Consider the following 68,122-nt stretch of genomic DNA (forward strand, 5'->3'; position numbering starts at 1 on the left):
GCTGATACATAATACATACCACATCTTTATTTATATATACATATCACATAGTTACTAGTACAATTTTTTCAATAATATTTTATAAAATGTGCTTATTAAATCCAATTGTGTATTGTTTATTATTTTTTTATCATTATAATAAACATATTAACCATTTTTTCTATAAATATGTCAATAATATCTTTTTTGCTGATTATCATCCTTTCATCTTATATTTTGAAATTAAATTCTCTTTCATCTTCTATTCCTTTGTTGAAAATAATCATTCCGCCAATATGAATGAAATTAGATACATACTCTGATCTCATAATAATTTGAGTTAAATCACTTTCTTCATCAAAATCTTCTTCGTGCTCAAATATAAATGTAATACTTTGATTTGAAGATTTTCCTGTCTTCAATCAGACGCCAAGACATCCAAAGCACATCTAAATCATTCATTGAAGATTTCAGCATTATCAATTGCAAAAAACAACTTGTTTCTTCTAACCTATTGGAAAGCATATTACCACCAGATAAAGATAATGAAAAAGAAAGTAAAGTTAAAAAAGAAATTGATGCCTTTCAATTTTCAAAAAATTTACATGTAATTGAAATCCCCTTAGGTTTTGAAAAAATAATTGAAAGAAAATAGGTAAAAAAAATTGGAGAAAAAATTAATGAATTTGAAAAGGAAATTGCAGAAAAAACAGAAAAGTGTATAAATTTACAAAACATGAAGAGCATACAATACAAAAAATATAGTGTTCATTGAGAAAATAAGGGAAATATATAAAAAATGGAAAAAGATAAGAAAGACAAATTTTTTTAAGAAAATGAAAAAGATAAGAAATATGAATTTTTTCAAAAAAATGAAAAAGATAAGAAATGTGAATTTTTCTTGTTATTTACTAAATTGTTGTATATAAATATCATTTAATATCATTTTAGAGGAAGATAAACGTATTGGTATTAAATAAAGAAAGATGGTAAATTATTATATGAATGATGCGCATGATCCTTACAAAGATAAAGGTGGATTATTTGGAAAGGTGTATTTTGGTAATGGTGGATTAAACAATTGTACTTTATATGGGCTTTCTCCTCTAATAAATGTAAATCATCTTTATGCACAAAAGGCATCTATTGTAAAATTGAATCTTCTGTAGAATCAAACATTTTTAATGAATTTTACAAAATAATCCATTAATAAAAGGAAAATTAGAAAAAATGGAAAACAAAAGTGCAGAGAAAATTGAATAATTTATAAAACTAATTAGGATGGAATTTGAGTTTGATATAAAAGAAATGTACGAAAAAAATGGAAAAGGCATAAAAAATAAAAAAGACATAAAATAATTTTTTTACATTAATTTATTAGAATGTAAATTATAAATAATAGCTACCGTTTTTTAGATGTAGTTGAAATATAATGAATTTTAATGATGAAAGTTTGTTTAAAACACATTTTAAAAGTTAGTAAAACATAATATAGGTGTATATGTTATAACATATTTTAAAATTGAACTTTTGACTCTTTGTCAATGAAATATTGTGTATTGTAAAGTAAATATACTTTTTTTCTAAACATAGTTTTTTTATATATATCTTTTTTTTTATTACATTTGATTTTAATATATATATATGTATATCATCATAGGCTCACCCTCTTTTTTATGTTTACAACCGCTGACTGCCTCAATGACGGTCGCCCAGTTTTTGTTATTATAAAGTGTAATATGAATATTTTTAGACTTAATAAAATTTCTAACAAGGAAATATGAGCCTGCGATGATATATAAATATATATATACAGTGACACGCAAAAGTATTCAATACACTGGATAATTGTTAATATCTCACGTTCTAATCATTATTTTTTGACGCAAATTTTATGAAATATTCATGTTATTGTAAGAAACAAAATCCCTGAAGGATATTGAAAAGCAATCAGTATTTTATTGTTTGCTCAAAAAAAACATCAAAATAAGTAACGCAAAAGTATTCAACACATTATATTATCATAATATTGTTAACATATTACTATAGTTTTTTATTAAGGGGCGAGTGGCTGAATGGTAAATGGCGTGAGCTGTAAGCTCAGGCGCAAAGGGTGCGAGTGATTGTAGTCTGGTCAGCTGCTTTCACTATAATTTTAGTAACCAGGATGTTCCACTTCGTGGAACCCTCATACGTCGAAATCGACGGAGTCCATTATTATTAATATAGTTTTTTATTGCGAACATCTCATCATGGTTCATTTCCATACTAATATGACAATATTTGACCAATTACCAGGGTCCCCGTCGTTATTTTGAAGTCAGTATGGCCGGTGATACCTCTGTAACCATTCGTGAACTCAGTTTCCCTTAGTGTTTACTATTTAGCCATGGTTAAAGCAAAGGAAATGTGTAACGACATGCGTGAACGTATCGTAGAACTGTACCAAGAAGGGAATGGGTACAGGAAGATATCACAGGCTTTAAATGTGAATGTAAACACAGTGGGATGCATCATCAGAAAGTGGAGGAAGTGTGACTCTAATTTCAATGGTCCCAGAACAGGCCGTCCAAGAAAGATTACTGGTTCAAGTGAAAGTTTAGTCATTTAAAAAGTGAAACAGAACCCATTTGTAACCCGTTCAGAGATACAAGAGCAGTTAAAAGGTGCTGAAGTAAATGTTAGTAAAGATACCATCAGTCGCAATATTTATTGAGACGGTATTCAGTCCAGGTCCCCCAGAAAAATGCCTCTTCTGAAGAAGGAACATGTTGTTGACCGATTGAAGTTTGCCGGCGAATATCTAGTGAAGCCAGATACGTATTGGGACAATGTTATATGGTAAGATGAGACAAAAATAGAACTTTTTGGTCATAATGGTGCTAACAAGGTTTGGAGAAAAAGCGGAGAGTCTCATGCTCCAAAAAACACTATCCCAACAGTTAAATTCGGTGGGGGTAGTGTAATGATTTGGGCTTGTTTTTGTTCGAATAGAGTCGGAGAGTTGAAGATCATAGAAGGAAGGATGAATGCCCTTATGTATCAAGACATTTTGACGGAAAAACTTAAGAAATCGGTTAATTCCTTCAAGTTTGAAAGTGGTTTTGTGTTTCAACAAGACAATGACCCAAAGCACACCTCGAAGCTAATGAAAAAATGGTTTATGGATAACAAAATTGATGTGATGAAATGGCCCAGCCAATCACCAGACCTAAACCCAATCGAAAATTTGTGGAGGATTCTCAAAATCAATGTCCACAAGCGGAATCCTAAAAATATGGAAGATTTGAAAACTTTCTGCTTCGAAGAACTGAATCGAATAACGCCTGAGACATGCAAGAAGTTCACTGAGAACTATGCTAAGAGACTTCTTGCTTTAAAACAGAATAAAGGATTTGCAACTAAATACTAAATTGATGTGTTGAATACTTTTGCGTTACTTATTTTGATGTTTTTTCGAATAAACAATAAAATACTGATTGCTTTTCAATATCCTTCTGAGATTTTGTTTCTTACACTAACATGAATATTTCATGCAATTTTCATAAAAAAATAATGATTATAACGTGAGATATCAACAATTATCCAGTGTATTGAATACTTTTGCGTGTCACTGTATATTAGCTAACTACCACCACGCCCTCGAGTGGAATGTAGAACTCAAGACGGCTAACTGCCTCAGGAACTTCTTACACTATACTTTCCTGTACATGGGATCTGATCATGGCATCATATTCTTCCGTGTTGCCATCAAGTTGCATTCTCCTATCTAGGAAGCACATCAATTGTTCCTTGAATTCAAAATGAACAACCTGTTGATCATCTTTAGCACCTTCTTGAAGGTCTAAAACATTTAGTCCACACAGCTCTTCGTAATCATCTTGTCTAGCCTGTGTGAGGAGCATGGTCTGTCGATACACTTCGTTGCCCGGGGACATAATGAGCCAACCTAATCTCGTTTGCTCTGCGACAGGCTCTCCGGCATTGCCATTAGGGGGAGGGGTATTGTTTGTCTAAATTTTGCGTAATGAACTATGCAAGAATTACGTGTATATATAATGTAGGTTTTTTATCCTTGTCAGAGATGTTGACTTGTCTTAGGTACGGATTGTTTATTTTTAGGCTTCAATAGTGAGGATTATTAATCTTCAGCAGTTCATTTTATTCACCATGGTAAGTTTATTATTTATCGTGAAAGTCTTGTACATTGATTGAACCAAAACATCATATGTTTCCATCCTCAACTGATACAAGCCCATCAGCATTTCAACCCGTTTTGTTCCTATTTCGCATTGTTTCTTGGCTAGCATATTTCCAACTTTAGCTGACGCAAACGAAATTCCACCCCCCGTGTATATGAGAGCTCACGTTATAATACCATCCACTTTCAAGAGTATTGCAGGGAAAACTCCTTCTCAAACCCCGTTCGGCGTTAACGCAACCTTCTTCACTCCCTCTGATGTTTGTTTGTCACATATTGAAGAATGTTGACGTTTCTCACAGGGCTGGCAGGAGGTTTTGCTTTGACATTGAGCTGCTTGATCTCAGTTATCACTTCCCGGTTATCATGTTAAATGTTGAACCTTCTCTAACCTGTGGTTTCTTTTTGTAGCTCCACACCTTTTTCCACAGTAGTAGTTCAGGATAAAAAAGTTTCCATTCACTCAACGAGCCTGCATCGTCTTTATTTTGGGCTGTTGTTTTATTGCATTGTTTTGTTCTTTTGAGACTTGTAACACCTCTCAACTAAAATTATATATATACGTTACTCATAAATTGAGGAGAGGTAAGCAGATTTTTACTGCAAACTTCTTGAACTATTGTGTCATCGTACAAAATAGCAGTACTTACTGTTTTGAACACATATGCGATGAAATTTCCTTTAAAAAAACGGTCCTTTGTGAACAGTAGCAGCACGCTGTGTAGCATTCAGGTCAATTTCATCAAAATTTTCAGCCGTCATTCCCGCATATTGATTATAGCATCATAGAAGATTGGTGTATATATTCGCTGCAACTTATTAGTGAACTCAAGACGATCTATAGAAAATGTCAACACTTTATGTATGTCTTCTATCAATTCGAACTGATGTACTGTAGCTTTCAATCACAGGTTTTACAAACTTCATCATCTTCTGTTGTTAAACGCCCATTCAAATGAGATAGTAACAATAACTAGTTTTGCTAGTTTTTGGAATATGAATAGGATAGTTCCACCTAACTATTCTTCTTCCATTTATTTTGTCACAAACAGGAATGCGGCATTTATTCAAACATAATATTTTCCAATACACATTTAATATAAACGACAACTTTTTTGAAAATAGACATGTTTCGACATCTCATGATGCCATCTTCAGTATGAGTGAAATAATAGGAGATACAAGGTTTATATAAAAGTAATATGATACATAAATTACAACAATAAAAAGGAAATAAGATAAATTAATGAGGAGCGTCCGAGCGTATTATAAACTAAATGTTGTATTGAATTTAAAAACTTGAACATTGAAGTCAGGGTTAGTTTTGTTAATGTGGAGTGCTTCTTTGATTTTAAGGGTGAATGAGGTGTCGGCAGTGTCGATGATTTTGAAACAAGAGGGTGAATAGTTGGTTTTGCATGAGTGAGATTTAAGAAGGTGTCAGTAGATATGAGAGTTTTTGTCTGTTGTGGTATGTTCCCTGATTCTGGTGGATAAATGGCGCGAAGTTTCGCCAATGTATCGGGAATTACATCCCGCGCAATTGAATTCATATACCACCATAGATTTAATTGAATCAGGGATTGGGTCTTTAAATGAGAAAAGGTTTTTGATTTTGAATGATGTGAAAATTAGTCGAATGTCAATATCTGTACAGAAAGGTTTCATAATGTTTGTAAGTCTGCGATGTGTGTGTCGTGAGTAATGTCCGATGTATGGTAGTTTGAAGTATAGAGTTGTTATTTTGGAATTTTCATTTGTGTTGGTTGTGATCGTCGTGTCAGGAAATTCGGTGTCTAGGTTGAGGTTGTTGCTATGTTTGTTGTCGAGATATCGTTTTACGGTTCTGTTAATAAAGTGAAGTGGGAAAGAATTTCGTAAAAGAGTGGATGTGATGTTTTTTATGTCTCGTTGAAAGTCATTGTTCGTATTGTTAAGTTTGTATGCTCTGTCGATTAGTGTGCGTATAAGTCCGGTTTTGTATGAAAGTGGTGTGAAACTAAAATAGTTCATCAGAAGTCCTGTGTACGTTGGTTTGTGGTATGTAGATGTTGTATAGCTGTCGTGAGATTTTGTTAGTAAAATGTCAAGAAATGGCAGTTGATCTTGTTGTTCAGTTTCAAAAGAAAATCTAATGTTTGCGTGCTGTGCGTTTGGAATAGCTTTACAACAAATTTTCAAAGTTAATGAAATCGCAGTTTTTCATTTTTTCTTACAAAATATTGAGGACAAACACGCTAAGACCGTTTCGCACAATGTCAGGGCTCTTCAGCATGCCTAGGAAACACAAAGTGCAAAGTAATAATGTAATTTTGGACATGGAAAATCTTTGTTTTAGCAGCAACGGCCCATTAGAGCAGCCAGTTGTGCTGTAAAACATTTTGGCACCAACGGGCATTAAGCAGCCAATTGTGCTGTAAGGCATTTCTGCAGCAACGGCGCATTAAGCAGCCAGTTGCACTGTCTTACATTTCTGGAGCAACAACGCATTACAGCAGCCAGTTGAAAGTCAGTAATATTTCTACAGTAACGTAGCCATAACACATTAAGCAAACGTGTATTACCTTTAGCAAACTTATTGATCACTCTGGGTAAATTCGCGGTGCTTTTCCTCATGTTGGCTACATCATTCTTCAAAGTGGTTATCAAATGAAAACCACCCATAACATCAATAGTTTTTCCCTGCAACAATTGCGTGACTGCAAGAGTAGCATCAAGAATATTTCTTGAAATAACTAGCGCAACCAAAAAAATGAAATTGACTAACTAATGAAAGCAACTGGGAAGCATCATCAGCAAGGGAAGGCTTCACCTCGCCGCTTAGATTGCTTATCATGTCCTGAAGAGTGTCGATTAAAGGGACAAACAACTGTTGAAACGTGTCAAGACTGTCAACCCACTCAACTCACCTGGTTTTACAAAGACTTACCAGTTTTGTCTTCTTGGTCTAAACATTTGACTTTTTAACGTGCTCAGCTAAGGTTATGTTACGTGTCAGCGATATATTGATAAAATTGGCAGCTTGAGAAGCAACCCACCTCTGGGTAAAATTGACTATCATCACGTTGACCTCGTAATCCAATGCCAAGCCTTCCACAAAAAAGAACTGCATATACAATATTTTTAAGAATTTTCCTATTTTGCTCAATTTCAAGTTTTATGTTGGTATCTAAGATATTTTCAATGGGTTGAGCTACATCTGACATTTGAGATCGTATATTATCCAAAAGTGGAGAAGTAGATGCATGTAGTCCCATTTTTTCCGCCTTACAACTTTCAGCATGTCGCCTAAATGTACCTACAGCATCATTCCAATGACGAAAAGGTGAACGAAATAGCTTGCTTATTCTAGAGCATTTACTGGGGAATAGATGTCAAAAAAACGTGATAAGCAATAAGTACCATCTTCTTTTGGTGAATAACACAGCCAGGTAAAATCTTTGAGCCATTCATATTTAAAAGACCTTTTATTGTTCTCACTCAAAGGAGGAAAAGTGTAATTTTCATCTGGTTTAAAAACATTTTTAATAAGCAAACAAATATCAGACATTTTTAAACCTTTACCTCTTTCGTAGTAGGTAGCTACATCAAAATTGTGACTAACGTTAGGCTTTAACTGTAAATCTACAATGGTTTGTTCAGAAACCCTAGTACAAGAAACATCACTTGTAATGATTTCTGGTTTTTCCATTTTTGAAAAGAACTTACTGACATTCCCAGACTTTTTTCTGCTTTTGCTTTTTTTGATGGCACAGGGCATGTTGGACCAGAAATTGTCCTTCTAGTTTTGCTAGGAAAAAACAAGAGGAACAAAATGGTTAGGTTAGAAACATTGATCTGGTTTAACTACCCCTTTACAACAAAAAAAAGATGAATTGCATTGGCTGATTCTTTAACTATTCTTCTTGGACAAACGAGAGAGTTGAATATTGATTTAGGCCTGCTCTCTCCACAATCTGGGTAGTAAGTAAAATTTTTTGTCTCCAACACAGAAGAAAGAGCTAAAATGCATAGAAACGATGACCACTTTTCATCGTGACAATTCAAAAAGGCCTCCTTTGTGACAAAATCAATACCTACAAAACCAGAATCTAGATAGTCTTGAGTCTCTAGGAGAGATAAATATTCCAGCACGGGGCTGTCTACCTTATGGAACTGGGAACCCCGTGCCATTTGTTTTAGTTTGAGCTAAAGCATTTCCACTAAAGTCTAACTTGTTACGGCCATATCCTGGCAAGCAACTTAATTGCAATGCTAAACAGATTTTCAATTATCGTTTGTCTCGTGCACGCAGGGTTATTGAAAACTCATTTGGTAGGTATCACAAATCACAATTATTTTTATACAAATGAATGAATTTACTTTAAAAATAAAAATATGGTGTACTCTATAGATAAATTTTAGGTAACCTTGCTCAGCGATGGCGGTTATTGGTCAGAACAATAATTGCTGAACCAGAAAAAGCAGCATTGTTAGTTAAAGCAATATGCGTTTTGCACATGTTACCAACTGTTGGTGATCCATCTTATACACCTCCAGGATTTGCAGATTCCATAGCTCCGGATGGTCATCCGTGCAATGGATTCTGGCAAAGCAATCCAATGCAGAGCTTGAAAGTTCCAAAACGTGAAGAGAAGTTGATTGCGATGAAAAAGAATTAGGGTAGCTTGGTTCTCTAGTTGTAAAATACTCAGCTTTGAACACTGCAGCTTCAATTTCTCTCTTGACAAGGTTTATTTGATAGTGGGATAGCTTCCTTAATCGGTTTGCAATCCCCATACAGAAAAAATGGGCATCATCTTCATCATGATTCAATTGCGGTCGATGGACTTAAGCATCTCATCATAATCCATGTAGCTTTTTCTTTTGCATGCTTTCTTGGTTTTTCGTTCAAGTGTTGGAGCTGTTAAAGTTGGTGTTGTTATCGATGGTGATGGTGAAGGTATGCGTGAGGGTGAACTGGGTGAGTTTACAAGAGATGATGATCTAGATGGTTCGTTTGATGACTGAGCTGATGTAATCGCAGAATAGGTTGTTGGAGTATTTAATACATCCAAATTATTGACTGGAGAAGGCGCATTTGTTCGTATATGTAGACTAGATGACGTGCTATAGTTAACAAATTAAATAAACTTTCATGTAAAATTAAAAAATTGAAATGATATTAAGCAAATAGCAAACCTTCTTTTTTTGTTAAAATCCAAATACCAATCAAATTGTCGCCACCATTTCCAATTCGGATCGTCAGTGGCAGCAGCACCACTAGCTCTTCCAAGATCGTACTGCCTTTTGTACTGCATGAATGAATCACGCAGATTAGCCCACTTTTTCATGATAGTGTCAACTGTAAATTGTTTAAAGGAGTAGTAAGACCTTAACACAGCATTCACTCATATGAAAGTGTATATTGTTCTTACCTCTCTTGCGAAATCCAAGGTTTCCAATTCAAATTTAACTCGAGAAATAATGCCTTAAATGTGTGTATTTTTGCCTCTTGTTCGATCGCCATTGTGTACATGCAAGCGAAGCCGCACTACAGCAGCGGTTTTTCTTCGTTACGTCACTGCTTGGTTTGGCGGGTATACTTACATACAAATCACAATACAATCACAGATTTAAAGACCCAATTGTCTCACTTAATTTTATTACAATTGTAAAAATGCCCTACTGTATAGTACCAGGATGTAACAATTGTTCGAAGAAAACCAAAGGGCGAGAAATATCGTTTCACCGATTGTCAAACGACAAAAATCTTCGTCGAATGTGGCTAAATCGTGTCAGACGTGAAAACCTACCGAAAGCAAATTCATGTTACGTTTGCAGCGCGCATTTTACGCCTGATTGTTTTCAAAATTCCTTAAATTAGCTATTTAACATGAAAGCAAAGAAGACGCTAAAACTTAAAATGGGTTTCCATATTAAATCATGTTGTCAATAGGCACAACTGGAAGGAGGGAAAATACTTTACAAAGTGTGCACCATGGTCGTCTTTCTGAAAGAAAACAAAGAAAAACAAAGTGGTTAGAAAATGGCTCTGCTACTTATGTTGCTTTAGAAGAAATAGTACTCAACAAGAAACTATTATAAGACTTAAAAAAGCTAACAGAATTTCACCACACTGGAGAACTTGAGGTTTACCACTCACTTCTCCTAAATACTTACCCAAACGTCTTCACTTTTCGTACAAAGGTATGCTTGCAAGAACCAAGTTGGCAATGATAGACCACAATGTAAACACTGGCAAAAAACAAGCACAAGTTCATTGTGGAAAGCAGCAAGGGGAAAAGCGATATAATATCGTGTTCCAAAAGGGGAAAATTTGGTAGCCAAGCCAATTATGGCGAGTAAGTCATATTCTTTTGTGCAGAGTATGATGGAAGATGTCTGCTGTTTTAATGTAAAAAATGTACATAACAAGATTTCTTTACCAGCAAACATTCCAAGAAATATTGCATCTATAGAAAAGCCAAACAAAGAAAGTGTTATACAAGCACACAAATCAAGAATGGGTAAATAGTCCCCCCAAAATATTTATGTATATATCAACATTTATAATTAATAATAAGAGAATCTCTAACAGTAAAGTAGCCCAATTTTTTGTTTTGCTATGCAAATTCATTAGCCAAGGCACTTTTCAATTATGTACACCAAAATCCTTGCATAGCACAAATAAAGAATTGGTTTGGCTTGGTCATTATAATTTGTATTTATTGTTCATTTACTAAATCTACTTTATATTTTTAATTATTAGTAATTCATCATTAACGATACTTATAAATATTGCTATAATAATTTACATTACCATTATTATTCATCAGCAAATTTAAACCCTCAAAGACAAAGTCTTCTTCTAGACCTTGTGGTGATAAATGTGCTCAAATGCAGCTAACAGCGCAAGATGGTAGTGGTACTCTAATTTCCTTGCCCAATACATTCCAACACCATCAAACCAGTTAACTGTAAGCCACATGTCTTTGTCTTTTGTGTTCAGGTCCTTCCTCAGCTCTTGAACCATAGTGTTGTTTGTACTCACTCCATGTCAGTCGTAATAGCCAATAATTTAAACAAAGATTTCGAAAAACAGGGTTATCTGTATTACAGTCTGGAGTATCCATTCTCTCAAATTGTGCTGAGTCTTCATTCATTGTTACAACAGCTGAAACTTCTTTGCAACAAACACATTCTTCCACTCTATCCACGATTTCACAATGGCTACATGTGCACCTATTCAGGTAAAATAACAACTAAATAATCATTTTATATCAAAATATTTAAAGGTTGAAAACTCAAGCGTAATGTGATATTTGACATACGCGTAACATAATTCGGCAGCGTAATTCGTGCGATGAAACATATAAAAACAAAAACGACATAAATTGCAGAAACGAGTAAAATAATAGTATTCACCAGAATTTATCCTGAAGTCTGTTGGGTTCCGATACGGATTCAGTCGATGATGCAGCGGCAACTTCGTCGGAGTCGTCCATAGGCTCGTCGCTAGAGTCTGTTTCATGTTTTGATCGTTAATAATTTCTTCGTAGTTTGAAACACTGCTTCCAGAATAATTACTAGAGGAATCGTTTGAGTAATCCGTATCCATTGCGCAAAATAATTTAAAAACTTAGAAAATAAAATGCAACTATGAATATGCTTATGCGTAATTTCTACTTTTGCTAATATATTTTGTCCAATGTTGACAACGATATAACCGCGCAGTGACGTAACGAGGAAAAACCGCTGCTGGACTGCGGCTTCGCTTGCATGTACACAATGGCGATCAAACAAGAGTCAAAAATACACACATTTATGGCATTATTTCTCGAGTTAAATTTGAATTGGAAACCTAGGATTTCGCGAGAGAGGTAGGAACAATATACACTTTCATATGAGTGAAAGTTGTGTTAAGGTCTGACTGCTCCTTTAAAAAATAATGGAAATGCATGATTTGATATAAAAAGTGTGTCGGCGGACTATCAATAATACTCACTATCCCACGCCAAGCCGTAATTTTATTAAATTCATTCAAAACATCTTGCCAGTGATTTCTTTTTTTGCTCCTCGAGACTTTATAATCCGGGCGACTTTTATCATACAAAATGAGTTTTTCTCGCATAGATTTATCAAAACCTTTTGCCACTCCGCCATGTTTGAGTACAAAGTCTGATATTATTAGCCAATAGTATGCGCTTTCGTTAACGAAAAAGGTCAAAAGTTCATCTCTTCTAGCATGCACGAAAACGAAACTTTCATCGAGTTTTCGTTCAATATTTTCGTTGCGGCAGTTTTCGTTCTAATTTTCGTCGATATGGACGATAGTGTGGCCTTAGCTGAAGAGTGAGAAATCGCGAAACAGGCTTGTCGGGATGAAATTGTAGTTTTGTGTATTTTCTTATTATTTTTATTATTATGCTCTGCTCTTACGCATCGAGCACTGTACTTACGGTAAATCAAATAAACAAGACTTCCTACATATATATATATATATGCTCCAATTCCGGTATCTTCCTGGCCAGTCAATAGCTGGCAGCGGTATATAAAACTATATGGTAAGATGCGAAGTGAAGACTGGAAAACGTCGATTTTTTTCAATTGAGGCTGTTGAATCTGATGCGTAATTTATAAAATAGCAAAAGCAAGGTATGTTTTAACTTTTCTGAAAGTTTTAAGGAATCTCAGTCGTACTTTATGCCGACTCATCGTCATCGCATGCTCGATTTGGTCAAACGATCACACTATGAATCTTTATAACACCATACGACAGAACTTTGATGATTGAACTACACAACATTTATTTGGTGTTTCAGGATATTTTTCTGTGTTATTTAAGAAGAAAACAACCAGGAATATCTGCCAATTTAAAGCTGCACTGTCTATACGATATCATTAAGACCAATATATTACTATAAATTCTATATAGTTATAGTTTTATTGAATTAACATTTTATCAGTTGTTAGGTAGATAAATATACGATATATTGATCTTGTAAATGATCATATACATTTATAATGTATCTGAGAAATAGTGAATTGCATAAGAGCATACACACTGGCTGAACTGAAGTTTTGTACTGTTGTTTAAATTTTGGTCAATTACAAAGACAGACATGAACTAATTAAATGATAAGATAATTTATTACTTACCTTTGGTATACAAATAAATCTTAGTTGGACTAAAAAACAACTTTGACCATGACGAATGGCATCTATGCTGTGTGTTGTAGCAATAGTTGGTAGTTGAGTAATGTATTCTTGCAGTAAATCTCATAGACCAAATTTCCACTATTTATTTTATTTTAATAGAATCCTTCTGCTGTAGTTTTTTACTAGAAATAAATATAAACTGTATGGCGGAACTGTCCTGAGAATTAAAAGCAATGATTTTTAATTTTGTGAATTGCCTTGAAAACCTATGCTCATATTTTATTTTCCTTGTAAACTCAAACAATACTCATCATTGCTCAATAGATGATTGTATATGCTTTATCTGTAATAGTAGTTTGTTCCTACAGATTCAATAAAACGATTCATAAAAAATGATTAAATATGATAATTCAAAAGTGGAAGTGGTATATGGAAAACATAATTTACAAGTACTTCTTGCAAACTTTTCGGGAAAAGCATTTCGGGAAATGGAAATGGAGGATGTCCTACAAAAGAAATTGAAGAGCTGATGAAGGATGCAATTGACAAAGTTGAAGGAATTGGGTTGAATGTTGTTGTAGTAATGTCTGATTTGGGAGATATTTTCAAAGTTTGGCTAAGCACCTGAACATCAGTCCAGAGAGTCCTTGGTTTATGCACAATTAAAGAAAGATTTATTTGATGTTTGATCCACCACATCTGATCAAATGTGTTAGAAATAATTTGATGAAATACACTTTCAAGTTCAACCAGTTCACAGCCAAGTGGCAGGATATTGTGGATTTCTACAATAAAGATAAAAAGTTTTCAATAAGAGCAACACCTAAGCTGACTGATAAGCACATTGCACCAAACAACTTTGCAAAGATGAAGGTGAAATATGCTACCCAAGTCTTAAGCCACACAGTAGCAGCATCCATATGCACATATGTAAGTGTTGGATGTCTGCCGTCATCAGCTATGGGCACTGCAGAGTGCCTTTTGAAGTTTGATTCTCTGTTTTATTCTGTGAACGTTTCAACAGTACATTCACAAAAGTCTTTAAAATGTGCATTGACCAATACCTCTCCACACCTCAACTTTTATGAGCAAGCTATTCACTTCCTATCTAATCTCAAGATTTTTCATGCCAGCCAAGATTTAACAGGCAGAGTAAAGTGCATCAATGGATGGCTAATTACCATAAATGTGATTTGTCAGATTTGGGATAACCTTCACCAAAATTATGGGCTTATGTTTCTTCTAACAAGAAGATTAAATACTGATCCGATAGAGAACTTTTTTGGAGCAATTCGTCAGCAGGGTGGCAACAGCGACAATCCGACCTCCATCCAGTTCACCCGTACTTTCAGGAAGCTGTTTTTTAGTTCATTATTAAATTCATCACAAGGCAACTGTGATCATGACTTTGATGACTTACTGGCAAAATTCTGCAAAGCTGACTCAAGCATTCCTGTTTTGATTTCTCCATCTAAAAACACAAAAACTGACGATGTTGAGACAAGGGATTACAAGGAAAAGGAGGTTGGTGACAATTTAATGAAAGAGAATCCAATTGCTTATGTAGCTGGATACTTACTCCAGAAATATTTTGAAAAGCACAAGTGTTCCATATGTGAGTCAGTTATGGTCACAGACCAACTTGATGATAGCAGAAATCTGCTTTGCTACTTCAAGGCATATGAGTCAGACAAGAGCTTGGCGGTCTCCTTGCACCAAAAGTATCATTTTATGAATATATCACCAAAATTGAAGACATATTTGTCACAGAATTCTCCACTTATACAAAAGTGTAGGTATTTTGAAAAAGATTCTTCAGCAGCTACAAAAAGCTCCAATCCCATTTGAACAGTGCTCGCATTTTTCAATTGATTATCTCCTCAAACTCTTTCTAGGAATGAGGATTTACTATGCCATCAAGTGTGCAAATCGTAATATATCAGCCGCTAAGTTCAAAAAAAATAAGAAGTACGTAAAAATGACTCACCTTTAGAAGGAAAATAAATGAACCCGCATACACCTCGGATGAATCAAATGAAAGTGACCGTCAAGATTCAATGCTCTTTCAATACATTATGATGCAGGTCATCTGAACTTCTAAACTGCATCAAAGTGCCAAACCACTGTAAGTGAATAATTCCAAGAGATTTCAAACTTAATGTCATTAACGAGGCAAAATAAGAAAAATTCTATTGACTGTAGTTTACAAAGCTGAGGAGCGGTCACAGTCACAGAACGAAATGTGAGATTTAGATCTTTACAAAACGTTTAATTACGTTGTAAAATAAGAAAGGCATAGAATATACCTCAAATTTTGTCAAACTCTCGCTAGGAACAAATCTACGACCTTATTGAAGAGATACAGGCAAATATTTGTACTTCTCTTTACAATCCTTATATTGTTTGTCAGAAATTGACTGGCTAGGAAGATGGCGGCCGAGATGCGCGAAGCAGCATGCGCGGCCCCCAAAACATCAAAGGTTCCGACTAGAGTGGCCCTTGTGTATAGTATATATTCTGTGACAAAGTGTATATACAATGTGTATATATATATACAATGTGTATTTGAAGTGATTTTTATTGAGCTTTCGACTCGTTGCTTCGAGCCTTCATCAGAATGAGGATATTTATTTACACGTGCTTTTAGCTTGGAGACGTTTAGAGCGTCTAATTGGATTAGTGGGTGGATTAATGTGATTGGATGGTGTGAAATGCGTTGCCATGGGTTTTGGTGTATTGTGAATCGTTGTTGTTTGCATTTGTGTAGGAAGTGAAGCTGCTCCAATGTTGATGACTCTTTACGTTCGAATAATTCCCATTTTCTTGTTCTTCTGAGAATATCTATCCCATATGTCGATTTTATAAGTTTGAAAATTTGTAATGCCAATTTGTAATCCGTGTAAATAAATATCCTCATTCTGATGAAGGCTCGAAGCAACGAGTCGAAAGCTTTATCTTTTATGTATTAAATGCCTGTATATATATATCAATATGAACATAATAGCCCAACATAAGACTTTTAAAAAAGCCATCACAATAATAAAATAGAGAAAGATTTATTAATAACGTTTTGTCTTTAACTTAAGACATCTTCAGATTATTTGAGATAAATTATATACATGAGGTTTTAAATACAAGCATATATTACAGGGTGTTAAATTACATGTGAGGGGAGTAGGAAGTTAGATGAAGGAATTAAGTGAGAATAGCGGTATAGTAAAGAAGGTGAAGGGGGATTGAGTTGCCTTAGGTGTTAAGAGAGGGTTTAAGTTTGTATATAAGAAGGCATTCATGAATCATAAGGTCGTAATTGTCGGAGGAAGAAGAGAGAATTGAGAAGTCATTAAAATCGGCAGACTGAGATGTATTTCTTATATGAGAAAGAACTGCAGATGGTGGTGAACGTAAGGAAGGTTTCCCTGTTAAAGGAGAGACTCCCAAGTGTTCCGATATTCTGGTGTGTAAATGACGCGTGGTTTGACCCACATACGATGCAAAGCAGCATCGACACTTAAACGAGTATACAACACCACATCTCAGGAGCTTGGGAACCCTATCTTTAAAAGGAAAGAAAGAGGAGAGACGCCTGGAAGAACGAAAAACAAAGCGAACGTTGATATGAGGAAAGGCAGCATTGCAGAGTCGAGTGATTTGAGTGCGAATCTGAAGACAGTGTAGGCCAGTGAAATTGAGACAGAAGTACATGATTTTCTTAGGAGCAGTGTGAATAAGATCTTTGGGTTCAAATGTATTGTTGAGGAAGCGGTGAACATGATTGTCAAGTATGTATGAAGGGAAGTTGTTTAAGATGAACAATTTTCTAACAACTTCTAGTTCGGTATGAAAGTGTTCAAAGCTGGAACAGAGGTTGAAAATTCTGTGAAGTAAAGAGGAGATTAAGCGTTTGTATTGAATGGGAATGAAACTATTGAAATTGGTGAAGAGACCAGTAAAAGTGGGATTACGATACACGGAGGTGGGTAACTTGCCGTTTGAGCGAGTTATTTTTACGTCAAGAAAGGGGAGCGTGTTGTCGTTTCGAGTTCAGATGTAAAGGAGATGTTAGGATGTTGGTGGTTGAGATAGGTAAGGAAAAGATTTATGTGATCCAATTATCGGAAGAGTAGAAAGCAATCATCAACGTAACGTTGGTAAAGAAGGGGTTTGAAGGTGGAGGGACAGTTGTGAATCCATGAATTCTCTTTGAAGGACATAAATGTGTTTGCAAATAGAGGGTCTAGGGGGCTGCCCATAGCCACACAATCAATCTGTTGATAAACTTGACCCTTAAAGTGCTTATCTAACAATTTTTTTTCGAATTTTCCGATTGAGGTAAAAAAATCATTGTAAAAGTTGTTTTACAATTTTCTGACTGATGGCTTCGTTTATGAGATAAATGCGTTTCTTTTCTCAAAATGGGCAATAATGGAGAAAAATTGCTGCGCGTTCAATTTGCTTGATGAGAGCCTGAATCGAGAAGTATGTGACGTAACATAAGGACAGGAAGTTTTGTGAAGTGTGATTTTTGCTGTAATTTCTACTTTATCTACTACTGCTCTGCATCAAAATGCCCGAGAGATGTGCAGTTTTCGGCAGCTCAAACCGAGCAAATTCTGCGGAAGGAATTTCTCTTCACCATATACCATTTTACGGTGATGAGCGTACTGAAACGAAGCGAAGACGTAAAATCTAGGTGAATATTATTGCAAGAAAACGCGCTCAATGGACACCGACTAAGTATTCGGCTGTTTGTTTGTTCTACTTATAATGGTGATGGCAAAGTAATTTGGGCAAAGTTCAAATCTTTCCTGAGTCACATGGTAGAAAAGCACACTAATTTGGATATTCCACTGTTTTCAAGTTGTTTTCATGGCCCTGATATTAAACCAAGGGAATATTTGTTAGAAGGTTTGTGAAGGCATTATTTAAAGATAACTTCTCTAACAGTTTATCATCATTCTTTGTTGTAATGTTTAAGGTTCAGTTGCTCATGAAAAGCTTTGTGCTAAATTGTTAAACCCACAGCTGATGAAGTCAATTCACTAGGCTTCACCAGTTGCTCAAACAAGTTGTTTGGAAGGATTCCATTCTGTCCTGAATCATTTTGCTCCAAAAATGATTCATTATTCATATGTTGAAATGTATTGCAGGTGGGCGAAAATTTCCAATATGACAATGTTAGTTGTTTTGCAACTTCCACAAGTCTTTATTGTTTTAGACACATTTTGGCATCCATCCATTTTTACAACCACTTAAGGCGTGATGTAAAGATGCAGAATGATGGCACTTCCCAAATAAATGTGGTGTATCCAAAGTTTAAAAATGGTTAAGCCACTGTGAGGGATGTCAGAGTTAAGCCCAAATTTGGTAAGTTGCTGCTTAATGTGTTGCTTTGCATCATTTCATAGTATCGAATATGACAATAATTTCTTTTTAGAGTATGTGTATGAATTATTTGAGAGTGTAATGCTATCAATAGAAGAAAAAGATGCATTATCAAATTCGCAATATCTTTTGAAAGTAATGTGTCCACCAATGAATGTCATGCTGCAAAAAGAACCCAGAGCTGAGGTGTTACTAAAACAGCTCCGTCGAAAATGCATTGTGGTCAATGATGTCCCCCCTCAATTCCAGGTAATTAATAATGATTATATAACATGTTGTATCTAAACATGGTTTGAAAATCATTTTAAATAATAAAAATGTCTTTGTTTCATGCCAGCAGCTACCAGTGTGCCATTCAGCTGTCAGTCTAAAGTGGCAGTTTCAAAAGAAAAAATTCAGCCGAAATGTTTGACATGCAAGAAGCCAATGAAGGTCACAACATGTGGCAGATTGTCCAAAAAATAGGAAAACTTAATATTCACATCACTCATTTATTTCCTTTTTTTCGTACCCTCTAAATTCCAACTTTTTATCATTAAATTTTGATCTTACTGCATGGTATGCACATGCTGGTAATGGTCTTCTTTCTTCTCCTAAGCATCCATAAAACATAGATGGGAATTCTCTGTACGCAACACATCGTAAAAACCTTAATATAAAGCCAAATTGTTACTAATGTGTCATAACACTAAAATATATTTAAATACTGGGAAATAACATAATATGCTATCATACATGTTTTCAGATCCTGTTTCTCTGTATTGTCTTTGTTCTCTGGTTTGGTTTTGTTAGCAGCCATTTTTAGCGACCACTTTTCCAAAAAAACTGGTCTGAAACCTGGGAGTAGAGTGACACAACATGGACTAGTTGACAGATCTGCCAGAACCGACTGGTGTGTTAAGCTTTCAGCAATAGACTTAAGTTGTTGGCAGCACCAGGCCTCTAGAGGATTCTGAAGAAGTGTAACTTGACAAAAACCACACTTGCACCTGATCAATAAAGAAAGTACATTAAGAAATTGTAATCGAGCATCTTTTAACTATTTTTGCCCAAAAGTAAATAGAAAAAGCGAGGGCAATCTTCAATGGAAAATTGCACGCTATGTATATATTTCATAACTTGAAACCTGGATTGAAATACATTTCATAAGTTGAATTGAAATTAGAAATTTTATTACTCACCAAGAACTCAACTCAACTGTGTAATGAAGTCTTTTTTGTAGCATTTCGAGTTGCTTTTTATATTCATTTGACTTTTCAACGTAGTCTTCATACCATGCTTGTTCGGCCATTGTATCATCAGCGTAAAGGCTGAGACACACTGTCGCTGTCGCTATGTCGTTACCGCGCAGCGACGGGATTGCGCGGTTACAAAGCCGTGTCGCTTTGTCGTTTCAACCATTGAGTTCTATAAGACCTGGAGAGGAAACGTCAACAAAATTAGTATAAATCATTAGCGCGCGGCCGCGTGGTCAAAAACATGGCGGATTTTGGTTGTCAAAGTCAGCGGAAAGACGCGGGCTCATAAAATAAAATTTTTTTCGCCCACCCGGATTTGACAACCACAATTGCGATTATATAAAATATCAATGCCAAGCACAAAAACTTTTAGAAATTTTATTTTTGAAACATGCTGCAAACTGGTTTAGTGTACGGATGCTGAAGTAATGTCTGAAAAGGAAACATTTCATGACTACGGTAAGCGACGTAAGATTGTTTACTTTTTAAAGTGTTAGTGTTTTGTTTGAAGTCAATACTTGAAGTGTGATGGTATATATTTTGTGAATGTTTTTACTCCTAAGTTATAATTTAAGTTATGTTTATCCAATCTTATTTTTTCTTTACTTAATCGCTTTGCTAGACGAGGCAAAGCAACCAATTCATATCGAGATATGCATATCTTAAAATACTTGTTTCAACTGAGTTTATCTCAAAGAAATGGAGGATTTTTTCAAAATATTTTTCTGAAAAAATGAAGCAAATATTAAGAACAGAGTTGTATTGAAATCAAATGCAGTGCAGGAATAATTAATGAACTCTTTGTTACATGTCGTACAATAAAAAAATACCTGTCTTAAACAGCTATCCTGGACAATTTGATAGATTAAGGACAATCATGATGATGGTGTGTAAAGGTTTCCTTTATGCTAAAAGTTTTATAAATGCCATCTGGTGTTTCTGCAAATGAATTGTTTGTTATAGTAAACAGGTTAGTACATCAAAACCAAGATAAAAACTACTTTGTTCAATAATGTACCAAATTATGCTCCTACCTTAAAATTTTTGTTAGAGAAAAGCTTATGATGACATGCATGAAACATTAAATATACTACTGCATCGTCTGACAAGATCCATATGTTTTTCAATTCCAGGTGATTAAATATTCACATAAGATGCATTGGTTGCAATGAAGTTGAATTTGGATGAAGCAAAAATTGATGGAAAAGAACTTTTTATGTCTTTTGAAGAATTACGATATCATATAAGAGAATAAGAGTAGCAATCTAGTAAAAGAAGCGACATCTGTCTTCAACATGAGACTTTTCCAATTATGTATAGTTTCTTTGTACAAAATACTATTTTAGATAAACTTGATTTTTAAGTCATTCACTGATGTTTTTACCAAAAGATGAAAAGAAAAATTCAAAGGCATAATGTAAAATTCAAAAGTTTGTCAAGTTGTTTGAACCTAGAAAAAATTAGTATAGGTAATAGTAATTTGTAAGGACACAAGAGAAAAGTAGTGAAAGAAGGTTAGCATTTTGGAGAATTAATAAGTTCTTCTTGACATACATTACACAAGGCCATAATATTATAAATAATGGCTGTACAATAACAATTATACAACATGCTAAATATGTTCACCTATATTTTAATTATTTAAACAGATTTGCCTTCATGCAGCAATAAGAAAAGTGTTATGTCAGAGAAACCAATAAACTTTAATTTAAGAAATAGTATTTTCAATGGAAAATTAATGTAATTCTGTTCAGTAGTAAATCCATGGTTGTCAATGACAATCCAGTTTCTAGTATCTTCGCTCAAAACAGAACCAGCAACATGATTATAAATTTCTGAATTTCGTTCGTTTGCTCTCCTAGTTCAAGATACTTTCTTCATAAGTTCTCAGTAGATTTATCAGAATATCATAATACCTTATAAGACACCCAGAATCAATCATACCAAAAAAAAATTCCTAAAAAATTACATACCTACTTATTATATATTTCCAGTCGACTTAAGTCGTAGGGATAAGCTAACTTTTTCTAACTCCTTTTTGGACATTTTAATTAAGATTTACCCATCTATTCAAAAAAACAGTTACACCAAGCTGTTAACAAACAGTAAAAAACACAAGTAATGCGTATGGGATTATGCATTAAAGCTTAACAACACATTGACAGTGTAAAGAATGCCGTTTGATATTTATTTCTAACATAGCAAAAGCATTACTTGACAAAATATACGTTATTTTACAGTAGATTTACCTCATTTAAATGTGTGTGTCTATTTCACAAAAACCTGAAGCATTATTTTCAATATTTTATCGTGGTTGTTTTCGCTGGTTGTCATTAATATAAGCAGTAACAGAGATCCGGATTCGGGAGGGAGCGAGTGTTAAAAATTTTTCTCAAAGTGGAAGTTTTGACAACCAAAATCCGCCATTACCGCCATGTTTTTGACCACGGGGTACAGGCCCCTTTTCCCCTCCAGGTCTTATAGAAGTCAATGGTTTCAACACAGCCAGCGAATTCGCTGGAGCACATGAAATCGCGGTGTCGCTAGAACAAAATTTTCAAAATGGCGTCACTAGAAGAAGCACTTATAAATTATTTTCGCGCGTATCCTGCTTTTACGACATGTCTTTAAAAGACTATAAAGATGAAAATTGAAGGCAAATATCTGGCAAAAGATAGCCGAAGAAATGCGTGCAATCGGTTTTGATTTCTCAGGTAAATACTCATTTCGCAAAACATGTTTTCTTATCTCACAATATTTTTTGTCAGTATCGTCTGACCCAGTCAAATAAATATTTATTTTTCGCTTATTAAGCAAACGAACTAAAAGGTAAAATGAAAAATTTACGAGACACATATAGGCGATGCAAAAAGAAGCATGATGCAGCTATCAAATCTGGTCCTCCTGCTTCCTCAACACCAAACTGGGAGTTTTGGTCTATTATGACCTGGCTGGATGATTACGCAAAACGACGCCAGTATGTAATTTTAGAAATTACACTATGACTTTCTAATAACAATGTAGGCAAAAATAAGCTATTTCTATGAGTAATTGATCATTTTATTCATAGGACAATCTTGAATGTTGTTATCTCTGTGGAAGACCAACTTACGTCTTCTCAAATCCAGGAAGACTCTGAGGAGATAGCTGAGAGTGTACTTGCTGACAGTCCATCAAGCCAATCAACAAATTCGTCCAGCACATGTGAAATTGTAAGATGCAAGAATAGGAAGGCTGAAGACATGTCACCATATCAAACAAAGTTGATTGGGTATCTAGAAACTCTTCACAAAAAACAAGTTAAAGAGCCAGAGAGTCAAGATGAATATGACTTTTTCGGAAAGAGTGTTGCTGAGCAAATTAGGAAGCTACCTACTCCATATGCTAGGGCTAAAGCCAAGAAGGAGAGTCAGGATGTTCTTTTTAAGCTGTAGTTTCCAGAAAATTAGTTTGATGTTTTTTAAGTGTTTCTGTTACAATCATTATTTTCAAATAACAAAAAAACTAACAAAATAAACCGACTTTTTTCCAAATATTCTATTCATGATCATGATGTACGAAGGGCATAATCCACTTGCCAAGATAACTCTTCTTCAGATGACATAAAATAACATGCAAAATCTTCTCTTACTCTAAGAGCTGCTTTTGTTTGGTTTCTAGAGCTCTGAGCAATGGGTTGAAAAGTAGCTTTTTCCATCTCACCTCTCCAACTCCCTTCATTTATTTGGCCATTTTCATCCATTGTATCTGTCGAGCCAGGAGGTGTGTAACTTGCTGCAGATTGCTTTCGCAGAAAGTTTTGAAGGACACATATAGCTTTAGCCAATTTGACCACGTTGTTTTGCTCAGCAACAATGGCAGTTTTCAAGATTCTCCACTTGGAAACAATGATGCCTACAAATATTGACAAATCAAATTATGAAGTATTGATATATACAACAATCTTTTCCTTTGAGTTTACCAAATGTATTTTCAATTTGCCTTCTAGCTCTTGATAATCTGTAATAGAATACTTTTTTTGCTACACAGTCCAAAGATTTACCAGGATATGGTCGCATAATCCATGTCTACAATGGAAAAGCCTCATCCCCAACAATACAATATGGCATCTTCTTGCCACCATTTATCAGAGGTCTTGGGTCTGGTAACTGTACTTTTCCTTTAAAAAATTTCACTTTATGTATATATACAAAATATATATGTTTTGCATTTTAAGATCGATTACATGTGCATACCATTTAGGAATGCTGATCCAAATGTTGTATTTTCGAAGACTCCAGAGTCACTCCACCGGCCAGATTCTCCAACATCAACATACACAAACTGATAATGGGCATCACACATTGCCATCAGCACAATGGAATGAAACTTTTTGTAATTGAAGAAGGCTGAGCCTGAGTTTCTAGGAGCCTGAATTGCAATATGTTTCCCATTCAAAGCACCAATACAATTTGGAAAATTCCAGACAGTAGAGAACCTATTTCAATTGAAAAACTAGGTCACAAACAGTAAAGAAACTTTGTTTAAAGCTCAGGAACTCACTCCATGCAATAAATCAACCTGATAATGAGATAGAAACTCACCCTTGCTCAATACCCTGCCATTCTAATACACTCGATGGTGCTTTTAAATACATTGGCATAAGTACAGACCACAAAACCTCACATGTATCGTATATTATGCTGCGAACTGTACTTAAACCACGACGATATGCAAAGGCCACTGACTGAGGCGAATCTCCTGTTGCCAGTCTACGCAAAGTGATGTATTTTTCAGCGCAAATGTAGACGTTGGTGCTACCGCTGTCGCTACACGTGGTAACTTTCGAAAATTTAGGAGTCTCCGGCGTTCAAAGTTCCTCTCGAGGCGTTTTAAATACTACTCAAATGCCTCCTGCGCTTTTAACCCAGCTGTTTTCAAGATCTTAAACAGTGGTGATGTTGAAATAAATCCCGGTTACGCACCTAAAGGCACGACACGACCTCGAAGACAAAATCACACTTCGAAGTTGAAGGTATTCTACATAAACGCCAGGAGCATTGTCAACAAAGTTACCAAATTACAATTGCAACTGGCTAATAGTCAAGCGGATATCGTTGTTCTAACTGAGACACATTTAGACTGTTCGATTTCAAGTGAGGAAGTTATTGGTAGCGATTATGCTGTCTACCGGAAAGACCGCGACGGCAATGGAGCTAGACATGGCGGTGGTGTTTTGATCTCGACGAAGAAAGGCATAATCACCTCAATACGAGATCACCAAGATCTACCTTCTGAGTTACTATTTGTTGATATAATCACGGATGGAGGGAAGAAATTAACAATTGGAACATTTTACCGACCACCAAACAGTGACTTGAAGCCTCTGGAAGACCTTCGGTCTTATCTTTCTTCGATTACAACCACAGATCTTGTCATTACTGGAGATTTTAACCTAAGCGAATTTGATTGGTCTACGAACCATCCTACTAAATCATCTGAGCATCACTACCTCTTCTCTGAAATAGTTCAAGACCATTTCTTGTATCAAATGGTTGACGAGCCTACTCGTGGGAACAACATATTAGACTTAGTACTAAAGACTAACATCGACCTGATAAATAACTTGGAAGTCGGTGAACCATTCTCCGATCATAATGCAATAACATTCATCGTAAACACTCGCTCCTACCAACAACGGATCTCAACTAAAGAAAATTATGCATTCAACAAGGCAAACTGGAATCATCTAAGATCTTTGTTCAGTTATTCACCCTGGTACTTTACAATAGAACAACAAGGCATAAATGATAACTGGGAAACATGGAAAGACCTTTATTTTGCAGCGGTAAACGAAAGTATTCCCAAGTACCGGCATAAAAGAAAAAACATTGCTCCATTGATTACGAAGGATTTAATTAAATTGTGCAAGAAAAAGAAACACCTTTATAAAAAAGCAAAAAAACCAACAATGAAAATCACTGGGCCGCTTATCGTACTTTGAACAATTCTTTGAAAAAGAAATGCAACTCAGCCAAATGGAGACATCTTGAGGCAATCGCAGATAAATTGCAGGTGGAGAATAATTCCAAGCCTTTTTGGAACTACATGCGTTCAATAAGAAAAGGAACTAACGACCTATTGTTCCTAAAAGACGGAAGTGTAGAAAGCACTGGAGATCAGGAGATTGCATAACATATGAACGCATATTTTGCATCAGTATTTACACAAGAACAAAAGTCTCTTCCGGAATTTGATCATGTTCTCAATGATAAGTTATGCAATGTATTTTGTACACCTAGCGAAGTGGAAAAACATCTGAAAAACCTAAACATACACAAATCCCCAGGTCCTGATAAATTATCGCCTCGTATCCTAAAAGAATGTGCACTGGAACTATCTACGTCACTTTGTAACTTATTTAACATGTTGTTCCAATCCGGCTCACTACCCAACGACTGGAAAATTGCTCACGTTATACCAATTTATAAAAAGAGACCAAAATATAGAAAGGAAAACTATCGCCATGTCTCGCTAACATCTATCATTAGTAAAACGGCGGAGAAGATTGTGAAATCGAGAGTTGTATCATTTTGGACGGAACACCAACTACTAAACACAAGCCAACTTGGATACCTGGAGGGCCGATCGACAGTGTCACAACTTTTAAGCTGTTATAATGACTTGTGTTTAAGAAGAAATTCGTCTAAAGTGTCTGATGTAATATTTCTGAACCTGTCAAAAGCGTTCGACAGTGTCCCTCATGAGCGACTACTTTTAAAACTCAATAGGTACGGGATAGATGGGCAGCTGCACCTGTGGTTCAAGAACTTCTTAACCAATCGAAAACAAAGAGTTACGGTACGTGGATCGTACTCGGATTGGTAACCAGTTACATCTGGTCTCCCTCAAGGCTCAGTACTGGGACCGGTTATGATCCTTATTTATGTGAACGAAATACCTGGCATCATCACGTCTACTGCCAAATTATTTGCTGACGATACCAAAATCTACCGACAGATAAATAATATCGATGATTCTATTGCTTTACAGATAGATCTGACATCACTCGACCTATGGGCGGATCGTTGGCAGATGAAATTTAATTCTACCAAATGTGAAGTCATGAGAATTACACATAACAGAGACAAAAAGTCCACGCGGTACAATATATCGAGTACAGTGTTGAGGAATGTATCTAATTACAAAGATCTTGGAGTTATTATGTCTAGTGATCTAAAATGGTCAAAACATGTTGAACAAATAGTTCACAAAGCAAATAAGGTTCTTGGCTTACTTAAACGCACAGTAGGCGGTAAAAACAGAGATATTTTCTCAAACTTGTACAAAACCTTGGTTCGTCCAATCTTGGAATACGCCTGCCCGGTGCGGTCACCACACCTCATGAAATACATCGATGAAATTGAGAAGATACAAAGAAGAGCCTCGCGAATTGCCTTAGGCCAAAGAAAACAAGAGATGGCGTACACGGAGAGGTGTAAAATTCTTAAATGGAACTCTTTAGTACAAAGGAGAGATTTCCTTTCCTTAGTGGAATGTTATAAAACTGTATTCAATCTAAATGGATTGAATTTCAGCGAATATTTTGAACTTTGTAAAAACACTAAATCGAGATCTAACCACCCATATAAACTACAAACTCAAACTCGCAAGACTGAACTGTTACAAAAATTCTTTCTTTGTCAGAATTATCAAACCCTGGAATAATCTTCCTATTAATTTATTTAATTTTGTGACAGCCCTAACGTTCGTGAGTTTAAAAAAAATTGAAGAAACACATGAATATTTATTCAGTCGTCAGTTAATTGATATTTAGCTTTTTCTTATTTGACATTTTTTTTTATTTATTATTTACTATTTATTTTTTATATTTATTATTTTTTATTTCTTATTAACTAGTTCTATAAGATTTTTTACACAAATAGGAGACCCTTGATATAGGGCTAACCTCTGGGTTTCCTTTTTCTTAATAATGATGTATTTGCATGTTGTTCTGAAATAAAGTATTGTAACCATGGCTAGCCTTTCTCCTGGTGAAACTGACTGCCGCAAATGAGTATTTTGCCTTCTTAATGAAGGACCAACTAAGCTCAAAAGGAAATCAAAGGTGATTTGATTCCTTCTGAAGTAAATAAAGAATTGTTCTTCGTCATTCCTCAATTCTTGAACCAAGTTTCCAAAGTCACCTTGTTCACGTTGTCGGTGGTTGATATCTCTCACACAGCAGCGCCTCTTACGAACTACCCGTCGGTTTTGTCTGTTTTCTTCCTCGTCCAACTCGTTTAAAACAATTGCTATTAATATATCTCGTAAGTTCTGGTTCGACGCCATATTGAAATGACCCGCCAAATTCGTATTTCCCGCTAAAATTCTCTCTAGGGGGACTGGTACGTGCTTAAAATCAAGTCGCTTTGCCTGTTGTGCTAGCGACAGTGTGTCTGTTATCATTTTTCGTGTCGCTTCGTCGCTCTGTCGTTTCACCGTAACGACCAAGCGACAGCGACAGTGTGTCTCGGGCTTAAAGATTGGACTCGGACTCGCCGTGATTTTCATCTATTGTATTATATGCCTCGTCATTAATGTTCCTTGTTTCATCTTCTATGACATAACTGGGAATATAATCAAACAACGTTATTGGCGTTAATGTAACTGTGTAAAAGATCTTGGACAAAAGAAAAAGAGTCCTTGATAACATGGGAGCTGGCGGAGATTGGTGTAAGGAAAGGAATAAAGAATTTGGCTATCTTGTAGGAGTAGTGGTCAATACTAGATAAGATTGGTTTATCGCAGATTTATGAATTTTAGGATGGAGGATTTATGAATTTTAGGGAGTCCATATAGTATGCCGATACGTATAGCAGTGGGATAAAGTTCGTTGTATGTTTTTTCATTTATGCATTTTTCTGCCTTCAGTTTTCTCAGCATCGTCTTTACTTGATTCCCGCGTTTCAGTGTAATTTTGATAGCATCATCTTTTAGTTACTATATACATCGAATAAAAGGTGTTAAATTACATGACGGTATGCACTAAACATATCGGAACGTTTATTTAAAATGTTCTTTTTACGTCCTTTCAGGATAAGTAGTCTTTCTTCAAGGCAAAGACGGCAGGTTTTTTGGTTTTTGTTCGAGGGTGGAAATTGTTTGATGTGTTGTAGTTTCGTTTGTTTTCTTTCAGTGTCCACGCGTATTTAGAAAGTTATGTCTCGTTGCGGTATTTAATGTTCGTAATTGATTTAATGTGGTTTCAATATCGTGTCTTAAAAGCGCGTGCAGTAACACCTATATAAGTTTTGGTTTCGTTGTTGTCACGTCGGCTTTGTAAATCACGTTGGGTTTCAGGCAATTTGCCATTTAAATTATCTGACAGAATAAATAATCTGTCAGTTGCCTGAAGATCGCCCAACGGCGTGAAACTCCTAGTAGCGACCGCAAAAACTTGTCGATTTTATTTCATTTTATCTTACGCTTCTCTAATACATAGGAGATTGAGCGCTCTCTTATCCAGGAATATTAAGATATATATATATATACAAAGATTATTACAATGTGCCCTCCCGGCTATCACCATAGTAAAATGGTGACTTCGTGTGATAGAAATTAATGCCCAACATAATGTTCTGATTAGAGCCATAGAAATAGACCAAAAAAAAAACAAATTGTAAAATTAAATTTATTGTGACGTTTCGTCTTTACTCAAGACATCTTCAGACAAATAATAAATTGGATGTTAAGACAAGATATTATATTTACAAAAAGGTGTTAAACTACTACTAAAGGAAGCGGTGTCGAATGGATACATGATAAGGAAGTTAGGAAGTGAAATAAAGAGAAATTAAAAGAGGTTAAGTGGAATGGAGTTTCCTTGCACATTAAGTGAAGGCTTGTGTTTATTGATTAGAAGGCTTTCATGAATGGAGAGTTCATAAGTATCGTTGGAAGAGGAGATTATTTTAAAGTCGTCTAAGTTGAGGGTGTGTCCAGTTGCGTTAATGTGAGCAAGAATGCTTGATGATGCAGGGTGGGAAACTTGGTTGCCTGTAAGGGGGGATATTCCCAAGTGCTCCCAACTTCAAGAGTAAAGACGAAACGTCACAATAAATTTAATTTTACAATTTGTTTTTGGTCTATTTCTATGGCTCTAATCAGAACTTTATGTTGGGCATTAATTTTTATCATACGAATTCGATTTCCGCTCGGCAAGTCTCTCGCTACAATTTTAAAATGGTGACTCCTGCACTTGGGACACAGAACGTACAGTTACACATTGTATGGATTGTATTGTTGAGTCACCACAGTGCTCAAACCTATAAAGGTGAGCTTTGCATATCGCGAACACGGTGAACGTCTCCATATGAGACTCTCTACACAATCCGACAGTGCTCAAACTACGCACGCGCAGTGAGCGTAATATACAAAGAGTAGTATAGTACATGGGGGTAGGGGATCAAAAAAAGTTTACTTTTTTTTATCTCATACGCCCCATGTACTATACGGAGTTTAACCGTGGGTAAAAACTATCTTTATAACAGCGTAAAATAAGACATGGTTCAAAAGACGTCCCTCAGCAAAAAGTCATGTAAAAAAGCTGCGTAAAAAATAGTCATTGTTTCAAAGAGGTAAAAAGTATCTTTATAACAGCGCAAAATAAGACCATGGTTCAAAAGGCGCCCCTCAGCAAAAGGTCATGTAAAGAAAGCTGTGTAAAAATAGTCATTTTTCAAAGGGGGGTAAAAATCTCGAGGTTACAATCTGTTGTTTAAAAATATGGAATCTATATGTTTTATATCTTTATAAATAAATGTTAATAAAGCATCGGTTAAGATCAGCAGCATAAGCGTATCTAAAACAGCAGAGTGAACTATTAATTTCTAAACTAAGATGGAAATTTTCATAAGTGAAATTGTAGTGCATTTGTTTGTTTTCAAAAGTGTTGTTTTATAAATATGTTTTTACAAAATATTTTAATTCCTTTAGCTTTTTATCTCCTTTATTATTATCTTTAATATAACAACACTTGCTTCTTAAACCAACAAATTCTTTAACTACTATTCCAGCAGCTTCATCTTTCATTTTACCAATAACTTTTTATTAGTTTTATCATGATATTTATGGTATTCTGGGTAATCACTTTCATCAAATTTATCTTTATCACCCAAAATTTGATAGACATCTTCAGTTTCAATTTCATATGTTAAACTATCTGTGTCTTGAAAAATTTAGCTTTATCACCATATTTCTTCTTGATATAATTGTAATGAAAATCATACATCAACGTTTTACTTAAATCTAAGATGCACATACCCACATATGCCAGTCTATTAAGGGTTAGTGTTTCTTTTATTTTATGCACAGCCACAAGGTTCTCATTGAAGATTTTACTACTTACATAAGTAGGTTTTGAAGCTAATTTTAATAATTTATTTTTATTAGTTTCTAGTCTAACATCTACTCGTTTTCGTAAGTTTTCCATGGTTTTACCGAATACCGAATTATTCATTAATTTGAAGAAGTCTTTTTCAAAAGAATTTTTTGCATTAGTTCTTTTTTGAGTATTAAAGTCTATGTATTTTTTCAACCATGGAGATTGATTAAATTCAAGTACTCTATGTACTTTTTTTAACTTTAACCCAAGATCTAAATATAGTTGAAGATTTCTATAATGTAAAACGCATTTGTATTTATTTTGTAATGTAGGAATTAATTTGCTTACTAATCCTGTTGATATATTGTAATTAGAAGCAATTGTCTTACAATATTTTGACAGCATGTTGCTAGTTACCTTAAATTTTTCTGGACAAAGAGGATAATCGTTATGTGAATCATGTAGTGTTTCAGGGTATTCTAAATCAACTTCTAAAATTAAACCTTTATTACTATCTGCTTGATATTTAGCAAGGTTTATGTTGTTAATCTGTTTATCAGTTAACCATTTGAAATTACCAGTAGGTAAGTTTTGTGACATAGCCCATCCATACAGATTGTTAGCATCTAAATACGTTAAATACTTCGATGGCTTATTATTATCATAAGATGATTGATATTTGTTATTAGCTTTACCATATCGATTAGCAATATAACTAACACCTCCTCTCATACCCTTTTCAATGAATTGAAACATATCAATATCTGTCATTAATTCTAATTTAATATCTGTCATCTTTAACATAGCATCCCAAGACAACCCAGGAGATGTGAAATAGTGGCATGGGTCTAATTTATAATATTCAAGACATGTTTTCGAAAGTTTTCAAATACATCAGCTAATAACAAAACGTCTGATTTCAGATATAGGTCGTGATACTCACCCATGTTTTTCAGATTGAATGTATCCCACACTTTTGTGCATGATGGTATTGTTCATCTGATATATTATCAGCAGTAAGAATACTATAAAAGTCTTTTTGAAGGTAATTTTCATCAAACTTTTCAAAGCTATCCATATAATCATATGGGTATATACCTTTTGAGTCATTAAATTAAATTTTCACCTTGAAACTGCTTATAGGTATATTTAAATGAATCTTTAGGTAAATTACAAACAAGCTTTTCAAGACTAGAGCTCATAAATTGAAAACTATCAAGAAATGTTAAATGGTTTCCTAACATAAAAGCCATATACTTTTCCATATTATTAGGTATAGCATTTATATTCATATGCGTTTCTTCACCTTTTTTGTTTTTGTATGTATGCTTATTAACAATAGCTCCTATTTCTTGCAAAATAAAATGGCTGTCATACCCACGCAGATTGTGAAATATTACTGGGATTTTAAATTTATCAGAGTCTATTCTAAGTTTTAAATTACAATCTTGATGAGCTGACCCTCTAAACACACCTGTGATATGACAATGGTCTCGAACTCGAATATCTTTGTTAGTATATTTTTTGTTACAGATATGACATTCATCAGCTTTTTTAAATTCTTCTTCATCATAAGAGGTCATTTTTAATGCTTTATTAAAGTGGGTTTTCATAATATTTTTACAATATTTAACTTCTTTTAACATAGCTTCCATAAATCTATAAACAGCCTTTTTACCTCTATATAGTTGAATTTGTTTAGTAAATTGATCATCATAGCAACAAACAACTTTATACCCATAACCACAGTCAGTATGTTTTTGATAGGCTTCTGTATATGAGTTACCATTATCTTGTTGGCAACCAGATATCTTTTCTGTAATAGCTTCAAAATCAGCGTATATAACAAACGGAACAGCTTGTTGTTTATGATAGTTGTTGAAGTTCAGTATGTTATTATTTTTATCAGGCATTTTTACTGCTTGTGTAGCATTTATTAATATACAGTTTTCTATATGGTTATTTAATATTTTTTCAGAACTAAAACATTGAAGGCAGCGCATACAAAAGTGTTTCCTTTCCTTATGCTTTGTATGATTATACATAAATGCATTAAAATTTTTTATTAGAATATAATGTTTGTTTTCATTATCAGTTATCAATAGTAGTTCCATATGGTCTTCAAATTTTTCTTTTGAAATGAATAATGGATATGGTTGTTTATCTTCATAACCGAAAACGTTAATGTTAATTCTGTTTTGCTTTTCGATTTTATTATAATGTTTAACAGTCACTGGAAAATCAATCCCAGAGTAGTCTAACTTGTTAATATATTCCTTATCAGATTTTTTAATCCTTTGTGGGTATTTATTTTGTGGGTTGATATGTCTAATATGACACCATCTAAAACATTCATTGTCTCTATTTTTGATATTAATTAATCTTTTCTTACTATTTTTAAGTTCTTGTGGTAAATTAATGTATGAAGATCCTTGTAATGGCTTGTATTTAACAACATTAAGATAATGATTATCTATAGAGAATAACCCATCCAGAACCTTCTTGAGTGAATTTATCAATCTTATTTAATATATTTTGTTTTGAAATTTGTAGTGATTCAGTAATATTTTCATTATTTGTAATTGTTAAAGCTTGACTGTTGAAATAAGCTGTTTTTGTTGAATGATCAACATTACCGTTATATTTTATTTTAAATTTTTCAAATGTTACCTTAAGCGTTTCAATAAATTTTAATCCTTTCATTGTTGTTAACATTTCTTTAATTTAATATGTAAGATACTTTCTTGTGCTCTGCATTTGTATTAATGGCATTTTAATGTTAATAATGCTTATTTCATATGATTTAGTGTATCCTTTTATAGCATTGTTTGTTTCTCTTATTTTAACTCTAGGTGTTGGTACTGGTTTCTTATTTTTATTCTCATACTCTTGAATTATTTCTTTAACACTTTTTCTTGGTTTTGGGACTGGTGTTAATACTTTGATTAATTCGTTTTTTCTAAATTTATAATAACCTTTAATCTTTTTTTCTTTAGCAATAACTTTTAACTGAGATACGGTCATTTTTTTGATATTGGATTGTGATAGTACTTTTTTTTGTACTGGTTTGGAAATTGAAGTATTATTAACTTCAACCCACGGCTTTTGATTTAATATTAAATTAATTAAATCGTCTTTAGTCAACTTTTGAAGTTCATCTTTATTCATATTAGGCATACTATATAAAATACTCATGTCTTTAAGTACTTTATGTTTTGTTTTATCTCTATTTATATTCTGCATACTATATAAAATAGGTTTGTCTTTAAGTACCTTTCGATTTAAATAATCTCTATTCATATATATATAGTATATATTTTATTTTTATTTTTTTTAAACGCACTAATTTTAATTATAGAAATAAATCTATATTTAAAACTTTTTATAAAAACTATATTATTTTTTAATTTTTTGAATTTCTGAAATGTTTTCTAGTTCTAAGATGTAAAGTTTTATATGCTAAACTATATGTTTTATTACATGAATCACAATGCCATGGTTTTGAGAGCATATATAAAGTTCTATGTTGTTTGATTTGTTCTTTAGTATAAATTTTTGGTCTTCCTCGTATTGGTTTATCTGAACACATATATATACTAATACTATATATTTTATTTTTTAAATAGTTATTTAATGCGTTTAAGATAAATTTTAATAATTCCATTAGCACTTGAATGATTACAATATTCATATAAATCAAATTTTATAACATAAACATCTTTATCTATATTGTTAATGTCATACTTAAAATAACAATCATCCCATCCATGATATTTATTAAACATAGCTTTAGTTATATATGTAAACTGTGGTTTATAAAAATCACTACTCATAGTATCTTTATTAGATGGTTTAAATGTATTTAGTATAATCGGTTCATAATCAATATTCATTGCACACATAATATGTAAAATTTTTGTTATATTTTCTATATTATATTTATTTTTTGAAAAAGATAACCACTCATTAGTGTTCAATTCATACTCTTTATATATATATCTATCCGTATCGTCTTTATAAAAAAGCTCATATGTTAATTTGTGAATATACATGTTTTTGTCTTTCATTATTTCATCTAATAAATCTAAACTAACTTCATGTCCTTTAAATTTATATACATCTTTATTTTTTTGAACCACAACCATTCTATACTAATACTATATATTTTATTTTTTTTAAGGTGCGTTTAAATTATCTTTTGTTTTATACAATGTTTTTTCAAAATCCTTCAAAACACCTTCTATATTAGAACTAGTTTTTTTACAACATAGAATAAAATTTCTAATCTTTTTTAATAGATCTTTAAGATTCATATATAATAGTAAATTTTTTATTTCTTTGACTCTATCCAATTTTTATAATAAGTACAGTCGATATTTTTATCCCACTCAAGGATTTTATATACTTTACCAAATAATCTATCATCAAAAACTCTTCTTGTCTTACTATTTTTCATATCTCTAACAGCGTGTTTTAATGGTATACCTCTCCTACTAGCTAAGCGTATAATATAATAATTATACATACTAACATTTTTTTTATTAATTAATTTATGTTTAATCATAGTACTGACAACCTTTATAAAATCATTTGTCAATTTTTCAACATATTCAAAAGTTACACACAATCTAATTTTATTAAAAAACCATTTTTTCCTTGAATGAACTGATCTTTGACATTTCCAAATTTCTGGTATCCATTCATTAACAATCTTATATGAATGGACAGAACCGCAGTGAATACACACCATTTTATTGTTATCTGAAATAATGTATTGAAATTCGCAACATAAGTATGTTTTAACAGAACTATTAATATAATTATCACATATCTTTTTATCACAAAAGCAACAATTTATGTAACCAAAAAACTCTTCTAACTCTTTATGAATCAATTTATTACAATACATATACTAATACTATATATTTTATTTTTAAGTAATTTTATATAATAAATATCCAGATATAATACCAATCACAACCATTGTACCAGATTGATAATTTTTCATAGTATTAGATTCTTTGTAAAAGTCATGTAATTGTGGTTCTCTATGAAATGTTAATCCGTTGTAATGTATCGTTTTTACTTTTCTAAGCGCATCTAAAGCTTTGTTTGTAAGTTCTATATCATCATCAGCATATTGAAGTTCTTGTCTTAACTGTTGAATTTTATCATGCTGCTTGACTTCATTTTCATAGAACGCCTCTTTAGCCTTAGATAAGTCCTCTAGAGCCTTGTTGTGACGTTTTATTTCCTCAGCATAACCGTTTTTATCAAGTTTATGAAATAGCCAGCCTGCTAAGGAAAAACCTAACCCATTAACAACTGCTACTATAGATGTTGATAATCCAGTAGTAATAACACTTGTCATATATATTTATACAGATTTAACTGGATTTTCAGGAATCCATTTTTTGTCTTGAGCATATTTAACTAGCATTGTTGATGCTGTAACAGCAACAACCAGTTTAGCAAAATCTTTGATACTGTTTGTGTCTGTTAATTTTTGACCTAGTAGTTTTTTAGACGCCATAGAAAGACCTACAGCAGTTACAGTTATTAAAACTGAATCAAAAGCTTCATTCATAAACTGTTTCTTATTTATAGTATTACTCATATATAATAGGAAATATTTTATTCAAATGAGTCTAAATTATATTGTTTATTTTTTGTATCAAAACATGATTTTCACTAGTTGTTTCTTCTTTTGCTTTATCGTTTGTTAATTTTTCCTGCCTTTTATCATTTTTCCTTGTATAATAGAGACTAGCAATAGCAGTTAATACTCCAATAGTTCCAAATAAGAATCCGTAATTAATATTCCAGCTATTATCCTCAATTTTCTTTTTATTTTCTAATTCAATCCTATCTCGCATCTTTTTTTCTTTAGCAGCTTTCGATATAGCAGCTAAGCGTTTCCCAGCTTCAACTCTAATAGGGTCTTTCTCTTTCTTAACTGTAGTTATCTTTAGGTTTTCTTCAGACATGTTATATATAATACTGTAGATTTTGTTCACAGATAACTTATAGATAACTCATAGATAATCTTATAGATAACTTACAGATAACTCACAGATCTTTATATTTTTTATTATATTTACTCACCATACCATTTATAGGAGGACAAAAGTCAATTATAATATCATCGATAACTTTTATGTCTGATAGAAATATCACTTCATTATAAGCTAATCCTCTTAAATAAGATCTCATAGTCATAAGTATTTTTTGATATGATGTATATGCAAATTTACACATTTCTAAGTTATTATTAATCTTACTCTTAACCATATAACCTTGAATTAAAGCCCCTAAACCACTCAGGGTGGCTATAACTATCGGGTTGACAGTTATACTACCTATAATACCAGCAGTCGAGACTAGAAAAATACTTCCCATGTTTAATGATAGTTTAATTTTCTTTAATTTATTATACTTCCATTTATAACAGGTATACATTTTGTGGTAGTACAAATACAACTTTTTCAGCTTTTGAAATTCATCTTGACTCAACTCACTCGAAATATGATTAAAATCTAGAACTTTTTTCATATTATATTATAAGACGTATTTAATTAATACGAATGATGATATCGTTGATATACCGAGTAAAGCAATCATATCTGTTTGATGATGATTATTTACTATCATTTTTGTATGTTTATGTACTAATGGTTTTTTATGAACTTCATCTATAGTATCTAGGTGTTGTGATGGTGCATTATCTTGATGTACTTTTTTAGGTTCTTCCTTTTTAACTCCATAAAAATTTATTTTAGAATTAATACCGAATTTCATAGTTTTATTAGCTAATGTTAAAATATTATTATACCCATCAATCTTTTTATTCAATATGATCATACGGCTGGGTATTAAAATCATACCAGGGCTGATTGCCATATTTAAAATAACATTTGTGTCTTTTATACTCTTTCTCATGTTAGATATCAATATAGTTGTATCATTCTGTACTATAGTATCTTTTAATAATTTTCTAAAAACGTTTTGAGTTTGCATGCTCCTAGCTCCCTTATTAAATATTGCCCAATGTGTGCTAGCCTGACTTCCTAATATTGTATAAACAAAGCTTTCAATGCTCTCTTGCAAAAGAACTTTTCCGACTGATGTAATACCTTCCGAATGATATGCAATGAAGCTCCTATAATCAGTAGTTGAATATTGAAAATTAACATAATACCCATCATTGTTTTTATCGAATTTTAAAATACCTTTATAAGGTATATGCTTTTTCAATTCAGTAAAGTCATATTTGTCTAATAACGATGGATGCTTCATAAATTTTTGAATAGTATAATATAAATGATACTTAACAAGACTTTGTATAATTATACTTCTATCAAAATGTAAATGATTAAGCCCGATTCCACATAAAAAACTAGCCACATAAGCCCCACAAATAATAGCGTAGTACTCTTCTTTTTTATAATTTAAATGATTTTTAATATTGTATCTTATACCAGTCGTCTGTTCTTTTTTACTTTTAATTTCACTTGACCACGTAGCTGTTATAGGTGGTAAATTACTCATAAAATAATCATTCTCTGTTACATATGAAAAAGTTCACTGTTTTTATAGACGGAGATAGTAAAAAAATTGACTTACAAGAAACTATAGTAACAACTAACTATTCATATTTATATATCAAAAAGGCTTATTTGTATTGGGAATATAAAAATGTGAAATTAAATAATACTTTAGCTTTTACAATAGGCGCAACAAAATATAATATAGATGCTGGTTACTGGACTTTTAAAATGCTTAAAACGTTTCTTGAGTCTGTTAACGTAAAGCTTGAGATGGTAGAAAACAACGGAACTTGTAAAATAACTAATAATAATGATGAGGTATTAGTATTATCTGATACTCTTATTAAAATGTTAGGTTTTAATGATACCATAAAAACTATGAAAAAAGGTATCGTACAAAATGGTGTTTCTAAAGTGGATATAAACAGAGGATTAAAGTGTGTGCAAATTTCTTCTAATATTGTAAATTCAAGTTATAATTATAACCCTGAAGGGAAAAAAAGTAATATAGCTTTAACTTTACCAGTAATAACAATTCAGTCGTTATTTGGTACTGTATACGAATATAATGATATTGAATCTAAAGTTACAATTATAAAAGGAGCCTTTAACGAGCTAATATTTAATATATTAGATCAAGATGGCAACCCTGTGAATGTAGGTAGTATTCTACTTGAATGTTATCTTGAGTAAGTTAAATGGATGAAGATATTAAAATTGAGCAAAGTTTAAGAGATATTTATTATGATCCGAAAACAGGGTATCAATCAGCAGAACGGCTTTATCAGAAAGCATTAGAAGAAGGTATAGATGTTAGTAGAAAACAAGTTAAAGAATGGTTAATATCTCAAGATACATACACTAGATATAAACCTATTATTAGGAGACATAAATTCAGACAAACAAGGGTAAACTATCTTGGTGAACAAATACAAATGGATTTAGTTGATATGGGTTCTTATAAGTATAAAAACAATGGTTATTATTGGATATTAACAGCTATTGAAATATTAAGTAGATATGCATTTGCTATCCCTGTTTATAGGAAAGACACAAATAATATGACAAAAGCTGTTGAAAAACTATTAAGTCAATTTAAAGATAGATTTAATGATTACCCGAAACTAGCTCAATTTGATGATGGTAAAGAATTTTATAATGTAGGTGTCAAATCATTATTAGAAAAACATGGAATTAAGTACTTCTCTACTAAAAATGATAAAAAGGCTGCAATTGTCGAACGATTCAACAGAACGCTTAAAACATCTATGTGGAAATATTTTTACAGTAAAGGAACATATAAATGGATTGATATATTAGATGATTTAGTATATAATTATAACAATACAAAACACAGTACAATTTTGATGAAGCCTAAAGATGTTAATAAAAAGAATGAAGATGAAGTATGGAATACATTATACGGTCATGAAGTTGCTTATTTACCATTACCTAAGATTAAAATTGGTGATATGGTTAGAATATCAAAGTATAAATCTATATTTACGAAAGGCTATGAAGCAAATTTTACTGAAGAGCTTTTTAAAGTGACTAAAGTTATTAGAGGAGACCCTAATTTATATGAGATAGAAGATTTAGAAGGAGAGCCCATAATTGGTAAATTTTATGAAGAGGAACTATCAGTTGTGAATAAGAAAGATTATGTTTATAGAATTGAAAAGATATTAAAACGTAAGAAGGTTAAAGGTAAAAAAATGGTTTTAGTTAAATGGTTAGGTTATGATAATAAACATAACAGCTGGATTTCTGAAAGTGAAATACAAAATATAGAGTAGTCTATATAATGGATGAAGGAGGTTTTGATTATATTGAATTAGAAGATAAGAAGCAAGAAGATAATAACGATGATAATGAAGATTGGCAAAATTTTCAATTTATTGATGATGAAGATAATAAGCAAGAAAATAATGAATATTATGAAACATCATTTACCGATGATAATTATGGTGTAACAATAAGAAAAAAGACAAATAAAACTAATACTCTTCCTAATGTTCCTACTTCCACTCCTGTTTATAAAAATATTATTAGACCTGAAAACAATACTTATTTTTCTGTTGAAGATTTTATTACAAAAAATTATAGAAAAGAGTTTAAATTTAATAACCTAAAAGGTATTGCATATGATGAAGCTATTATGTTTAGATTAAATTTAGGTAAAACTGATTCAACAAATAATATTACATACAAACCATTAAATAAAAAAAATGAGCGAGGTGATAGTATAATTGTTTTAAAACGTAATAGTAATGGTATATTACAATACAATAAATCAGAAAGTGCTAAAGAAGCTGTTAAACAATTTAAAAACGAAATTAAAAGAATTATTAATTTACAAGAGGAATTTATAAAAACTGAAGAGAGTATGCCTATGGTTGATTTAAATAATCAATATACAGATAATTTCAATCAAATAACTGGTGAAGAACTTAGAGAACATATAGGTGTAATGACCCCCTCTGGAACAATCGATAAAAGAACACGCCTGCAATTCATAAAAGCACAAATAAATCACTTTGCTGAAGAGCTAAACAAAACTCAAGCTAGAATAGATGAAATAGAAAATGAAAATGAAAATGGTATTGACAACAATATTGATGAATTAACTAATTTGCACGAAAGAGCCGAAGAATTAGAAATTATAATTAGAGAAGAAGAAAATCAATTAGAAAAAGAGGATGTACGAGATAAGCAAGAAGAAGACATTACTAGATTAAATCGATTTAAAGAATGGGTTAAGGAAAATATTCCAGGATTATCAGCTTTAGCTATATCTATAGGTTCGATAATTACAACCATTGTTATTAGTGCAAGAAAAGCAATCCTACAAGGTGCTCAAGCTACTAGTAAATTTTCTAAGGCTTTAGCAAATCTAGGTAAAAAATTATGGCCAGTGTTAGGACCATTATTGAATATTATCGCTCAGGCTATATCTTGGGGAGCTAAAGGTTTAGCATGGTTAGCTTCTAATCTATGGGTTTTAGCTATTGCTACTGCTTTTTTAATATATGATCAGTATAAACAAAGAAGAAAATAAAATATGTTTTAATATATATGAATAGATTATTACAAGAAGAGCTTTTACCTGGTTATAAAAAGATTTCTATGACAAAAATTAAAGGTAACCGTACTTTTTATAGTATAACCTTCAATCCTAATAGTCTTAAACCGAATGAACAAGTTTATATTAATATTCCGAAATTGAAAGCAAATAGTTGCTTAGTGCCTGGTTCACTTAATCTATCGTTTGATCTTAAAATCAGTAATACAAAAAGTCACTTTATAAATAATCTCAGTCAGATTTTACAACATAGACTACAAATTAAAGTGGCTGGGGAAACCCTTTACGATTGTAGTCAACATAATATTATAAGTGTATACAAAGACTTGTGGTTGCCGAAAAGTGATCGACAAGGCCTTATTGAATATGGTATTTGTAACCAGAATTTACGAAAACTCATTTCAAAGGATGATAGTGGGGCAACAAGTGGAAGTCCAGAAAAAGTAGCAGACAAATTAATGTATGATATTTATGGTACAAGACAAAAAATTAATATTGATAATATTCTTAAAGACCATGGTCTGTATTGCCCTTTCAATATGAATAATAACTTTCAATACATAATAACATTGCCACCGAGTGATCAAGTCCTTATCGCACAAAGTGGCCAAACTATCGGTGATTATGAATTAGAAAATATTCAGCTTGAATATGAAACTATTGAAAACCAAGAAATTGCGAATGAGGTGACAAATTTATATTCTATAGGAAGAAGCCTATTTTATGAACATATAACCCTCTTAAAAAAGGAAAAATGGGATAAGTCGAGTACATTACAGAATATAAATGTAAATGTGCCTCGTAAAAGTATGAAAGGCATTGTACTACTATTTACAGAAAATTCAGTTAGTGATAGTGAAAAATTTGAATTTCCATTAATCGATAAAATTTCCGTGACAATAGAGGGTGTGCCAAATTGTATTTTCGACCAAGGTATGAATAAAAAACAATTTTATGAAGAAGCAAGAAAATTTTTTGATAGAACTATTCCGATAGATTGCTTCATGACAATTGAAAAATTTTATAAGGATAAATTTGCATTAGTTATCGATTTACGCACCTTTCAAGAAAAAAATATTGCTGGTAACGGTAAAAAAATCATTAATACTCAAAATGGCGTTTTGCTTGAAATTAAAAAAAGAGCATATACAAAAGATTTAAACTGTTACATCTATGTTATTAGTGATGCTCTTGTTCAATTTGTTAATAATGATTTACAAAGTATTCAATACTAGAATAACCAGTAATATATAAATGAACACACCCTTTAATATGATTATTGTAGGCATGACGAACTGTGGTAAGAGTCATTACCTTCTCAAATGTTAGAAAAAACTTTAATAGACATTTTGATTATATTATTTTATTATGCCCAACGCTATCATATAATAAAACCTATCAAGAATGGAAATATATAAATGATTCTGATTTAATTAAAGTAGAATGTGACCAAGATCAGGTAGATATTGTTTTAAAATATGTTAGTGATGTATATAAAGGACCAATAGTCTTATTATTCTTGATGACTGTGCGAGTTGCTTAGATGTTAAAAATAGGACATCGCAATTAATAAAACTAGGGTTCAGTGCTCGTCATTATGGGCTTTCTACTATTGTGGTGACACAGCAATTGACTAGTATTTCTAAACCTTATCGTGAAAATATAAGTTATTTAGTTACATTTTATAATACAAACCGCAATGATATGAAAACCATATTTGATGATTATCTTTATGGTGTTGAAAAGATGATATAGAAGAAATAACCAAAAATTGAAAAATAATAAGTATGCACATTTAGAAATCGAACTTGTATACCCATACCAATGGAAAATTGTTATTCCGCAATAAAACATGTGTTATATATATATGCCAAAGCGTAAAGAGCCTGAAACAATTAATGATATAATTAATGAGATTGATTCCACAAATGATATTATCAAAGACGCGGTATGTGATGAAAATATACAAGATAAAGCGCAAGAGGGTTTTAATAAAAGAGATCAACTACTTAAACTAGCTGAAGATGGTGATTTAGACAAGTCAGTTGCTTACATTAAAAAAGCTAGTCAAAAAATTATTGATAAATTGTACACTGAATACGAGAAAAAACGATTACAAAAAGCTAATGAGTTTTTAACTGATTTAGTTATATCAAAATTTTCAGATATATTAAAAGGGTTTGATGTTATTGAAGATCCCAAAGAATTAACAAAACAGCTTAAATCAGACGACCTTTTAAAACGAGATGTGTACAATTTAGTAGAAAAAGTATCACCATTTTTACCTTTTTTAGGATTTTTATCTGGTAGTGTGACAACTATTAAACATGTTTATGAACATAAAAATAATAAACCGGATATAAAATCTGAGGAATAATATAAATGAGCTTATTTTATGGGCATGATAAAACAGATATTAATGTAAATATACAAGGATCTGTAGATAAAACACATCTATCAGATAATTATTATACCAAAGCACAAACTGATAATAAATTTAAAGACCACTATAACAAATCTCAAGTTGATAATAAATTTAATGACCACTATTATACCAAATCACAAACTGATAGTAAGTATGCTTTAAATTCTAATTTACTAAAATATTATACTAAAATACAAACTGATAATAAATATGTTTTTGTTTCAAGATTAGCCAACTATTATACAAAGAATGAATCAAATGGTAAGTATGCTTTAAGTTCTAATTTAAATAAATATTATACAAAGAGTGAAACAGATGGTAAGTATGCTTTAAATTCTAATTTAACTAACTATTATACTAAAACACAAACAGATGGTAAGTATGCTTTAAATTCTAATTTAAATAAATATTATACAAAGAGTGAAACAGATGGTAAGTATGCTTTAAATTCTAATTTAACTAACTATTATACTAAAACACAAACAGATGGTAAATATGCTTTAAATTTAAGATTAGCCAACTATTACACAAAAAATGAAATAGATATATAGTAAATAGTAAAGTAGTATATCAAAGTAACCAATTAAATTATACCGCAACTGTTGATAGCCAACGAAATATTATCAGAATTGTTTTTAATAATATTAAATTTATTGAATTTACACTTTTATTAATAAATCCATCTGATAACTCTAAAACAGTTAAATTAGATATTATGGTAGATAAGATTAACAAAAAATTTATCATTGAAATAACAAATGATAATGAAAAAAAGATAGCTAATGCATTACTAGATTTATATTACGTATACTGTGTTGATGATGATTTAAACTATATTTATATTATTATTGAACCAAAAAAATCTGCAGCTTCACTAGGTTATAACGAATGGAAAAGAAAATGGCTGACAGCATTTAATGGATTAACCAAAATTCAAGTTTATTCACACCATCAATCTACATTATCTATGAGATATAATGGTTATTCACCAAATTTTGCGGCTACTATAGAAGATAATATTCTAGCAACTAAAAAATCTGTAAATGATGAAATCGAAAAATTAAAAAAATTTATTAAAGATAACTATCAAGCTAAGCCTAAAGATGAAGGTGATCATTAGATATCATTGACTACATATCACATAACTGTTTGTAATAAGTAATTAATACAAAAGCGATATACAAAAAGATTCAAAATCCTGAAACAATTAGTAAAAACACTTTTAACAAAAATTATATAAAACATTGTTAAACATGTACATGTGACACACGCTTGACAGACAAATTAAAAAAACATATAGATTCCATATTTTGTAAAACATTAAATTATTAACACTTGATTATTAAAGAATATTTCTACCACGCGCTGGGTTTTCAGACCATTGTTAAAAGCCACTAGTTTGCTAAATATACCACGTAGACTATAAAAAGCGCGCTGCTACTGATATTTATAAAACATTAAATTATTAACACTTGATTATTAAAGAATATTTCTACCACGCGCTGGGTTTTCAGACCATTGTTAAAAGCCACTAGTTTGCTAAATATACCACGTAGACTATAAAAAGCGCGCTGCTACTGATATTTATAAAACATTAAATTATTAACACTTGATTATTAAAGAATATTTCTACCACGCGCTGGGTTTTCAGACCATTGTTAAAAGCCACTAGTTTGCTAAATATACCACGTAGACTATAAAAAGCGCGCTGCTACTGATATTTATAAAACATTGTATTATTAACACTTGATTATTAAAGAATATTTCTACCACGCGCTGGGTTTTCAGACCATTGTTAAAAGCCACTAGTTTGCTAAATATACCACGTAGACTATAAAAAGCGCGCTGCTACTGATATTTTAATAACGCTTGATTATTAAAGACGGTTTTTAAAATTTAAACGCACCTATATATTTCAAAAACATATAGATTCCAAATTTTGAAAAGATGTTTTATTAACACTTGATTTCTAAAGACGGTTTTTTGAAGAGCATTTTTTAAGCCTCTGTTATTCTCGAATATTCTTCGAATATTCATCGAATCTACGGGGGAACCCCGAATTTTCACTTCGTGAAAATTTTCCCCGCCTGGGTTCCAGAATTCTCGGGGACTCCATTCCCCTGCTCGATCACTTCGTGATCTGTGCTGCCGAGTCCCCTCCGAACCGATGCTTGTTAACATTTGTTTGTAAAGACCGTTTGTAAAATTTAAACGCACCTATATATTTCAAAAACATATAGATTCCATATTTTGTAAAGAGCATATTTTATGTCTGTCGTCCTTCGGACCCAACGGGGGGCGACTCCAATTTTCACTTCGTGAAAATTTCCCGCCATCGTCGCCTAGAATTCTCGAGGGCTCCATCCCCTGCTCAATTTTAGCTACGCTAAAATTTGCGCTGCCGAGCCCTCTCCGAACCGATGCTTTATTAACATTTATTTATAAAGATAGTTTTTAAAACATATAGATTCCATATTTTTAAACAACAGATTGTAACCTCGAGATTTTTACCCCCCTTTGAAAAATGACTATTTTTACACAGCTTTCTTTACATGACCTTTTGCTGAGGGGCGCCTTTTGAACCATGGTCTTATTTTGCGCTGTTATAAAGATAGTTTTTACCTCTTTGAAACAATGACTATTTTTTACGCAGCTTTTTTACATGACTTTTTGCTGAGGGACGTCTTTTGAACCATGTCTTATTTTACGCTGTTATAAAGATAGTTTTTACCCACGGTTAAACTCCGTATAGTACATGGGGCGTATGAGATAAAAAAAAGTAAACTTTTTTTGATCCCCTACCCCCATGTACTATACTACTACAAAGCTTATATACAATGTGCCCTCCCGGCTATCACCATAGTAAAATGGTGACTCCTGCATATAGGAAGTTTTGTTTATTTGAATCTCCGTAAGTACAGTGCTCGATGCTTAAGAGCAGAGCGTAAATATTGATGAGAAGAAGAAAATACACAAAAACTACAATTTCATCCCGACAAGCCTGTTTCGTGATTTCTCACTCTTCAGGGGATAATATTAAATGAATACGAAAGCATGTGCTAGATAATATATACAAGAGGAAGTTAGGGTAAAAAATTAAGATAGAATTACATAATATGTTGAGTGTATGGTTACAAATTGGATAAAAGTGCCTTGTGTCTATGGTGATAAGAGGAGATAAGTTCGTTACGTTTGTTGAGTGATGATAGTTGTGGTTGGTAGGTGATGAAGAATTTTTCTTTCAGGCATAGGTTGCATCTTTTGTTGGCCCTGTTGTACGGTTTGCTGTGAGTAATGATGTTCCATGAGATATTGTGAGCGATGTTGTTGTCTTTTAGTGTCCATATGTGTTTGCTGAGTTCGGTAGAGTTTCTTAGTTTTTTGTGGCGAAAAGAGGCAGTGTGGTTCCTGTGTCGAGTCTTAAATTCGTTTTCTGTAAGTCCGATGTAGGTCTCAGTTGTGTTATTTTCCAAGCGTTTAACAGTTGCTTGGAAGATGACAGATGATTGTAGGCAGTATCCGTTAAGTGGGCAGTTTTGTTTTTGTCGCCAGTTGCATGTTTTAGTTTGTGTATTTTTGTCATTGATGGTGTCATTAGTATTGTCAGGTTCTCTCAATATGCGTTTATTATGGTTATTAATAATATGCTCCATATTGTTCATGCAGCTGTAACTTAATTTAATTGTGTTGCGGTTAAATAGTTTTCTGAGTTTGTGGTCTATGGGAAAGTGCTTGTCAATTAGTGAAATGAATTTGTAGCCGATGTTTGTGCTGACGTTCTTGCTGTATGGTGGGTTGTACCAGAATATGTTATTTCTAAGTCTGTTTTTCCGTTTCGTAGTAGCGTTCGGGTCATATTTCAGTGTGTAATGATATCCATTTTCGTCAAGTCCTTTTTGGTATGGAGGAATTGCTTGGTCAAATGATGCTCCGTCGGATGATAAGGATGAAAGGCGTTTGTTAATGGTATCAGGTATGTTCTTTGTAATGCTTGGAGGATGGTTGCTTTCGTGGTGGATGCATTGCAAAGAGGTGTTGGGCTTAGTGTAAGGTCGATGGGAAGAATTCTTTAGATCGAACGTAATGTCGAGGAAGTTAATGACTTTTTTGTTAGCTTCGATAGTGATACGCAATCCGTTGTTGTTAAATACGCGGCATATCTCTTTTTTAATTTTTTCTGTTTCTTTAGGTGTTGCTTTTGTAATGGCTAGTCCATTGTCGCGATAGAGTCCTATGTTAGTGATGATGTGTTGTAGTTGTGATAGGAGATAGCTTCCTACAAGTTCGCATGTCTCGGCGCCGTCGAAGCTGCCCATTGTCACGTCGAATGTGGAGTTGTGTTTCTTTTGCCAGGGTTGTTGGTTGTGAATGAGGTATGAATTCTTGGCATGTATGATAATGTTTCTCTCTTGGTTTGTGGTGTTGTCGTAGGTTGAGGCGAAATCAAGTGCTTTGTTTGAGGTCTTGGTTGATAGATGGGTAGAAGTCCACAATGTCGAAAGATATGAAGTTGAGATTTTGTTTGTGTTTGATGGAGTTGAACCACTTGATGACAGATGACGAGTTTTTCCATTGGTTCAGCAAAGTGGCTTTTATGGTATGGTTGTTTATTCTGTCAAGTATTTTTTTGCTAATTTTTCCAATTTCATATTTAGTCGGGTTGATTATCGGCAGGTGGGTTTATTTGCGAAGTTCGGTTTGTGGTCTTTGAGTGTTATGTATGCGTCTTTGTTAGCGGTGGAGTCTACTCTGTCAGATATACCCAGCTGTGATGTGATATTTTTGACTTCAGTGTGGATGGCTTCTATTGCGTCGACGTTTATTTTTTGTATGATTTCGTGATATTTTGTTGTAGGAGGTCGTTGTATGCTGGCTTGTCTAGTTTGTAGAAGATTGTAGTTTTGTCGGCTGCGATAAGTAGCTTTTTTTCGTGTTTGATGGCTGTGGTGTTGTCTTTTATTTCGGTGAGAAATGCGTTATGTACTTTTTTAAATTTTACTGATTGAATCATCTTCATCACGTCGTTTTCGAATTGTTTTAAGTTGTCAATCGGTGGAGGGTTTTTTGTGCTCTTGAAACCATAGGTGTCTTTAGAAGCTGTGAGTGTAAAAACAGACTTAGCATAGGTGTAAAAACAGACTTAGAAATAATATACTCTGGTACAACCCACCATACAGCAAGAACGTCAGCACAAACATCGGCTACAAATTCATTTCACTAATTGACAATCACTTTCCCATAGACCACAAACTAAGAAAACTATTTAACGCAACACAATTAAATTAAGTTACAGCTGCATGAACAATATGGAGCATATTATTAATAATCATAACAAACGCATATTGAGAGAACCTGACAATACTAATGACACCATCAATGACAAAAATATACAAACTAAAACATGCAACTGAGACAAAAACAAAACTGCCCACTTAACGGAATTTGCCTACAATCATCTGTCATCTACCAAGCAACTTTTAAACGTTTGGACACTAACACAACTGAGACATACATCGGACTTACAGAAAACGAATTTAAGACTCGACACAGGAACCACACTGCCTGTTTCCGCCACAAAAAACTAAGAAGCTCCACCAAACTCAGCAAACACATATGGACACTAAAAGACAACAACATCGCTCACGATATCTCATGGAACATCATCACTCACAGCAAACCGTACAACAGCGCCAACAAAAGATGCAACCTATGCCTGAAAGAAAAATTTTTTATCACCTACCAACCACAACTATCATCACTCAACAAACGTAACGAGCTTATCTCCTCTTGTCACCATAGACACAAGGCACTTTTATCCAATTTGTAACCATACACTCAACATATTATGTAATTCTATCTTAATTTTTTACCCTAACTTCCTCTTGTATATATAATCTAGCACATGCTTTCGTATTTATTTAATATTATCCCCTGAAGAGTGAGAAATCACGAAACAGGCTTGTCGGGATGAAATTGTAGTTTTTGTGTATTTTCTTCTTCTCATCAATATATATATATATATATATACAAAGTGTATATACAATGTGCCCTCCCGGCTATCACCATATTGAAATGGCAATTGCTTAAATTGTCCAATAAAGTGCGAAGATTATATCTACATTTATTGTTCATTGTTACGGAGTTTTGTCTCCATTTGATGAACTTCCAAGCTAAACTTTTATGCATCAACTTGGCATCATCGATCTCCATTTTCAGCCTTCTCCAATTCCAATACCTTTACTTGGAGTTTCTGCACTTCACATTCTGAAACTCGTCTCTTTCTTTTTGGTGGTTTTTGGTCTTTGGTAGACAAGGAGGGAGATGTAGGATGAACAGTTCCAACCACAGCAGTGGATGGCGTTACTGTTGAGGCTCCTATTTCTCAATTAGCAGTAGATGAGAGCAACAGAGAGAGCCTTTGGTATTCTAAAAAGACGGTTCCATGTTTTTACATGGTGAGATCCGAATGACACCAGAGAGAGTGTGCTCCATTATTGCAGCTTGCTTTGTATTGCACAACATTGCAATTGACTACAATGAACCTGAAGATGAACTTGAACCAGATGAAGATAATGAAGATCTAAATGCAGGCATTCATTATCAAGGTGTACATTAAGGAAATGCTGTAGGAAATCACATAACCAACACACATTTTTGTTAATTGTAAATAGTAATGAGCGATAAATGGCAATTTAACATATTAAGCATGTCATCATGCCTTGCCATGCCTTGCCTTGCCTTGCCTTGTGTCATCCAATGCCAGATGGCTCAGGCGAAACATGAATGTATTCCAAGTGCCAGCGTTGGCGATCTGCCATTACAATCAACAGGTCTTGTCCAGACAAGCCAGTTTCTTCCTCAATGATGTTCTTGAGGGTGACAAACGAGCGCCCAATTCTTTTTTTCGCTGAGGGTGTCCATATCAGAAGCCTACCAGCGGGATCTTCATGACGACTAACATGGCCCGCAAGAGTCAAACGCCGCTGACGAACCGTTTCAGACACACGAGGAAGCGTACCGTACAGAGATTTGTTGGTAGGATGGCTTTTCCAAGATATGTCATAGGCGTGTCTAAGCATTCTTATGTATGTGTCGTCGAGACTCTTTTTATGTTTCACATTATTTAGCGTCCATGAATCTGACCCATAGAGAAGGATGGTTTCAATGCAAGCCTTGAACACTTTAGTCTTTCTTGACGTCTTGATTGGAGACTTCCAAACTGCCTGAAGAGAATGTAGCGCACTCCATGCCAACGCTAGTCTGACCGATATATCATGCTCAGTATCTGAATAACCGCCAAGTTACTTGAAGTATTCAACACAGTCGATTTTAGAGCCAACCTCTTGACAGGCATCCTCTACACGCTTTAGGAGATCTTGAGAAGCTTCAATACAATCTTCAAGAAGTGCAATATCATCAGCGTAGTCCAACTCGGCAAGTTTTTCAGCTGGGTATCTGTTACTTCGGCGCGGCTTGAGTGTGAGGCCGTCACTGCTGGTGATGGAAGTGCGGAGTGCGTAATCAAGAACAATGATAAATAGGAAAGGCGCCAAGGGATCGCCTTAAAGAACACCACTGTCAATCTTGAATGCGTTTGTTTCTCCTTCCGGAGTGAGTACTTTAGCACAGGTGTCTTTGTGCATTACTTGAATTGCATCAACAGCTCTTGATGGGATTCCATCATGCTTGATATATATATTTACGTCATCATACTTGATATATATATTTACGCTCGCTGCGCTTGCGTAGTTTGAGCGCTCTCGGATTGTGTAGAGATAGATAGATAGATAATTTTATTTTGATACGCTTACCATTGTCAACATACAAGTTGATCTCCACATGGGCCGTGTGCAAAAATGAAAATTACAATAGAATAGTGAACTACTTACATTTTACGATACACAAGACACTAAAATGTTCATAAAATGAAGTATAGCTACGCTAGAAACTATTTACAATTAGTTGAGTACATATTTGTCTTGGGAAAGTGGGAAGCGATTTTTCTTTGAAAGATCGCTAGCAGGGGCGGATCCAGGCTGGTGAAACTGATACGAGTCAGTCATTAAATTGAATAATTAATCTTTCACAAATATTGTCAGTATTTTTCTTCCACGACAAGTGCTGATCGAGGGTCACGCCAAGAGACTTAGAATCCCAAACTTGTTTTATTGTTTTGCTTTCTATCGCAATGTTTGGTTGCTGATTTGCTATACTTTTGATAATTGGTTTAGAGCCAATCAACATAAATTCAGTCTTTGCAACATTTAGGCTTAGTTTATTAGCAATCAACCACCTGCTTAAGTATTCCAGATCGAAATTCATAGCAGCTTCAACTTCAGTAAGTGAGTTTCCTGCTGCTGTTAAATTTGTATCATCGGCAAACAATCTGGGTTTCGTCTTTTGTAGGCATTGAGGTAGATCATTAATGTATAATAAAAAGAGTAGTGGTCCTAGAATAGAACCTTGTGGTACACCACACTTGACCAACTGTTCAGATGAAATTGTTCCATTTATCTGACATAACTGAGTACGGTTGGTCAAGTAACATGTTAATAAAGACAATGCGTCTCCTCTTATGCCATAGTGTTCAAGCTAGCTTAATAAAATTTCATTATATACAGTATCAAAAGCCTTTTGTAAGTCAATGAATATCACAAGGTTGAATAATTTTTTGTCAATATTCATATACCAGCTATAGGTACAGTCCAGTAAGGTGGTAGCTGTTGAGTGATGTTTTTGGAAGCCAAACTGAGAGTCACTTAATAGGTGAAATTTATTCAAATAATCATAAAGTTGGTTGTATAAAATCCTTTCCATAATTTTGCTGATTGCTGGCAAACAAAGATTGGTCTGTAGTTGGTAGGCAAATTCTTTTGCCCATTTTTAAATAAAGGAATTAGTCTTGCGATTTTCCATTCATTAGGGAAAGCGCATAATGTAATAGTCTGATTAAAGATATAGGTCAATGAGTCAGCTATAATAGGTGCTGCTATCTTTAAAATTTTGTTGGAAATTCTATCAACACCGGTGGATATTCCACTTGGGAGATTACATAGCATTTGATTGACTATGTTTTTGGTTACAGGCTGAAAAGTTGAGAATTCATATTTAGGTTTATTTATAAATTCCTGAAAATTACAATCTGAGGCATCAAATTTGCTGGCCAATTCAGGCCCAATGATAGAAAAGTATTGATTAAAACCCTCAGCAATGTCCTTAGAGTTTGTTAGGCTAATGCCATTTACATTTAATTCATTGACATTGCCCAGTCTGTTTTGCCTGCCTAATAAGTGGTTGATTGTTTTCCATGTCTCTTTTGGTTTGTCTTTATGTTCTGCAGTTCTAGTGGCATAATAGTCCTTTTTAGCTTTTCTCAATTCTGTATTAACTTTATTTCTCAATTGCTTAAACATGTTCCAATCAGTTTCGTTCTTGTTTCTGATGGCTTTTCTCTTAAATTTATTTCTCTCATTTATATGTTTTTTTACCTCACTTGTAACCCAAGGTATAATTTTAGATCTGATCTTCTTATGTTGAATGTGTGCATGTTTATTCAGTACTTCATTAAATAGTGTTTTCTACAATTCCCACATGTGGTTGGGATTATCAGCAAAATAAAATATGTTCTCCCAATGCTGACGAGATTAATCCTCAATAAATTTTTCACTTTTAAGTTTTTTCATGTTCCTAATTTCAGCTATATTCTCATCTTCTTTTTTTTGAAAAATGAATTTTCCTAATGGCAAATATCAAATTGTGGTCACTTATTCCAGTATGTATAACTCCGGAATCAGAAATGTTGACTGAAGTATTAGTTACTGCATGATCAATGAGAGTGGAGCTTGATATTGTTACCCGTGTAGCCTCATTAATAAGCTGTGACAGTTGATACAACTCATATAAGGATTTCACTTTCTTTGTAGGTGTATCAGGTTCATGTTTAAGCATGTCACAATTGAGATCACCAAGACTATAAATTTCTTTATTTTCATCATCAATTTGTTTGATTAAATTCTCGAAATGTAGAAAGAAGTCATTAGGTGAGTTTGGTGGGCGATAAATAGTAGTTACCAAGAATGGTCGATTATGAGGTTTACAAATTTCTACACAAACAGCTTCTAACTCTGAAGGAATTAGGTCCTTTCGAACTATGTAGTTAATGGAGCTACGCAAGTATAAGCAAACTCCTCCCCCATTTCTTGACCTATCATTTCTTACCACATCATACCCATCAATATGAATCATATTATCAGTTATAATAGAATCAAGACGGGTTTCATTAAGGCCAAACAAATCAATGTGCTTGCTCGGCCTTGACAACCGTATTTCATCAATCTCCATTGGAAGACTGGCTATGTTGAGAAAAGCCATTTTGAAGCCTCTAGTTTTAGGAACCAAATTAAAACAGGTAGAAAAATCGCTGCCCACATTCTTTTCATCTAAATTATCTAAATTAATTACTTGCTTAAAATTTTTTTTCAAGCAAGTAATTAATTTGCTAAAATTTTTAGTAATTAAATGCTAAAATTTTTTTTTGACTCTGAAGTTGACTACCGTTAAGGTTGTCGAAACGTCAGTCAACAACAACAAAAACAGTCCTTCTCAGGACTATACCAACATAGACGATCGACATTTACAAACATGTCTTCTTCAAACTTGTCAATTTCTTGCTCACCTTCCATAATGCATCCTACACACAACAATGCTCAAATATTTTGCTACAAGCAACATCACAACCTACATGAGAATTCACTAACCTCGAAGAGTGGTTATTTCATCAGAAGTACCTGACTCAATTTCACCAGCAATTCGAGAAAATGATGGCTCATCACCAAACAGATGAATTATTTTTTCGCAATTACCTGGTATGGGTTTGGGTGGCAATCCACCTGCAGTCTTCTTTCTCTCATTTTTTCTTTTGAAAAGTCTTTCTTAGCTCCCATAAACATTGACCGCCACTTATCCTTTACTTCATTAACCGTTCTCTTGGCAACTCGATGAGAATTTACATGATTTACGATTTTTTTCCAAACCTCAGCTTTTTTTTTGGATTGTCAAAACATTAGTAAATTTATCTCTTGTGACAGATAAATTTTCTTCAGCTAGTTGAAGAATTGTAGCACAATCAGCCGGTGAAAAATTAGCTTTACATGGACGTTTGTTTACAATTTCAATTTGTACTTCGGTCATGATTTATTTTATAATTTGTCTTCAAAATTTTTAAAGAAAAGTACTGCCAAAATGGTCAAAACATCAATAAAAGATTTGCAATCACATAGCAACACTTGGCAACGAAATTTTTCGAAACTGATCGTATTCGCACATAAATTCATACGCTACGACCAGTGTATATACAAGAGCATCATAAAATGGCAACAAAAATACACTTTCCTTACTTACGAAAAAGACACTTTTATATACTGTCGAAAAAGAATAATAATATACTCATAGATCATCCACATGGAGAAGCAAGAAACACTGATACCGAAGGATAGGTAACTAATAATATCTTTTTAGTAGCTACCATATGGAAGGAATACTTTTACGCCATTTTATGATACAAGTGTATTATAATTTATGTAATTTGCAAAGAAACAATTAAATATGTTTATCCAGTGGATAGTTATTCACCCTACTATCCAAGTTTCGTGGAACGCATTTTTATCTATTGGATACGTATCCACTGGATAGGAGAGTTATCCTATGGATAAGAGTTATTCATAAGGTAAGTTATCCACCTTTTGTGCATTCGGCCCAGGAGTTTTTTGATGATGACTGGAACGATGTTGAATTGTCAGGAACTGTGGTTGAAGTTTAGTATGCCTGACATTTACTGTCAGTAAAATGTTTTTTGAATTATTATTTGTTTGTTTATTGTTAATGACATTATGACATTATGTCATTTTTATTCCAGACCAAGGACAAGGGCTTTCTCAATCAGACAATGATGTTGGTTCTTCTCAGCTGACTTAATCTGTTAGCACATTAGAATTCAAAGAAATCTTGGTCCATCGGACAACAATATTGCATGATATGATTGAAATCTTTAAAGATCCAAGCATGTTGGACTTTCTCCCCACTGTAAAAGTCATACAAGCAAACGACTGTGCAGAGGGCAACACTGTCGGAAATAACAGTTCATACTTTTTCTAACAAAAGAGAAAACGTTATTCGCGTGGGGATCGATTACAATGGAACATTCTCTTTTGTCCTAAATGTCAAGGTATAAAATATTTCGTTTTTGCCTAAATGATCTGTTGGTGAAGAAATTCAAATTAGAACTTCAGCATAATTCCTCAGAAATTAATAGCAATGGCGTGAGTTTAATGGTGAAGGAACTTGTACTTTAAAACCAAGGCAACAATATTTGTGCTTCATTCTAGTCATTATGTGCGACGTAGATTGCGAACTTATTCAAATGATAAGATTCTAATGAGATGCCTATGTACAGCACAATTTCCTAGAAATTAGCAAAGCCATAAAGATATAAAGCATTATGTCAAGTGGCGTATCTAGAGGTCACGCCGGTAAGCTGAGACAGGCTGAACCCGACCAAAAATTTCTCCCAAATCAAAGATTTGTGCGATTAAAAATTCAAAATAAATGAGTTTAATTTCAAAACAGTTTTAATCCATTTGCTGCAGATTTTGAGATGATAATACAAATCTTTAAATAAAGATTTTGGTTTAATACTCCATTGAAGTGATTAAACTCAAAATTTGTATTTAACGAGCATTTGCGTAGTAACAGTGTATCGGTTCCATGCTTTTCGCATCCAAGTCGGGCTTACAAAATTTAGCCCGACCATGCAATATATTATATAGAAAAGATATTCGTAATCTAATTGGCTAAAGACATCTGAGCATGCGCAAACACACGATTTGGAGCATCTTGTCACGCCATTGAGTTATATTAAGACTGGAGGTCATCGAAATTAATATAAATTATTACTGCACGGCCAGTGGTCAAAAGCATAGCGGACTTTGGTGTCCAAAGTCTGCGGAAACACGCGGGCTCATGAAATAAAAATTTTGTCGCCAATCTGGATTTGACCACACCAATTGCGAGAATAGAAAACATCAAAACTATTTACCAAAACAAACACTTTTTTAAAATTTTGTTTATTAAACAACCTTCAAAATTCCGTGGTATGCGAATGCCGAAATAGCGCCAGAAAAAGGAAACATCTCATGACTTCGGTAAGTAGCATAGTATTGCTAATCATTTAAAGTGTTCAGTGTAAGTGTTTTTAACACGATTCTAGCGGAGTGTTTCTATTACTAAGTTATATGTTTGTCCAGTCATGTTTGTTCTTTACTTTATCGCTTACCAGACAAGGCAAAGCAGCCAATTCTTATCGAGTTTCGCATCTATCGTGCATCATGATAAGCTATACTCTCCTGATGTAAATTGAGTTTACCTACCAAAATTTGTTCGTATTGTTTTTGGAAAATATGAAGGAAACGTTTAATACCGAATAGTGTTGAAATTGAATGCAGTGCCATGAAAAATTTATTAACACTGTGGTATATGCCTTGTAATAAAAATAACTGTATTAAGCTGCTTGCTTGCTCAATTTAGTTGACTGTAAACAATCATATTCAGGGCCGGATCTAGGCCATGGCGAAAGTGGCTTTAGCCACGGTCAGAATTTTGCCACTTAAGTTTTTTTCAGAGTTGACTTTTCATGATTAAAAATTTTGCTCAAATACAGCAAATTTCGATCGAAAGCAAAATTGAATGAATTTTGTAATTTTTGTCAAAAATTTGTGAGAAACAAAAAAAAACAAAAACTTAAAATTAAAATTAAACGTCTTGGTAAAATAGTATTATCGTCCAGTTAAACTCTGAACTGTAAAATCACCGAAAGCGTCTCGAATCTTGCAGAATACGCCATGAATATGCCTGGAATATGTTCGTAAATTCGAGCCTGCAATCTCAGAATGAAAAGCCACGGTCAGCGTTCAAAAATTTCGCAATAGTTGCTAAATATAGTAACCTTCAGCCACGGTGCAGCGTTGCAAGCCAATCACAGGGAACGTTTTGGTCATGTGCGCCACGGTGAGCCACGGTGAATGTATTTTGATTGCGCAATAAATACAAGTCATATGCAATAGCTCGATTCTTGTCGACTTGAAAAGACGCTACTTCTAGTTCTACTCAGAGATTAGGATCAATGGAAACTTCTAAAAAGATCGATGTTCTTGAAAAGCTCGTCCAAACCTTTCAGCAAGAGAACGCTTGCGAAATTATTTCTGGTGAATTGTCTAACTTGAGACAACACTGTGGTAAAATAATCAACGAGGAAAGACTTCGTCGTATAAATTCTACTGGCGATATTATGCTACGAACTTGTTCATTTTCAAAACTGCTGTTCCCTGAAAGCCAAACTAGAAAGATCAGGACCCAATGTCCATGTTAGGTAAGAATTTACATGTATTGGGGTATTAATTTATATTTTTATTTACGTTTGACATCTTGGCCTGAAATATACGATCAATCCGTTAATTTTCAGCTATTCATATTTAGTGCATCATGTAAAATATATGTCTAGAGCTGTCATTATTTTGCATAATCAGTCTGTCTAATGTACGGCCTAAATAATTTTAATTGTTACTGTCTGTTAAAAAAAAGCGTTTTACTTCAATATTAGTCAATGCTAGCTCTTTTTAAAATTTAACCCAATCAATAATGTACTATCGTTGTATTCCTGGCATTTTATGTTATCCCCTGGTTAAAGAAACTAACATATCATTTTGAATAACTGTTACTTCCTTTCGCGGTTTATATAGAATATTGATGCTATAGTAGATGGAATCAATAAGTCGTCTGAATCCTGTTCGACATGCCTAGACTAGTTCCAAATCTTAGAATACCTGCCTGTGACTTTGACTTTATCATGATGTTACCAAATTAACACAAAGACAAAATAACTTTCTCAATTTCAACATTATTAGTCTATCTTTAACAGTTACCCTTATTTATTTTAATGTAAGAGTCAGTCTAGCAGATTTGTTTCCAGGTATAACTTGGTATAACAAAGCAGCCATTGATACTTAAATACTAATTTTTCTATTAGTACTTTAGCCAATGGGAATTGTCTGTTCAATGCATGTTCTATTGCATTAGTTGGGAATGATACTCTCTCTATTTACTTGAGATTCCTAACTAGTGTTGAAATGTTTGAGTATGCAAAATACTATTCTACCCATCCTCTCATTGAGTCCCAGCATAAAAATGGTGCATTCACTTCACTTAAAAATGCCTTTGCCATGTGTATATCTGATGCAGCTCTAACCTCTTTAGAAAATGCGAATGAAGTTGTAGCAGTTTTACAAGAAACAATGGAAACAGCGAATAATTACACCTTTTCACCCTTGATGTGTATGTTTGCTTTGTCCACAGTAATCCAGTGTGCTATTCAGTCATACTACCCAATTACTAATGATGCTGAAGTGAAAGGAAATTGCGATTCGTTGGCTAAAATGTTCAATTGTACAATATATCCAAGAGATTTTGTTGATGGGAGTGCAATTGACTATGTCCATATCTTTCGTTGTGCTGCGATGCCACCTTCTTATTTGGTAGATCAAAAAATCCCATCCATCAAAAATCATTTTGTTACTTTGTTTTTAGAGGACCACCTTTGAACATTGCTTTTATTAATCTTGCCATCTTTACCATTGTTGGATAAACATCTTTGCTGCTGTTGGAAGAAGATCACCTTTGAACATTGCTTTTATTAATCTTGCCATCTTTACTGTTGTTGGATAAACATCTTTGTCGCTGTTGGAAGAGGATCACCTTTGAACATTGCTTTTATTAATCTTGCAACTTTACGATTATTGGATAAACATCTTTGCTGCTGTTGGGAGAAGACCGCCTTTGAACATTACTTTTATTAATCTTGCAATCTTTACGATTGTTGGATAAACATTTTTGCTGTTGTTGGAAGAAGACCACCTTTGAACATTGCTTTTATTAGTCTTGCCATCTTTATGGCTGTTACAAAAGGCATCCTTGCTGCTTTTCGAAAAAGACCATTTGATGGGGCAACAAAAATGGGAAATTACTTTTTGTAGTGAACTGTCTTTTAGTTATTCACTGCAAAAATAACATGCTTCATCTATCTCTCACTCCTGCGGCAACAATCCTGTGATTACAGAAAGGTACGGAAACTGCGTTGATTTTACATTAGACACCACAAGGTAAGTAAAATTTTTATTCTTCTATCCGAACAGAATTAAAAAAATGGCGATATTAGAAATTTTTTTAGATGAGATTATAACTAAAATATTGTTATATTCTACATTAAAAATGCCGGAATTCGCTTTTCCGAGAGTCTAGATTTCAAAATTTTCTGTGGGAGCATGCCCCCAGACCCCCCTAGCGTTGGCTGGCGCCGAAGGCGCTCGCTACGTCACAGGGCCACGGTCAGCCCAGAAGCTGATTCCGCCCCTGATATTAATGGATTGCAAAGTTGGATTTATGCAAACAGTTTTATAAGTACCACTTAGTGTTTCTGTAACTCAAGTATTTATTGTTATAGCAAACAGGATACTTCAAAACCAAGATAAAAGAACTGTGTCGAACAATGTGCTAAGATTTGCTCCTACCTTGAAATTTTTGTTCAATAAAGCTTATGATTATATCATTTACATGCATGAAGAATTAAACACATTGCTTCATCTGACAAAATCCATACTTGTTATAATTCCCGGTGATCCTAATATTTATATGATGCATTAGTTGCAATAAAGTTGAATGTAGAGGAAGCAAAAATAGATAGCAAAGAACTTCTTTGTGTCTTATGAAGAATTAATAGAAATTAATAAAAAGAATACTCAAAACACATTTAAATTGCTCATGGTCAAGCAACGTAGTCGTAGAAGCAAACTCCGTCTTAAACATTTGACGTTTCCAATTATGTTTTGTTAAACTAAATTAGTTTCTTTGTACAAAATACTATTTTAGAGAAACTTGATTTGTTTATCTCTCATTAATATTTTTACCAAGAGATAAAAGGAAGAAATTCAAGACATGATGTAAAATACAAAGATTCATCAAGTTGTTTATCATTTAATTCCTAATTGTTAGTTTGTACATATAAATAATCAGTAAAATTATTAAAATTTCTGATACTTACAATGAAATGGTGGTCACTCAAGATAGTGAGAAAAAGGAAGCAACAAAAGTAAAAAGCTTTATTGATATAAGTGATGATGATGACAAAAAATATCATCCGTCATTTGCAGAAACATCATGTCCAACTTTTTTGAATGTTTCCCTTTAATGAAATTGAGGCACATGCAGACATTTGTGCTGACAAGTGGATAAACCCGATTGGATCAATAAAAGATTATCCTTTTAATACATCTGTCAAAATTGATGATTTTTCTGAAACGTGTGATGATAGTAATGTGAATCCGGTTGAAATGAAAAAGAAGATGAAAGATTTTATAGCTGAGGCGACAATCAGTTTTCAAAGACTATTTGGAAATTTCGAAGAAATAATTGTTCAATAACAAGCAGTTGCTGAACGTAACATTGTTAGAGAGCCTGAAATTAATGATGGTGGACCCGTCGTGAATTTTTTCCTGGTATATATGTTTCAGTTGCTTACCAGACCAGCAAATAAAGTGAATCAATTTGCATATTTGTTGCTGTCAAGATATTACTCACTAAAATTTTTGTGTTATATTTGTAGAGGTACTTCAAATTATTCAACAACAACTGTTTAATAATGGGATGCCTTTACCTGACATGGCAACGCTTGGGGTTGACAAGGTCAAAGTAGCAGGTCAATTGATGGCTAGTTCAATTGTGCAAGGTGAACCAGCACCGTGTTTCTTTTCAGACAAAGTTTATGCGTGTATGACTGAAGGTATTTTAAGTATAACAACTGAAAGATGGATTACAGAAGTAAAAGATATTATGCTTGTTGAAGCTATAGGGAAGGTAAAACTGAAAAGCATTCTTTCATGTTAAAAAACAGTGCTTAGGCTCGTCATAAATTCTAAGTGTTTTGTGAAATTAATATTTATTGGCATACAGATTACAAATTGTTCAACCGACGAACATTTACAAAGTGTGTCGCAAGAAGACGCCATGTTGCATGTATTGCAACTGATTTGCTATAGGGGAGTGCCATCAAGAGAATCATTACAATCTGCTAAAAACATCTTAAGGTACGCTATGTTTAAATCTTTAAAAATGAAATGATTTACAAATTCTGCATAGTGTAAGTCATTAACTCTTTAAGGGCCAACTTCTTTTGTTTGACTTTAACATGGCTTAGTGATTGTGAGAAATACGATCTCAAAGAGTTTTACTCTTATATGATTATTACTACCATTTGAGCGCGACAATCTTTATTAAGAATTTTAACTAAACGAAAGTAATTTTCAATTTCATATTTTTGATAAAGTACATATTAAACCATACCAGACACTGTTAATAAATTGTATTTGATGTTTGACTTTTAAGTTAATATAATACGTGGTCCCCGACACACCCACAAATTCTTGCCATTTTCTGTGTTTGGGAATAAGCATTAATTAGTGAAGTTTCTAATGCACAGTTGCCATTTTTAGAGCAATTGTAATGTATGATTTTTCACGTTTCCTGCAAATGCTGGACCAGCTTATGATTGGATTAGATTTGTTCAAAGTGATGAAAGCAATGAAAGAAGAAAAGGCAGCAATGAAGGCACTATTTGTTGCGGAGTGTTCTTTTTCTTTGCGTTCTGCCGATCAGCTGTTAGATGGGATGACAGCTGAATTTAGTGAAGTTGATGTTGATGTTTATAAATTCTTTCTCGATTTCTTGCAGGATTCCAATGCTTTCCAAGGTATATCTGCCGTGTTGCAAATACAGCATAATTGATGTTTAATGTAAAAAAAGATCTTCCAATATTCTACTCCTGTTCACAACCTGAAAAATTGCCATTTCATTCAACTCTTAACTCAATATTAGACTTCCATGAAATGATCAGTTTTATAATTGATAACTTCAGTTACGTACTTTCCCGATTGCATTTAATACCACTGCCTCACGATTTTTATAAGTTCAAAATGAGATTTGAAATTTATATCGATTGGGGTTTTTTCTAGGGACTCATGCCACTAACACCTTGTGCATATTGCACAAATTCATAACTGGATGCGAGCAACTTCCACCATTAGGATTACAAAACCCATAAAGTTTAAATTCAAGCATGGATGTACAGAAGGGTGCAAGTGTCGGCCAACTGCTTCAGCTTGTGATCTAAGCATTACATTGCCTGTTCATTATGGAGATAGTTACCAGCAGAGATAATTGTTATTTATCATTTTCGGGGGAATAGCAATCAACGAGAGGGTTAGCCGTAAAAAATTCATAATTTTTTAATGGTAACAACTGCATTGTTAGTTATTAGTTAAGTTCATATTCAATTGTTTTGTTAAGAAAACGTTAGGTAACAATGAATCCAATTTGAAGCATGTTATCAATCTATCATGTTAATACTCAAAAGCTCTTGTTACGAAAGAGCAATGCATTTTGGCATATGTAGTGAACATTAAATTTCATCACAAAAGGAATCTTCAGTTCCAGCTTTTTCCGTTAAATAGCAAACAAATCTAAGTCCTCCTTGGGACTGTCTGGATATCTGAAACCTTCGTGATCCATAACATACTGAAAGTATTCCTGATATGAACTTTCGTCATTGGTGTCTTGTGACGCAATTTCATTTCATCAATTTTATCCTGACTAACCCTAGCAAGACAGTTAACACCCCCAGAATCGTTTGGCAAATAAAATAATAAATCATGAACTCCTAGAGTGGTTTCATGGCGAGATGATCTAATATAATGGGTATTCCAGAGTAGTAATATACATGGGGGTACGAATCCATAAAAAGTTTACTTTTTATGTATTCGAATCCCCCATGTATATTACTACTACACCAGTGGGTATAAAAGCGTTAATTAGGACCATGGTTCAAAGACGTCCCTCTGGTAAAAGGTCATGTAAAAAAGCTGTGTAAAAAATAGTCATTATTTCAAAGGGGGTAAAAATATCGAGGTTACAATCTGTTGTTTAAAAATATGGAATCTATATGTTTTAAAAACTGTCTTTATAAATAAATGTTAAGAAAGCATCGGTTCGGAGAGGGCTCGGCAGCGCAAATTTTAGCGTAGCTAAAATTGAGCAGGATCGAGAATTCGATGGGGAAAATTTTCACGAAGTGAAAATTTCCCCATGGATTCGAAGAATATTCGAAGAATATTCGAGAATAACAGAGGCTTAAGAAATGCTCTTCAAAAAACCGTCTTTAATAATCAAGTGTTAATAATCAAGTGTTATTAAAATATCAGTAGCAGCGCGCTTTATAGTCTACGTGGTATAATGGTTTAACTAGTGGCCTTTAACAATGGTCTGAAAACTCAGCGCGTGGTAGAAATATTCTTTAATAATCAAGTGTTAATAATCAAGTGTTATTAAAATATCAGTAGCAGCGCGCTTTATAGTCTACATGGTAATTTGGTTAACTAGTGGCCTTTAACAATGGTCTGAAAACTCAGCGCGTGGTAGAAATATTCTTTAATAATCAAGTGTTAATAATCAAGTGTTATTAAAATATCAGTAGCAGCGCGCTTTATAGTCTACATGGTAATTTGGTTAACTAGTGGCCTTTAACAATGGTATGAAAACTCAGCGCGTGGTAGAAATATTCTTTAATAATCAAGTGTTAATAATCAAGTGTTATTAAAATATCAGTAGCAGCGCGCTTTATAGTCGACTGGTATATTGGATTAACTAGTGGCCTTTAACAATGGTCTGAAAACTCAGCGCGTGGTAGAAATATTCTTTAATAATCAAGTGTTAATAATCAAGTGTTAATAATCAAGTGTTATTAAAATATCAGTATCAGCGTGCTTTATAGTCGACTGGTATATTGGATTAACTAGTGGCCTTTAACAATGGTATGAAAACTCAGCGCGTGGTAGAAATATTCTTTAATAATCAAGTGTTAATAATCAAGTGTTAATAAAGCATCTTTTTAAATCGTTGTGTCGGGCGATAAATTTCAGGCAACTAAGCCTGAAATTTTGAGCGCAACAATGTAATAGATGCTCTTTACAAAATATGGAATCTATATGTTTTTTAATTTGTCTGTCAAGCGCGTGTCTTAGTGCATGTTTCTAACAATGGTTGTTTAATGTAATAGCACATTTCATCAGCGCATGTATAATAATACAATGTTGTACAAAATATGGAATCTATATGTTTTTTTAATTTGTCTGTCAAGCGAGTGTCATATAATTTTTGTTAAAATTGTTTTTAATAATTGTTTCAGGATTTTGAATTCTTTTGTATATCGCTTTTGTATTAATTACTTATTACAAACAGTTATGTGATATGTAGTCAAACATGAGGAGCAGGTATGTATGATTTTACTCTAACAGAGGCCCACGCTACATGCTTACTACACATTATAACTGTATATTAAAATAAGTTTTAATTATCATTTAAATAATGACCATAAGCTCTAGTATTTATACCATCATCTAATATGTACCGTTTATCATCAAAACAGCTAAGTGATACTTTATTAATTTCATAACTACTAAGTTGATGGTTTACACTTCTAATAGTTTTCATTGTATGATGTATTTGTTTATTTTCAAATAGTGTTTGTTTATAGTCTTCATGTTTTATTTTGTTTTTAATAATATTTTTCTTAATTCCTTTAGCTTTTTTATCTCCTTTATTATTATCTTTAATATAACTATACATCTTGCTTCTTAAACCAACAAATTCTTTAATTACTATTCCCGAAGCTTCATCTTTCATTTTACCAATAACTTTTTTATTAGTATTATCATAATATTTATGGTATTTATCATAATCACTGTTATCAAATTTATCTTTATCACTCCAAAAATCTTGATAGACATCATTAGTTTCAATTTCATATGTTAAAGAATCTGTATCTGTAAATAATAATTTAGCTTTATCACCATACCGATTTTTGATATAGTTGTAATGAAAATCATACATCAAAGTTTTACTTAAATCTAAGATACACATACCCACATATGCAGGTCTGTTGAGAACCAATTGTTCTTTGATCTTATGTACAGCCACAAGGTTCTCATTGAAAATTTTACTACTTACATAAGTAGGTTTTGAAGCTAATTTTAATAATTTATCTTTATTAGTTACTAACCTAACATCTACTCTTTTTCTTAAGTTTTCCATCGTCTTACCAAAAACACTGTTATTCATTAATTTGAAGAAGTCTTTTTCAAAAGAATTTTTTGCATTAGTTCGTTTTTGAGTATTAAAGTCTATGTATTTTTTCAACCATGGAGATTGATTAAATTCAAGTACTCTATGTACTTTTTTCAATTTTAACCCGAGATCTAAGTATAATTGAAGATTTCTATAATGTAAAACGTATTTGTATTTATTTTGTAATGTAGGTATTAATTTTGAAACTAAACCTGTTGATATATTGTAATTAGAAGCAATTGTCTTACAATATTTTGAAAGCATGTCGCTAGTTACCTTAATTTTTTCTGGTGCTATTGGATAATTATTATGTAAATTATGTATTTTTTCAGGGTATTCTAAATCAACCTCAAGTATTAGACCTTTTTTACTATCTTCTTGATATTTAGCAAGGTTTATGTTGTTAATCTGTTTCTCAGTTAACCATTTAAAACCACCAGTAGGTAGGTATTGTGACAAAGCCCATCCATATAAATTGTTTGCGTCAAGATACATTATATATTTTGAGGGTTTATTCTTATCAAATGATTTCATATACTTGTTATTAGCTTTACCATATCGATTAGAAATATAAGAAACACCTCCTCTCATACCCTTTTCAATGAATTGAAACATGTCAATATCAGTCATTAGTTCTAATTTAATATTTGTCATTTTAAGCATAGCATCCCAAGACAATCCAGGAGATGTGAAATAGTGACATGGGTCTAAATTATAATATTCTAAGCATGTTTTCCTAAAGTTTTCAAATACATCAGCTAATAATAAAACGTCTGATTTCAGATACAGGTTGTGGTAATCGCCCATGTTTTTAAGATTGAATGTATTCCAAACATTTTGAGCATGATTGTATTGTTCATCTAATATATTCTCATCAGTAAGAATACTATAAAAGTCTTCTTTTGAAGGCAACCCCTCATCAAACTTTTCAAAGCTATCCATATAATCATATGGGTATATACCTTTTTTAGTCATTAAATTAAGTTTTCACCTTTAAACTGCTTAGAGGTATATTTAAATGATTCTTTAGGTAAATTACTAACAAGCTTTTCTAAACTAGAGCTCATAAATTGAAAACTATCAAGAAGGTTAGATGGTTACCTAGCATAAAAGCCATATACTTTTCCATGTTATTTGGTATAGCATTTATATTCATCTGTGTTTCCTCACCTTTTTTGTTTTTGTATGTATGCTTATTAACAATAGCTCCGATCTCTTGCATAATGAAATGTGAATCATACCCTCTAAGATTGTGAAATATTACTGGGATCTTTAATTTATCAGGGTCTATTCTAAGTTTTAAATTACAATCTTGATGTGCCGAGCCTCTGTATTTACCAGTTATATGACAATGGTCTCTAACTCGAATATCTTTGTTAGTATATTTTTTGTTACAGATATGACATTCATCAGCTTTTTAAATTCTTCTTCATCATCAGATGTCATTTTTAATGGTTTATTAAAGTAGGTTTTCATAATAT

General features: G+C 33.1%; 2 protein-coding genes and 1 long non-coding RNA gene across 3 annotated transcripts; 2 read left to right on the forward strand and 1 right to left on the reverse strand.

The window, feature by feature from the left end:
- Positions 1–8,573: 8,573 nt before the first annotated feature.
- On the reverse strand, positions 8,574–9,526 carry LOC124456039. The gene is made up of 2 exons (XM_047006583.1): positions 9,362–9,526; positions 8,574–9,289 (listed from the first exon to the last, which is right to left on the reverse strand). Exons 1-2 carry the CDS (start codon positions 9,511–9,513, stop codon positions 8,992–8,994), a joined length of 450 nt encoding a protein of 149 aa, XP_046862539.1. The 5' UTR covers positions 9,514–9,526; the 3' UTR covers positions 8,574–8,991.
- Positions 9,527–26,856: 17,330 nt separating this feature from the next.
- Positions 26,857–27,760, forward strand: LOC124456071. The gene is given in 2 exon segments (XM_047006608.1): positions 26,857–27,582; positions 27,584–27,760. Coding segments are annotated over 2 exon segments (903 nt in total).
- A 2,612-nt stretch (positions 27,761–30,372) lies between these two features.
- Positions 30,373–52,919, forward strand: LOC124456058. Its single transcript, XR_006952089.1, has 3 exons — positions 30,373–30,383; positions 39,547–39,549; positions 52,770–52,919. It is a non-coding gene; the product is annotated as an uncharacterized LOC124456058 (long non-coding RNA).
- The last annotated feature ends 15,203 nt before the right edge of the window (positions 52,920–68,122 follow it).

Source organism: Xenia sp. Carnegie-2017, unplaced genomic scaffold (assembly GCF_021976095.1).
Source record: "Xenia sp. Carnegie-2017 unplaced genomic scaffold, XeniaSp_v1 HiC_scaffold_41, whole genome shotgun sequence".
Lineage (NCBI taxonomy): Eukaryota > Metazoa > Cnidaria > Anthozoa > Malacalcyonacea > Xeniidae > Xenia > Xenia sp. Carnegie-2017.

What these genes read in the sequence shown, in the direction of transcription:
- LOC124456039 (XM_047006583.1), bottom strand. Translation starts at nt 9,513, where the DNA reads ATGAAAAAGTGGGCTAATCTGCGTGATTCATTCATGCAGTACAAAAGG. An exon ending in GATTTTAACAAAAAAAGAAG is followed by an intron (nt 9,290 to 9,361) that starts GTTTGCTATTTG and finishes TGTTAACTATAG; the next exon opens with CACGTCATCTAGTCTACATA.